This window comes from Anomalospiza imberbis, unplaced genomic scaffold (assembly GCF_031753505.1).
Source record: "Anomalospiza imberbis isolate Cuckoo-Finch-1a 21T00152 unplaced genomic scaffold, ASM3175350v1 scaffold_89, whole genome shotgun sequence".
Taxonomy (NCBI): domain Eukaryota; kingdom Metazoa; phylum Chordata; class Aves; order Passeriformes; family Viduidae; genus Anomalospiza; species Anomalospiza imberbis.
The window spans coordinates 33,568-96,114 of record NW_027100511.1 but is presented as its reverse complement, the minus strand read 5'-3'; the positions used below and the strand labels follow the sequence as shown (position 1 = coordinate 96,114).

Genomic DNA, 62,547 nt, shown 5'->3' with positions numbered 1-62,547 from the left:
AGCTGAGCCCCCAGGGCTGGGCTGGGCTCTGGCAGCACTGGCAGGGCCCAGCCCTGGGCACAGGGGAGCAGCTGCTGGCAGGGACAGCTCCAGGCAGCAGAGCCCTGGGCAGGCAGGGGGGAGAAGTGCCCCCAAGCTGTGCTGGGATATTTAAAGTCCTCTCCAAACCCAACTATTCCATGATTACTTTTATTACAGAACCCCATGTGCAGCCACAGCCAATGTCCAACAGCAGCTCCAACAGCCACTTCCTCCTGCTGGCACTGGCAGACACGCGGCAGCTGCAGCTCCTGCATTTCTGCCTCTTCCTGGGCCTCTCCCTGGCTGCCCTCCTGGGCAATGGCCTCATCATCAGCGCCGTAGCCTGCGGCCACCACCTGCACTCGCCCATGTTCTTCTTCCTGCTCAACCTGGCCCTCAGCGACCTGGGCTCCATCTGCACCACTGTCCCCAAAGCCATGCACAATTCCCTCTGGGACACCAGCACCATCTCCTACATGGCATGTGCTGCACAGCTTTTTCTGATTATCTTCTTCCTTGGGACAGAGTTTTCCCTCCTGACCATCATGTGCTATGACCACTATGTGTCCATCTGCAAACCCCTGCACTACGGGACCCTCCTGGGCAGCAGAGCTTGTGCCCACATGGCAGCAGCTGCCTGGGCCAGTGCCTTTCTCAATTCGCTGCTGCACACGGCCAATACATTTTCCCTGCCCCTGTGCCATGGCACTGCCCAGGTCTTCTGTGAAATCCCCCAGATCCTCAAGCTCTCCTGCTCCAAATCCTACTTCAGGGAACTTTGGCTCATTGTGGTTAGTGGCTGTTTAGCTTTTGGCTGTTTTGTGTTCATTGTTTTCTCCTATGTGCAGATCTTCGGGGCTGTGCTGAGGATCCCCTCTGAGCAGGGATGGCACAAAGCTTTTTCCACCTGCCTCCCTCACCTGGCTGTGGTCTCCCTGTTCCTCACGACTGCCACATTTGCTCACCTGAAGCCCCCCTCCATCTCCTCACCATCCCTGGATCTGGCCTTGTCAGTTCTGTACTCGGTGGTGCCTCCAGCCCTGACCCCCGTCATCTACAGCCTGAGGAACCAGGAGCTCAAGTTTGCAGTGAGGAGACTGATGACTGGATGCTTTCAGGAACATTAAACTGCTGGCCAATTTCTGCAAATCACTTGTAATAAAAGTTATCTTTGATGCTTCTTGTTGGTTTCATTTTGGAGGTTCTTTTTCTTTGTTTTACATTTTAATGTTGTCCACAAAGAAATGTCCTTGTTTGTGCCATTTCTCATTTTGTTTCTCTCCACCTTCCCTGTGGCCACAGACTGTGTCAATGAGGGGCTGTGCTCTTGGTGGATTTAAAGGAACTAAAGGGTCTGCCAGCAGAGTTTTCTGCAGAGATGCCCTTTTGTTGCCTTCTCTGGAGCTGCAGCAGCAATGTCTGTGTGCAGAGCAGGGGACAGAGTGGCTGGACAGCAGCCAGGCAGAAAGGGACCTGCAGGGACTGATGGACAGCAGGCTGGACATGAGCCAGCAGTGTGCCCAGGTGGCCAAGAAGGCCATTGGCTCCTGGCCTAGTTCAGGAATGGTGTGGCCAGCAGGACCAGGGCAGTGATTCTTCCCCTGTGCTCGGCACTCGTTGGGCAGCACCTCGAGTGCCGTGTCCTGGCACTTGGACTTGTTAAACCTCACCTTGTTGGATTTGGGCCCTGGATCCAGCCTGTCCAGGTCCCTGTGCAGAGCCCTCCTCCCCTCCAGCAGATCAACACTCACAGCCAGCTTGTCATCTGCAAATTTCCTGATGGTGGACTCAGTCCCCTTATCCAGATCATGAATGCAGACATTTAAATCCACGCTGGCTGGCTCTGACCCCTCGGCCATCCTGTGGGTGCCCTGTGATGGCACTCAGGGTGATCTGTTCCATAACCTTGCCGGGCACCGAGGTCAGGCTGACAGGCCTGGAGTTCCCCAGATCCTCCTTCCAGCTTTTCTTGGGGATGGGCTCACACTGGCTCCTCCAGTGCTCTGGGACCTCCCTGCTGAGCCAGGGACTGATGGTAAATGATGGAGAGCAGCTTGGCGAGTTCATCCACCAGCTCCCTCATCCCCCTAGGATGCATCCCATCTGATCCCATACACCTGTGAGCATCTGAGTGTCTCAGCAGGTCCCCAGCTGCTCCCTCCTGGACTACAGGGGGCTGTTCTGCTCCCTGTGCCTATCTACCAGCTCAGGAGATTTCTTGTCCTGAGGACAACCTATCCTAATATTGAAAATTGATACAAACAAGGTGTTAAGTTACTCAGTCTTTTCTTTGTCTTTACTTACTATATTCTTCACTGCATCCAATAAAGATGTTCTCCTTATCCCAGATTTTGCTATTAATTTATTTACAGAAACCTTTTCAATTTTTTTTCACAGAAGTGGCCAACTTAAGCAGTAGTTGAGTTTCACCTCTCAACTTTTCTTTCTCCATGACCTAATAACATCCTTTAACACTTCCAAAGTTGCCTGACATTCTGTCCAAAGTTAATGCACCCTCTATTTTTCCTTTGAGTTCCCACAGAAGCTCCATGGGCAGTCAGGGCAGTCATTTTCCTCACCAGCTCATCTTTTGCTACACTGGCACAGGCTGCTCCTTCCCCTATAAGATTACTTCCTTGAAATGTGTCCATCCTCCCAGGACCCCTTTGTTTTAAAGGGCTGTTTCCCTTAAAAAAATCAGTACCTGATTTGGTACTCCCCAAATCTGCATCCTAAATAGGCCAAAGTCTGCCCTTCCTAATTTCAGTGTGGAAGTTTTGTTGCTACCCCTCCTTCTTTCACAAAACATTGAAATCTTGATTATTTCATGGTCACTGTGCCCCAGGCAGCCTCCGACCCCCACATCTGCCACCAGCGCTTCTCTGTTTGTGAGCAGCAGGAGACAGAGCTTTCCTTGGGAGTGGAGTGTTACCAAAAATTCAGTAAAACAGAAAACTCCTTAACCCCAATGCAGCATTAAGAAGCAGCATTCTTTATTCAGCCGGATGCACGGGGGATAGCTCCTCCCAAAGCCGAGCGTGCTGAGTACAGTTTCTGTTCATATTCTGTATTTTGCACACATATTCATTGATTGTCCTGGACTAAACACACATCTGATAATCATTCCCCCAGAATCATTAACGTATTTCCCCTCCCCTTTTGCATGCTCTCTTCTGTTCTGGGGGTCTCTCTGGTGGTCCCTGGTGGTCGTGGACCCCAGTGTTCCAGTGGGCCTGGCTGAGCTGGCAGGACACTGAGGCTGGTGAACTTCCAGTTCCCCTTCTGACACAATGGGCATTGTGTGGTTTCCATAGGCCTGGGGTTTTGGAGAACAAGCTCCGGTGTTAACTCACCTGATGTAGATAATTTATCATCTGGTAACATGAGGTCACAGAGTTATGTGAGGTCATCGAGCAGCTACAGCATCATAGACTGCCTCTGTGACATCCCAGAGCCTGCTGTGACATCATAGGGCAGAGGTCTGATATCCCAGAGCAGGCTGTGACATCACAGAGGGGCTGTGTGACATCCCAGGAGGGCTCTGTGACGTCACTGGGTTGGTCACTCTGCCCCAGCTCCCCCTCACAGTTTCTCCCAACAAGTCCAATGCTGTTCATGCCCAGCGGGGTCCCTTATCCCCTGGTATCCCCCCGGTCCACCTGGAGCCACAGCCCCCACCAAAGGACATTCCACAGGATCCCCCCCAGAGCCTGACATGGGGAAAAGGGGCCAGGGCTGTGTGACCAGGACATCAAGGACGTGGATTATCCAGGTCCCTGTGGCCTGGGTTGGGTTCCCCAGGGCAGGAAAGATGTCTGGCAGCTGGAGCAGGGTTAGGGAAGGGCCTCCAAGGTAGGGCTGGAGCCCTCGGGCTGTGAGCAGAGGCTGAGGGAGCTGGGCTTGTCCAGCCCAGAGCAGGGAAGGCTGAGGGGCTCCTCATCCTAGCCTGGCAGCGCCAGCAAGGAGGGGATGGAGAACACAGAGCCAGGCTCTTCACCCTAAGACAGCTTTGTGGCTGCCCCGGCTTTGGGATGGGCCCTGGGCCTGGAGCAGGAGCAGCTCTGGAGGGCCCCAAGGCCGGGCTCTTGTGCTGGCCTGGGCAGATGGGATGGCAGCAGGGGCTGCAGAGCTCTCAGCACCTCAGCCCGAGGGGAGCAGGGCACCCAGGGAGCCTCCTTTGGCCTTGGCCAAGCCCCTTCCCCCATGGCTGGGGCTGAGTCCTGGCTGAGCTGCAGCTGCTGCTGTGCCCTGGCCAGGGGCTGAGGCCGTGGGGCCAGTGGCCAGAGCAGCCTGGGCTGAGCAGAGCTGTGGGGCCAGAGCCGGCTGGGCTGTGCTGGGGAGAGGCCCTTGGTGCTGCACAGAGCTCAGGGCAGCTGGCAGAGCTTGCAGGGAGCTGGGCTGGGCTCAGAGAGCCTGGCACAGGAACCATCAGTGTCCATCCCAGCCTGGCTGAGCGTGCAGGGCATGACTCAGCCCAGGCCTTGTGGGGCAGGGCCAGCGCCTATGCAAGGCATGGAAAACAGGCAAGTGTCTGAGAGAGGAGGCTGCTCTGTGCCCTTGGGGGCATGGACACAGCAGGGAGGGGGCCCAGGACATTTGTCTCCGCCCGCCTCTGTCCCCAGCCCTTGGCAGCCCTGGCTGCTGAGCCCAGCTTTGCCCTGGGCTGAGTTTGGCTGTGGCCCAGCTCCATCCTCCTGCGGGGCTCAGGGCCTGTTCCCGGCCATGGCCAGCCCTGGCCGGCCTCTCTGCTGGCCCAGAGGCCGGCAGAGCCCGGGGCAGGGCTGTCTGTGCAGTCCCACAGGTGCCACGGGCTCTGCAGGAGCTGGCAGAGGCTGCCCAGCAGGGAGGCCATGGGGCACAGAGCCCCAAGGCTGCTGTGGGCACCACGGCACAGGGGCCGTTCCCAGCCGCAATGCTCCTGTCCTGAGCTGGGCCTGCACAGGGACTGTGGCACCATGGCCGGGCCAGCACAGGGTCACAAAGGGGCCACGCAGCCGCTGCCGGGGCTGGCAGCAAGGCCGGGCACAGACAAGGAATTGCTGAGCATGGCCTGCGCTGGCCAGGGCTGACTGTGCCAAAGGCAGAGCTCAGCTGCCCTTGGTGGCTGCAGGAACACTCAGGAGCCCAAAGAGCCTCCATGGCTGTGCTGGAGACCAAGGCTGGAGCAGGGAAATGCAGGGCTGCTGCGCCATGGGGAGGGCATTGAATTCCAGCACACACCTCAGCTCTCTGATGATCCCGGCACCATGCTGGGCCCTGTTTCAGACTGGAGCAGAGCAGATGTTGATGGCACAGGAGCCCTGCGGGGCTGGCAGGGACCTGCAGCTTGCAAGGTGCTCTGCTCTCCCTCAGCTCCTCTCTGAGAGATCCAATCCCAGTTCGGCACCTCAGGGCACAAGTGGCACTGCCTGTCCATGGGCACACAGCTGATATCTGCCTGGAAAGGGGCACAGGTTTAAATTCTTGTAAATTTCGTAATATACAAGGACATTTTTATTATCTGGGTCACTTGAGTACTTTTAAGAAATACCAAAGTCTTCCCTCCAGGAATTTCCTGGAAGTGTACTGATGGGAGAAGGAGAAGAAATACTGATCTTCCCCTTTACTTGAGTCACCAATATTGTTTACTACATCATCTCTCTCTTCCTTCAGGTATTTCCACCTCTTCTGTTGAAATGGCCATGTCTAAGGACATCTCTTCACTAGACCAGCTGGATCTATGTCCTTCCTGTTACTCCCAGATTTCCTCCTCCAGATGCTCTCTGGTCACGCAAGGGCCTCTCAACTGACTGGTTACATGCTTTGAGCTTCAGGGAGTTGCCCAATCTTTAAGAAGTTCAAATAAATATCACATTAATCAACACCTTACTTATATTAATATCTGTCACAGTATTGCCTTTTCTTATGTCTCTGTCTTAAACTGTTCCTGTATGGAAATCCCTTGGGGATGGGGGACATGTCAGATGCTGCTGGGACATCACAGAGAGCTGAGGGAAGAGCTGGGTTGGTTAATTAACTGTTCAAATGTTCAACTTGTGTTTGTTGGCAAGAAACCTTTCTGTGCTTCTGAGTGTCACCAGTCCCTGAGCCCAAAGGACACAAACCTGATGAGTTGTGGTTCCCTGCAGGGGCCCTTGGACCTTGGCTCTGCCCAGGAGAGCTCTTCATCCACTTTCCCGCTTTTCCTCCCTCTGGGCATGGAAGGAGCTCGTGCCTTCAGTGTGTGACTCGTGTGTGCAAAGAGCAAATCTGGGCAGAATTGGGGCAGGGAGGGTTTGGAGGGACCTTGGGACCTGTGCTGGGCACAGAAGGTGTTTTGCATTGCTCTGAGTCTGTCTGCTGTGCAAAGTGGATTTAATATCCAGCAGAGGAATGACTTTTGCATTTGATGGAGCTGTGCCTTCCCTTGGCTTTGCTGGCTGACAAGAAAAGAACATCCCTCTGTGTTTGGGGCAGCTCCTTCTCCAAGGAAAGCAGGTGGGAGTTGGAGCCAAGGAGCTGAAACTTTGGCAAAAGGTTTAATAAGACATTCAATGAACACAAAACACTTCTCAAAGCTGTATATTGGTCCAGTCAACTTCACAAACTCTAAGCCATCTGAGTTTTAAGTTGCTCAAAATTTTCAAGAGGTCAGAAATAAAAGAACGAGAGACAGAAATAGAGAATGATGAAAAAGATTTAGAGAAGCACACACAGAGCTACCAACTCCTGGGTTCCAGCACTGTTCAGATCGAAATTCCAAGAGGAGGTAGGGTCAAGATGTGTGCTCGCCTTGTGCTCAGCCTTAAATACCCCTTGGTCTTCCTGGGCCCTTCCCCCAGGTGGGACTTGGGGTCATTTGGTCACTCAGGAGCTGGGCTGGGGGCTCCAGAGGTGGCTGTGGAGCATTGCCTGTGCTGTGCCAGGGACTGGCAGACACTGCTGGGCTGGGATAGAGGCCCTGGGGGGATTGGGGTTCCAGGGCAGGGCAGGGCTGGGGTTCCAGGGCAGGGCAAGGCTGGACCTGCCCCTTCCTCCCCCACACACAAAATGTTTCCAGCCCACAATCTCCTCCAGTCTGTCACAACAGGCAGTGTTGGAGGTGAAATCCCAGCTGTGGCCATGGGCACCTGCAGGAAGAAGGACAGTTCTTTTCCATAGGAATGAAAGCCCCAGTTCTCGGTTTATTTCTGATTTAATTGCCTGGAATTTATTTGGTTTTGTTGTTGCTTTGTTTCCTTTTTTGTGCCTGAAGTGTCCAGTCAGGAGCAGAGTGACTCTTGCCAAGGAACTTTGTGGTGCTGTTGCTCAATATTAAATCTGGTTTTTGCTGCTCCCTTGCTGGGGATTTTTTCAGCGCTCTCAAGCCCTCGTTGGTAACAGGGTGAAGGAGCCCTGGGCCAGGCTCTGGCCCTGGGGGACACGGGGACGCTGCCGGGGGGTCCCTGTCCCCTGTCCCACCCCCCATGGCCCTGTGTCAGGCTCTGGGCTCGATCTCGTGGAACATCCTCTGGGGGAGGCTGCGGCGCCGGGGGCGGGGGGACCCGGGGGGACAGGGGACCCCGCTGTGCACGAGCAGCGTTGGACTTCTCTGGGGGAACTGGGAGGGGGGGCTGGGGCAGAGTCACCTCCCCAGTGACCTCACACAGCCCCTGTGATGTCACACAGCCCCTGTGGTGTCACAACCCACCCTTGGATGCCACATAGCTCCCTTGTGATGTCATAGGCCCAACTCTGCGATGTCACTCTGTGATGTCACAAAGCTGTGCTGTTACAGAAGATTCTGTGATGTCAGAAATTCACCCTGTACTATGACGTCACAAAGTCATCCTGTGACATCACAGTCTGTTCCATGATGTCATAGCCTGCTTTATGATGTCACACAGCCAACTCGGTGATGTCACAACCCACACTCTGATGTCACAGAGCCACTCTCTACATGACGGCAGAGTCTGCCCTATGGGCTCACACTATGATGTCACACCCTGCTGTGTGATGTCACAAGCCCCTCAGTGATGTCACAAAACCCTCCCTGTGATGTCATACTGCCACTCTGTAATGTCACAGCACACACTTTGACCTCACTGCCCGCTCTATGATGTCATACAGCCATGCCATGATGTCACAGCCTGCTCTCTGATGTCACACTGTCCCCTCTATCATGCCATAGCTGCTTGATGACCTCACACAACACGCTCTGTGATGTCATAGCCCAGTCTGTGACCTCACACAACCCATGCTGTGCTGTCACACAGCCCCTCTCTGACATCACAGCTGCTCTGTGCCTCCGTGACACAGCCACAGAGGTGCTGCTGTGACACAGCCCCCTCTGGGACACCCCACAGCCCCTGCCAGTGCTGAGCCCCTGTGAGCTCTGTCTGCGCCCTGCTCGTGTCCCTGCGATGCCCTGGCAGTGCCCCAGCCCTGCTGGGCTGTGCACAGGAGCTGCTCCTGGCCACAGCTGTCTCTCTGCAGCGCTGCCCTTGCCAGGAGCTGCCTCTGGGCCAGGAGCCCGGCCCAGCTCAGCAGCACAGACACAGCACCAGGACGTTAATGACCCTCTGGGGCTTTGGTGCTCTTTGCATCGGACCCAGACCTCAGAGTGTACTCAAAGAACTTCTCAAGAACTCAAAGTCAGATTCAAAACCCAGACTTTCTTTAACTTTTAATGGGTCCCACTGAGGGACACAACTCATGTGAAAGTGTCCCCAGGTTCCAGTTAGAGCAGAACACTGGAGGCAGTGATGACAGCTGGGGACAAAAAAGGCAAAGGTGTCTCTGGTGCTGAGCAAACCTGGATATCACCATGGTGTCCTTGGACCTGCATTGTCACACTGACCCACGGTTCCATGAGGTTCCCCAGTGTCACCATGGCCACTGTCAGAGGCTGGATGAGATCAGTGTCCCGAGACACCTTGGGTTGAGCTGTCAATCAGTCCCACAGCTGGGACAGCGCTAACCCGGCTCTGAACGCCCGAGCAATCACAAGTCCCAGCTGGGGGGAGGCCCACGAAGGCCCAGGGGCTTAAAACCAAGGAGAACAAGGTCAGCCCCTGCTATGGAGTCTGCCTTCTCCTGGGGCTTGTGTCTCACCCACACTGGAACCCCAGGAGCTGGGAGCCACACGTGTGTCTTTCTGTGGAGCTTCTGTCTCTCTGTCTCTCTGTCTCTTTCCTCTCCTTCTAATGCTCTTTCTATGGAACATTTTTGGGTCCCTGAACAACTGAAGTGTTTAAGGCTGAGAGGTCCAGCTTGTTCTGGTGCTTTCCATGAACTGATTGAACTCTTGATTTATGAACCAATGCACTAGATGTGGAATCCTCTACACTGAACTCAGAAACAAATGCCCTCTGTCAGAGCATTTTCATCTTCTAGATCACTTTCAAGATGCCCATGGGGATGTTGCAATGATTTTCACACAGCTCTCCATTTCTGGATGCAGGCTCTGCAGATTCTTTCTCTGCATTCAGTCAGGCTTGCATTCCCTGACAATTCCTGGTAGCCCGTCATGGTTTCTTAGGGCAGAACAGTAACAATGAAAACCTTACCAATGGCACAACTGCCCAGCCCACAAGGAAAAGAAAGAACAAGCTGTCAAGTTCTTCAAACATTTCTCCTGCTGTGCTGCAAGAGTTGAGCTGCACACAAGGTGTGGAAAGCCTAGAGAAGCTGCAGCTGGTGGCACATCTTGTGACAGAAGCTGCACCTCGTTCTCCAGGAAAGGTTCTTGGAAAGAGCAAACAGGAGTGTGGAGAAGATTCTGGGAAAACTGAAACAGCTTTTAAGAAATGAAATTAAAATGGAAAGAAACAACTGAAGATGTTTTTCTCTGTTTATTTTTATGCTCCTCTTTTCCATCTTGCACTACTGCTCCATCCCCTTAATCCAAATAGATCTCATCTCTAAGATCCATGACTTGGCGAATTTTAGACACTCTAAAATACCATGAGCTACACACAGTTTGCCTTCCCCGTTTGTTTTTTTGGGTTTTTTTGTGTGTTTTTTTTTTTTTTTTTTAACCATTGCTGGAGATGTAAATGCAGTGCTTGGGTCAGGTACAAATTCTGCACTCAGGGAATGTGCCCCGATAGGGTTTGATCCTCAGCGGGGACAATGCATGGCAGCGACAGAGGGGATTCCTGTTCCCCTGTGTAGGAGTCCAGACTCTGGGTCTGGGCTGAACAGGGCAAAGTTCCCGTGTTTGGACAGGCTCAGGGGCTGCCCCCGGGGAGCGGGGGGCTGGGCGCGGGGGGAGCGGGCAACGGAAAAACGGACACGGGGACAAACGGCCCCGGAGCTTCAGTTGCAGCGGCAGCAGCAGCGGCGGCAGTCGCAGCAGCGGCAGCAGCAGCGGCAGCGGCAGCACATACTCTATTGAGTCCCTCTCGCATCTCCTCTCCCTCTCCTGCTGTCCCGCACCCTCTCCCGCTCTCCCTTTCCCGTTGTCCCCCCTCCTCTCCCAGTCTCCCTCTCCCCCTGCTGGGCCATGTCCCCAGCCCGCCCCCGGCCCCCGGCGGGGCTGCCCGTCCTCATCCCCGTCCCCGTCCCGGCCGTCCCGCCGGGGTCTCGTCTCCGCCCGGCTCTGGCCGTGCTGGCGGTGGCGCTGCTGGGCGGGCATCAGTGCCTGGCTGGGGCGGCATCGCCGCCCTCTGGCTCCGCCTGGCCCGAGCCCAGCCCCAGCCCCGACGTGAGCTCCAGTCCCGGCCCCGGCCCCGGCTCCTCCCGGGCCCCGCGGAGGACACACACGGCGCGGCCGCTCCGCCGCCCCCGCTGCGGCTTCCCTGGCCCGAGCTCCGCCGCTGTCCCGTTCCAGGGACAGAACGCCTGGGGAGGGCCGGCCCGGGGCGCTCGGGGGGCGCTCGGGGGCCGCTCCTGGCCCCGGGCCGAGCGCTGACAGCCGCGTCCCGCCCGCAGGGAAGGCGCAGGAGGAGGCCCTGCAGGAGCGGTACCGGCTGGGTTCGCTGCTGGGCAGCGGCGGCTTCGGCAGCGTCTTCGCAGCCACGCGGCTCTCGGACGGCGCCCCGGTGAGCGGCGGGGCCGGCGGCGGGGCGCAGGAGAAGGGGGCGGAGGAGGAGGAGGATTAGCAGGAGGAGGAGGGGGGAAGGAGGAGGAGGAGGAGGTGGAGGGGGCGGAGGAGGAGGAGGATGGGGCCCGGCGGGGCGGGCGGCGCGCTCAACCTATGCTCTCTCTTGCTTGCAGGTGGCCATCAAAAGGGTGCCACGGAACCGCGTCCGGCACTGGGGCGAGCTGGTGAGTGAGCGGGGCCAGCGGCAGAAGCCGGGCCGTGCCGGGTGGCGAGGAGCCGGGGCCCGGCAGGGTGGGAGCTGCCGGGAGCCCTGCAGGGAGAGCGGGCATGGGCTGAGCGGGGCATGCAGAGCATCCCGGGCTGGCTGAGGGGTTCCCCAGCCTGGCACGGCCTCAGCCCCACTGACGGCATCGCGTTCCTCCCGCAGCCCGACGGCACCAGCGCACCCCTGGAGGTTGTGCTGCTGGACAAGGTGTCCTCTGGCTGCACTGGTGTCATTCAGCTCCTGGAGTGGCTTGAGCTCCTGACAGCGTCGTGCTGGTGCTGGAGCGTCCGGAGCGGTGCCAGGAGCTGTCGGGGTTTCCTGGCGGAGCGGAGGTTCCTGCCGGAGGAGGAGGCGCGGGGGCTGTTCCGCCAGGTGCTGGAGGCCGTGCGGCACTGCACCAGCTGCGGGGTCCTGCACAGGGACATCAAGCCTGAGAACATCCTGCTCGACCTGGCCACCGGGCAGCTGAAACTGATTGACTTTGGCTGTGGCGCCTTCCTCCAAGACACAGCCTACACCCAGTTTGCAGGTGAGCCCTGCCGGGGGATGCTCCTGGGCATCTCATGGCCCAGCCGGGGTGCAGCCCCGGGGCTCCCCCTATTGCAGCCAGGATGGGATTAATGCTGGAGCCAAGCTGATTTGGGTGGGGGGTGTGAGGGGGGCCAGCTCCAGCCCTGCCGACAGCCTTCAGCACCCCACTGTGGCCTGGGCTAGAGGCTGGAGCTGGGGCAGCCAGCCTGACAAAAACCCCAGTGGGGGTAGCAGAGAGGGGTGTCTGACCCTGTGCCCTGGATGGTTTGGTGTGCAGGCGAGAAGGGCTTGGACTGCTCTGCTCCCATTGTTTGCATTGACTGGTTAACATTTTTGGGGGGCCGTGCAGGCGGGGAGTAGAGCGGGCTTTCTCCACCACTGGATGAGTTTTGCTTTTGTGTGTCATGGTTGGGCCTTCCCAGGATTTCTGCTGCCCTCTTCCAACACCAGTGGCTTCTTTTCCAGCCCCAAGTCTGTACACAAGTCCCAGGTGGTGGCGAGGATGGCAGCGGTCACCCTGTGTGCCACTGGGGTGGCCCCCACACACCCAGGGATGCTGGGGCCAGGCTCTGGGAGCAGCAGCGTCCCCCTGATGAACTCTGTCTGTGTTCCACAGGAACCCTGTCCTACAGCCCACCAGAGTGGATCCAGCACCAACGCTACCACGGCGAGGCAGCGACGATCTGGTCCCTGGGCCTCCTGCTGTACCACCTGGTCATGGGGAAGCACCCGTTCAGGAGGGGCCAGGAGATCATCTGGGGGCGGATCTTGTTCCCACGACGGCTCTCTCAAGGTGGGTCCTCATCTCTGGCCATGGGGGCAATACCAGTGCTGGGAGACAGCAGCAGCTCATGAGCATCCTGCTCTGGCAGCTGCTGAGGAGGTGGCACATGTCCTGCTCTCCTGCTCTCCTCCAAACACAGAATCCATGGGGAAGTTTAGGCCCAGCTCTGGGCAAACCCAGCATGGCCTGGGCATGGGAACAGGGGGGCAACTTCTCCAACTGACTGGTGATTTCTGGTTTGTTTCCCCAGAGTGCCAGGATCTCATTAAGAGGTGTTTGTCCATGCAGCCCTTGGACAGGCCGTCCTTAGAAGAGCTTTTCCGTGATCCATGGGTGCAGGGTGGTCTTCTGCCCTAGAAAATGGGAGAGATCAACGTGCACAGTTGGATCCAGGGGCCTGGCAGGTAACAGCTCCATACTTGTCCTGGCAATCAGTGGCAAAGCCAACCAGACTGGTTTTGTCCTGCCTGTGTCACTGCCCAGGGGTCATCAGATGGGAACACGCAGCCCTTGTGCTGGAGCTGAGCTGCTCTGCCCAGCACTGGTGGGCACCATCTGAGCTGGTTTTGCTTGTCCTGGTTCCCTGACAGCTGGGGCCCTGGGCAGAACCTTGACAGCCTGGGCTCACCTCAGGGAAGGAGGAGGCGGCCCTGGAGAAGCTGTACCAGGTGGGGCTGCTGCTGCTGGGGACAGTGAGGACGACATCAAAAATGACAACCTCTTCCTCCACCTGGTCACCGGCAGCTGAAGATGATGGACTTTGATTCTGGCGCTTTCTCCAAAGCCAGGCTCCACAGGGAATATGCAGGTGAGTCCACACGCAGGGGGATGCTCCCAGATTTGGGCATTGCACAGCCTGGCCGGGAACCAAAGGTTCCCCCTTTGCTGGGGAGGATGCAGCTGATCCTTCAGTCGGCTGCCAGGCTGCTTTTGGCAGGGCTGGGGGGATGGGCTGGGGTGCTGATGAAATGGGAGTGGGCTCCTGGCCCTGCCAACAGCCCCAGCACCCACCGTGCCCCGGGCTGGGGATGGGGCTGGGGCTGGGGCAGCCAGCCCGACACAAAGAAACCCCCATGGTGGGAGCAGAGGTGGGACTCCAGAACCTGTGCAGGGGCTGCTTTGCTTTGCAGGCAAGGAAGGGCTTGGGCTGCTCCACTGCCCCTGTTTGCTTTGGGATCACCGTTATTTTGGAGGGCAGTGCAGGGGGGAAGGGAGACAGCCTGGGCTTCCCTCACCTGTGGGTGGGTTTTTCCCTGGCATGCAGGGGTTGGGCCTTCCTTAATCCCCTGACAGAGATAAGATTTTTGACCTTTTTTCTTGTTCCCCTTTTTGTCTGTAATCTATTTTCAATAATTTGTTGTGTGTTTTTCTAGAGGAAGCGTTCCAGGTGGGGTCCAGTTTGGATGGGGAAATGCTTGGGAGCAGCTGTTGTGTGGATGGGCCGTGCCCTTGGAGAAGGCTGAGGACATCGTTTGGGACCAGCTTTTCTTCCAGCGGAGGATGGCGTGAGGTGGGTCCGGTCTGCTTGGCATGGTGGGATCAGAGCTTTGGGGAGATGGCAGCGAGCACAGGAGCATCCTGCTCTAGGCAGCTGCTGAGGGCTGGATGTGCCGTGGCTGGCTGCAGGCTGGGCACATGTCCTGCCCTCCTGCTCTGCTCCCACAGGCAGCAGGGATGGGCAGCTCTGGGCACAGCTCTGGGCACGGCCAGCATGGCCTGGGCACCGCGGGCGGCTGGGACAAGGGGACAGGAGCCTTCAGCTGACGGGCGCTTTCTGGTTTCTCTTCTTGCAGCCGGGCTCTGCGGGTGCTGAGGCTGCTCTGGGCTGTGCCAGGGCTCTGCTGGAGCTCAGCACCGGGCCGCAATCAGCCAAAGAAGAAATGGGGTGACCTGCAGCACAGACCTGCTTGAGCATTTCAGCAACACAGCTCAAGTTTGCAGAGTGTACACCTCCAAGGGCAAACATGACACCACCCAAAAATTAAACTTGTTCAATAGCTTCTGAAATGAAATCAATCTGGGATGACCCCAAATGACATTTTGCAGCTTGCTCAAGCTGTAGCTCAGCCCTTCTCTGAACTGTTCTCTCCCCCACCTGCCTTTTACTTCCCAACTGCTCCCTCTTGTCCCCCAGTGAGTTCCCAGCCCATGGCAGTCTCCATCACACTGTTGCCTTCCTTGGTGCCCCTCACCATGAGGAAGGCCGAGCCCCAGGCTTAGGGACTCATCCTGTCACTTGCTGAGGAGCAGCAATGTCTCAGAGGTCCAGTGGGATTTTAGTGTCATTCAGAGCTCCTCTTCTGCCCTCAGCTCTCCTCACTGCTGAGTTCCCACTCCCTTTTCCTCGTCCTTGCAGCAGGATGAGCTCTGTGAATCCCCTTGAGCCTCCCCACTCTTCCCAGCCCACGCATCCACCTCAGTTATGCTGAAGCTGCAGCTTCTCTGTCTCCTGTGGCACACCAGTCCAGTCCCCTGTGCGGGGAGCCCCAGCCCCAGAGCACAGCACTCAGCAGTGCACTCCGGGCTGGAGCAGCTGCCCTGCAGCCATGGCTTGGCTCTTTGTGGCAAGGGAATGCTCCCTGTTTGCAGCTGTCCCTGCAGGATGGCCCCAGGGCAGAGCCCAGCCGGGCTCCCACTGCAGCCCCTGAAGCTTATGGCAGACAGTGGTCCCAGAGCTGGGGTTCACGGGGAGCACCCGGAGCTGTGGCTTTCAGTCAGTGTTGGCAAATGTTGTGTTCTAATCTCCTGCAGCCTGTGGGGAAATCAACCTGTGCTGCCAGGCCTGTGTGTGCCAGGGGCTCTTGGATGTCTCTGTACCCATGGACAGAAGGCTCTGTGTGTGCCAGGGGCTCTTGGATGTCTCTGTACCCGTGGACAGAAGGCTCTGTGTGTGCCAGGGGCTCTAGGATGTCTCTACCCATGGACAGAAGGCCCTGTCTGTGCCAGGGTTTCCATAATGTCTCTGTACCCATGGGTATGGAATAGCATGGACACTGAAAGTGTCAGTCCCGTTGCTTGCACGCTCCTTCCTTTGTGCACAAGACACATCCAGGCACACCCCCATGTACAGATACATTAAAAGGACAGGGAGGGACAGAGATTTCCCACAGTACTCTAACTTTGGCATAACTCACCTTTTAGCTGGTGGCCAGGGGATTTTTTTTCCCAGCTCTGTGTGAGAAGGTGTCCAGGAGCTGAAGCAGCAGCATTTAGAAGCAGTTTCAGGATTTCTAGGCAGGAAGTGGAGCTGACAACCATCCACGTAACTTGCCGTATTCATCAGGATGTGCTGCTGGTTCTTTGGGAATATGGCCCAATGGAGAGACGAGACTTGGAAAAATCCCAGCTCTCTGTGGGTTTGTGCAAAGGGGGAGCAGCAGAAACACTTTGTGTCTGCTTTGGGGACACAAGGTCCAAGGAGCTGCGGTGGCAGAGGGTGACCTGGGCTGGTGGCAGGTGAAGTCCTGGTTCATGGCATCCCAGAGTGGCACAGGACAAAGCTCCAAGCACTCCCAACCCCACTGATGAAGTCTTTGTGATGCTGCACATCCTATAGGAAAAGCTGCTGTCACACAATGCACTGGGATTTCTAAGTTTCATTTTAATTACTTTAGGTCCAAGTTTCAAACTGCAATGTTTTTGTTCTCAAGACACAGTCGTGCACAATCCATCTCTCATCCTCCTATTGCTTCAACACCAATTTAAAAAAATAAATCTTAATATTGGAAACAAAACCCAATGTCTTTAAAAAAAGAATGCTGGGGTCAGTCAGTAAGATGGATCCAGGCCATCAGAACAGGCACAAAGTAAATGAGTTCTCCTTTTAAAAAGATCAGTTACCTCTTAAATCCAAAGTTACAGAAGATTTCATTACACATTTGTTTCTTTTTGTTTTCTCTTTCATATTTTTCTCATTTTTAAAATTTTTTTCTATTTCTTTTTAAGTAGATAACACATCATGTAAAATAGGTAAGATTTTTCAGCAAAAATCAGATTTTTCAGCAAAAATAAGATTTACAGCAAAATAAGATACATTTCTGATAAACAATGAAAATATTTACTCCTCTGTTTACTTTTCTCTGGATACCCTGCGGTAAAAAATCTAGCAGATATGAGAAGAGGTGTCAAGTGTTTGCTTTGGACTAAGCTGGAGTTCAGCACTGCTGACATCCTGATCCAGCCAAGAGTTGCAGAATTCTTTTGCACATCCCGAATGTGTTTGCAGGCACAGCACCTGCAGTGCTGACACACCAGTGCACGTGAATAACTCTGTTACTCCCTCACAGAAGTTGGGCTCTGCCCCAGAGCGAGGTGCTCCAGCCCTTTGCTCCTGGTTCCCGTGGGGAGCAGCTCCCTTCCCTCTGGCTGAGCTGCTCAGGCAGAGCCCGGCAGCTCCTGGCCCTGCAGGGCTGAGGCTTTTCCCCGTTGCTGGGCACAGACTGATGGAGCAGCACCGCTGAACACGGGCACACACAGGGACCAGCAGCAGCTGCCTTTGGCCACCTGAGGCTCCAAGGCCCAAACTCAGAGCAGACAGGGCTGGAAGAGACTCACAGGCTCCCTGCTGGCTGTGCTGCCCCACTTGTGCCCACCTGGGAGCCCCCAGGGCCAGCAGGGACTTGAGATGGCAGCCCTGGGCTCCTGGAGCTTGTGCAAGGAGCGGGGCTGGGGACTCCCTGTCCATGGGGAGCTTCCAGATGGAAAAGGCTGCTGTGCCCAGGCAGCTCCAAGGGCACAGAAAGGAGGGTCTCCACCACGGGATCTGTGCCAGTCCCACAGTCCTGGGCAGCAGCCACCGAGCCCTGGGGGAGCAGAGGGCACAGCAAGAGGGACAAAAGCAGGCAAGGTCAGAGACTGGAGAGAGCCAGACCCGGCAGCAGGAGCAGCTGCTCCATTGCACTCTTGGAGAAAGCTCTTGGCTGCTTCAAAGCGCTGAAAGGCGTGCAGGGCAGAGAGGAGGCCACACCAAACACTGCTCCTGTTTCCACAGCCTCCCCTCTCCGTGTCCCAGAAGGAATTGGATGGACTGTGCTCTTCTCTCCGAGTGTCTCGTTCAGCACGAGCGGCTGAGCGCCAGGAGCTGAAGGAGCTGAAGCCTCAGGCCTCAAGAGCTGGGCCTGAGGAGACACTGTGAGCAAATGAATGCTGCTAACATGGACCTGGCTGAATGCAGCAGATGGAATCATGGAATCACAGAATCCTTTCTGTTGGAAAAGACCTCTGAGCTCATCCAGTCCAGCCGGTCACCCAGCAGGTTCGAGCCCAGCACTAAACCACGTCCCTGAAGTGCCAAGGCCTGGACAACAGCCCTGAGTGAGGCCCTGAGCCAAAGGTGGCCTCTGGATGAACCTTCCAACCAAAGGTTATCTTTGCATCTGCTCACTTGTCACTGTAGAGCAGGACGGGAACGAAAATGACTCCAAATCAAAGGCAAAGAGAATGAACTCCGATCTATTTCAAATGCACCGCTCCATTTATAGAGAACATCGTGCGGACTGATTTCATTGGTCTTAGAGTAAAAACATCTCACACCACTGGTGTGCAGTGAATGACGCACGGTGGCAGAACCCATCTATAAACAATGTGAACAACAAGATAGATTAGAGAATTATTTACATTCTTTCCCAACTGTCTCCCAGGCTCTCGCCTGGTTAGAAAACCTTCTCTTTTTCTCTCTGACTGAACTGAGAATATCCACACCCTGCTTTCTGGGATTTCTGGCCCTGCCTCCTGTCCCAGAGTTTGGCAATTCCCCTTGCACAGCGTGCTGAGCTCTCCATGACCAGCTCGAGGGGTTTCTCAGCTGTTGCGTCCTGTGGCATGGCACAAGAATCTGCCTCCAATTAGCTCGGGAGCGCAGCTCCAGACACATGGGTTTGGTTGAGTAAATGCTATTTGTTTGGTGGGTAATGATGTTTTTCTAAGCTTATGCTTTATTCATAGCATGAGTGACATTTCTGCAAGAGGTAGTGATGTGTCTCTGGGTCTTAGTTCTGTTCTGGTTTTGGAAAATACACTTCAAACAGCTATAGCATTACACATTAGATAACCGGCGTATGAGTAAAATTACAGTAATAACTAGGGGCTTATGAATTAAATGAAATAAATATAGACACTAGGTTTTAAAAACAACAGGCCTTTACTATGATGAAAGGAATAATTTCGATTCAAGGGTGGAATAGATCTTGGGTTTGAATTTAATTATATGTTACAGTTTTGCAATTATCATTGTTGGATTACTCATGGGATTAAAATGCACATCTTTTAAAATGAAAGGTAGAAATATAGCTTTTTAAACATTTCATTTCAAGATCATTAGGTACATTATTACCTCAGCTACAAGACAATTTCATTTTTGCTCTGATGCTCTTTGATTTCTAACAGATAGGAAACAGCCTTCAGTAGTCTCTCTTCATTGTGTTTCTTTTTCTGTATTCCCATGTCTCATCCTAAATTGCTTCTATTCAAGATCTGCAGTGGCCCAAATGACCATATTTGAGCTCTGAATTTGTTGTATCTCTCTTCCTGTTTTTTCTTTTGGCCTGTTTTCAGATTAATAATGTGAGACTAGATAAGCTTCATGGAAAAAAAAGAGTCTATTTCATCATGTTAACCCAATAATACTATCAGGCAGCATCAAACAAAAAAGCTGTGTGTTTCTCCAGAGCCCTGAGATGAATACCTTTTTTGAAACATGGAGATTTATATTCCTGTGGGAATGTAAGTGATATCAAGGGCAGCAGATTTTGAGTGCAGCTGTAGTTACCATTAACAGAGGTAAGTATTTGAAGGAATTTTGATATTTCAGCCATGGTTTATTATCAAGGGTCTCTTGTGTGAAATATACCAACCAGAACATAGATGACCATTGATTGCTACATTTGGCTTCATTAAAAAAAAAAAAAAAAAAAAAGGAAGAAATTTCTTAAATGCATTATGTTTTTAATATTTAAGAAGTAAGTTCATGGAAACCTGGAAACTCATACTCAGGTGCTGTGAATCACAAGAGTTTCTTGTGGAACAAAGCACAGCCATCTATACTGTGTGTGTATCTGAGTGTGCGTGGGTTACTTTTTTGTGAATCGTGAATCTTTTCTATCTTTAGATTGTTATTAATAGAAGAACTTTAAAATTCCTTTCACATTGATAGCCAGAATTTTGGATCAAATACATAGAAAGAAATACAGAAGTGTGGGCATTTCTGAGGTTCTAGAGTTCCCCATATGACCAAGCAGTAGAGTTTATAATCTCTGTATTTTAACTTTCCTTGTCCGGTAATATGGACTAGAAAAACAAGATTTGTATATAGAGTCTAAAAGCATAGAAGATTAATAGTTTGAAGTACTGCCTTCAGCTTTCACAAAATTCATGGAGAAGTGAAGACTAACAACATTAAGGAGGTGTTCAATAGCTCTGTGTGATTGACCAAAGCAGTTTAATTAGATTTTCTTTTCCCTCTTTTTTTTTTTTTTAATAATTTAAGCTGTGCTTTTGCCAAATACCAGTCTCAGAACTTTGCACCCTACATTCTGACAAGAGGCAGCAGTATAAAAGAGGTGGGAAGAGAGGCTTTAGCAATATATTTTCTCCTTTTGCCATTCTCCCAAGGCAAAACCTGGAGTCTTTCTGAAGCCATTGGCCAGCATTTACTCTTAATCTCCAGCCTGTATCTACATATTAATTTTTAAAAAATTGTATTCAATGGATGCTGTAAATAAGTCTGCTGTCCAGCAATTATTCATGTAAGATGCAATGCAACCAAATTGTATTGTGATTTTCCTATTGCAAAATCTTGTCCTTTTTAAAAAATTTACTAATATTTTATTTTTCTGAAGGCAGAGTGGATGCAGACAATGTACCTGCCAAAGTCAGAGAGATTGCAGACAGGGTTTCCAGCTTTTAAGTTTCCAGGACTTTGTGTATTCAGATTCAGGCATTCTAACTTTGAACATGCAGCCATTTAATCTTGCAAAGACAAAGGTTGTATTGACATGGAAGCAAATACAGAAATGCACTCTGTAAGGCCATGAAAGAATGTCACTGCATTACAGCAGCCTAACAAGGTATCATACATCAGCTGAAGCATTGTAATTGTCTGTGTATGCACTTGAGCTTGCCCAGAGTGAGGTAAACATCGATATGCTCCAGGGATTACTCATTAAATGAAGCATTATGGTTTAGTACTGAGAAATCTCTGCTGTCCTTCCATTATTTTCTACTTAAATGATAATTTTCTTCTGTATAACAGTAAGTTTTAATTATGCGATTTGCTGTGTGTCTATGTTGGATGTTTTTCAGTTGCTCATGCAGACTGTAGACAAACACATACATGTGTGCAGACACAACATTTTCCCTGCTATAATTTGGTATTTCTGGCACTTTGCAATAGTAGGGTCAAAGCCAAACTGTAGCTACCTCTGGAAAATCTTACAAGTAGCTGTAATTGAAAAAGGCAGTATAACTTTTCTGTTTTAAAATCTAGTGGAGACTTTTTTTCGGAAAATGGAAAGTATTTCATCATTGCTTCAATGTGAGTTTTTGATGAAGTCATGGAACTTTTGAATGTGTGTATTTTTTGAAACAATTCTGAAACTCATTAGGCAGTAACAGAAATGCCTTTACATTATCGTGATCCATTGCTAACTCAAAATTTGACTTTTGATAGATGTAGTAAAAAGAATGAAATTATTCTGAATTCTAAGTAAGTAAATACAACTAGTTTGATCCTCCAGGATAATTACAGTTTATAATACTGAATTCAAAAGTTTATTGTGGTTGTAAAACAAAAGGAACTTTTTGATAGGGCTTACTGTTGTAGTTCTGTGAGATGTAATCCTTTTGGATATTTCCTACCCCTCATGATTCACTCTGTTGCTAATGAAGCTGTATTCTGACAGGCCTTTAAATTAATGCCTATGCCTGTATGAAGCACAAGTATGGAGTACATAAAGTACAATTGTTTTAAGTATTTATATTTGTCTACTGATGCACTAGAATCTAACAAACTCAAAGGAGGAATCCCTTTCACGAGCTGTAAATTTCAAAAGTTCTGACCTATTGACTTCATGAGAGTAAAAATTCTCCAGTGGGAGTAAGATGTTCATCATGCCTTAACATAAAGTCCAGGAGTCAGGGAAATGCCTGGCTGGAATAAACAAGCAGCTCATCCAGTCTGCCATTCTGGCACCAAGGGCGGGTAAGACCAGATGTTTCAACGGAAGGCATAAATCTTCACAATTTTACTGTTCTGTATTGCAAGATGATGTTTCTTACATCACTCACACCTTGAAACCTGAAGATTAAGAGAGCTTATAACTCTTACTTCCTCATAGTCAGTTTATAACATAAATCTTAAAGCACATTTCTTAAATTATTCAGTAATTTTGAAAGCAGATTTTAAAGATACATTATCAACTGGTGCAAAAGTAAAACGCTTCACCTCCATGCTGCCTTTATTAGAGTAAAAGTTGTGAATATGAGAAATCCTGGTCATTTCAGTAAACTAAAAGTGAATTTTACTGCAGCGTGAGAGAGGCAAAGGGCCTTGTCAAGGAGAGATGTGACAGATCTCCCCAGCTGCTGGGTGCTGGGATGCCTTTTCCATCCTACCTGCCTGCAGGTACTCACCAGTTCATGTGTGGGAACCCTTCTGCTACCAATCCTGAGCCACTGATGGCTGTGAAACTGAAGGGTTTGTCTTTCACTGATCTCAGCTCTGATTTTGGCCCATGTTTGCCAGCCTTGGCAAATGCTTACTCTGTTGAATTGAACTTAGTTTGTTCAAAGCTGATCCTGGATTCTCACCAAAGATTTAGTTGTGAAATATCTCGTCTTGTGCAGTGACCATAGCAAGATATTTCTCTTTGGCAGCAAACACTCATTAGAACTGATGACTACTATCACCTTCTTAACTTTCTCTTTACCAATTTCCACTTAATTTCCCACTCACTCCGTGAGACAATTATACAAAATAAATAATGAGGTAGCATGTGTCATGCAGCTAATGTTGAAACAGTTGGATGAGCATCAAACTAAATCAGAATTTTCCTTTTTTTATTGCCCAATGGGAGCTACTTTCTGGCTAATGTTATGAAGGTGGTGGTGTATGAGGGGAAACTAATACATTATCACATTGCACTATTGGTATTGGAAGTGGTTCTTCACACACTGGGTAGCAGACATATAAACTTGTTTGCCAGATGGTGTTGCAGATGCAAGAATTTTACAAGGGCTCAGAGGGATGCTGGACAAGTACTTGAAAGTGATATCTACTTGGGGGTTGCAAAATAGACAGGCCACAATAGGCTCAGGAAATCTCCTGAGCTGAAAATAGATGGAGAGGAGGGGGGGCACTAAGGGTAGGGAAATATCGTATATAAATGTTCTATATTTATTCTTCTTGCTGTTGAAAAGAGACCACTAGACTGGATGAGCCTTTAGTTTTGCCATTACAAACATTTTTATATTCTTATTTAAGTAACAAGTTGTTGTGTGAGAGGATTTTTCTGGAACAGGAAATTGATGTTGAAGGTGGAGAAAACCCAGAACTGCTTAAATGTAGAAAATTAGTAATATGTTTTGTAATCCATATTGCTAAGGAAAGAAAAATGAGAGACCACTTTAATGCTGAAAGAATATCAAATGTGAATACTTTCTCAGTTACTGACTGCCTAAGTTTGCAGTCTTGCCTTTTTAGCTTTTATATTTCACCTTATATTACCGTCAGGAATAGATCGTCATTGTTTTGTGGTGACTTCTACTGGTAGTTCACCAGGTACATATAGAAGGCATTTTCTGGTCTAGCTGTCTGTCTCCTACATCCTACATGCTTCTTTCTGTGGTAGAACTTAAGTTCCGTAACTTGCACTACAGTACGCATATACTATTGATAAAGGAAAAAACGGCTGTAGCACTATGTCTGCTAAAGATATTCTTCTTTTTCAGAAAGCAGATCCTTATGTGGAACAATTAAAGGAGACATGGTCAAGTTATAGTTCATGGGTCAGTTTAGTGTCTCATGATACTGAAATTTTTTATGCACTTACTTTAATCTTGTTTTTTTCATTTGTCTCATCCTTCATTGGGGTTGGCCTTGCATGCTGAATTCTTTTCTTTTTATTGCTTTATGGTTTTTAATGTCTGCACAAACTCCTCTGAAAAACAAGAGTGTGGTTGAGGTGCCTCTAAAGAAACAGAGATGCCAGGGCTTGAGTGGGCTTTTTGAATTCACTCACTCTGCATGTCCTGACTACCAGAGCTGGGTTATAACTTGTAAAAGTCACTAGAAACAGCTGACTTTCTTATCATCCATAAAATTTAAATTTGCATCTGGCAGACTTTTTGTTGCCAAAAAAGTTTAGGAAAAAAGTTACGGTTATCATTGTTACTATTGCCCTTCTTAATTTTATTAGGATTAATGATGATGGTGAAAATTATAACTGTCCTTACTCCCAGAATTGCTCTACTTGATATTAAGAAGACCAAAACTCTGCTGCAGTGGTTTCTTTTGCATGTTTTAATGTTTTAATGGGTAATATCAGCTACAGACTTTTATCAGCTGCCTGAAGTTACTGCTTGCTGATCATTAGATTGACTACAACCCATGAGTTTATAGATATCCTGAAACCATTCAAGAATAAGTTCTGCGAGAAGGTATTTTTCCAGAAAATCTATCTGTAAGAAAAACTGCTTTTTGCATCCTGCCAGTGTATTAGTGGTGTGAGACAATAGCAATTCAACAGTCATTTTCTTGGTACAAGTTATTAGTCATCTTTGTTCTTTTGAGGAGATATTTTCAGTGGTTTGGGTTTGGGTTTTTTTTGGTTTGGTTTTTTTTTTTTTTTTGTTTATTTTTTTTGCTTTGGTTTTTTTTTTTTTGGCATTAATGGCACTTCTGTCACCATCTGGCTTAGTCAATTACAGATCTCCAGAATAACAAAACTCACAGTTTGCATGTATGTCTCTGTTTATCTTGGGGTCCGGAGAAATGTGACTATTCTGCATTTCCTAGAAAGGGAGTTGTGAGACCTCAGCCCTCATTGCACATTACACAGAAAGAATCTGTAATGAGCTCTTTCTGTGCCTCAGGAGGAGCACAAAGCAGCTGGAGCGGGACTAAGAGTCCAGACAGCTGAGCTCAGTGGGGATGGAGGATGGTCAGCACTAGAGAGAAAATGTTCGATAGCTTGTCAATTCATGACCCTGAGGTCCGAGAGGCTTCCATTCCCTCGGACAAATGCTGATCCCCATTAATATGAATGGCTGAACTTCATTTGACATCAGTCAGTCCAGGGTCTGAGTGCAAGTACATTATTCCCCGTGCCATTAATGCAAGTCACATACCCCAGCTAGGCAGATAAGGGAAATAGAATTTTCAGTAGTCATTGTTGTTTTGCTTTGCAGTACTGTGTGGAGGTGGTCAACTCCTCATGCTTGATTATCTTCAAGATATTTGTTGCACTTTATAAAGTTCATCGGCAAACTTGTGCTTGCTTCTTAAAAGTAGTCTGCTGTGTCATGTAGCCCATTTGACTGGGTAGAAAGAAGCATGTCATGTTTAAGATAGTGACACTGATAATTAGCTGTTAGTATCTAATTCCACTTCTTTTTTTCACTTCAATTCCTCCTAGAATATCTAGTGAGTACATTTAGCATCAGTTTCCCCAGCAGAAATAGTAGGCACACATTTTCTTTACAATGACTCCATGATGTATGTACTAGTTACTGTTATATTTTAAGTTGAATGTATGAAAGGTATTATATAAGTTTTGAAAACTACCTTAATAGTGTTTTATTCTTCTCTAGGCACAGGAATTTTGATTTTGTATTGTGATTTAAATAGACAATAACTAAAAATGAAGGCTTTAGTTTCTTAATTGGTTGTCACATATTTTAGGGGTGGTTACCATTTAGTTTGGTAAAGGATCCGAAGACTCAGATTCCTTTTGAACAGCCAATATCTATTTTTTCTGATGATTTATTCATAGCAGTTAGGTTTTTGCAATTCCTTGTGAGGAAATTGCCCTTCATAGGATCTGTCTATGTAAGGTTGTTGTATAATGCATGCTCATTTGCTTAGTTGTATTTGTAAGCTCCAGCTGTGCCCATCACTTGCTAAATCTGTCATTAAAGGATTTTGTTTTTAATTCTGCCTGGCTTTGTTTTCAGATGTCTCTGAATTCCTTCCTGTGTTGAGTCACAGCTGTGAAAAGAGAAATCTCCCTCTTTAATTCAAGGGGTCAGTGGTTTAAAAGCACTAAAGCCTTGTGGGGAACAGCTTAAGGAAGGTAGTTAATCATAGTGACCCCAAGACTTCATAAACTTACACAAGGCTCATCTGACAGGCAGAGTCCTGGATATCTTCAAGCCCTGGTTTCTTTGAGGAGTAACTGTTTTGCCAGGGAGTGGAATCCTCTATGGAACAAGCACCAGTGATGGGTCTTTGCCACCTGCTCAGCTGTGGCTATAGAAACACAGCTTAATCTTCTCCACCACATTTCTTTTTCTAGCTAAGCCAGCATGCAGCCCAATTCCTTTCTAGTAGTTTTTTTTCCCTGCAATGTTGAGAAATATTTAATGTGGTAACTACAATGGCTTCCACTTCCTGGTGTCACTGGGACATAATAGACTGGCAGGAAAGAGCTGCTGATCTGGATAGAAAAGAGAGGTCAGGAGGGAACACACAGATGGTCTTGTGTGCTGGGCGAGCAGAAGTCATTGGCGTGGTTTGGGTGTCAATAATTCATCCAGTGGCATTTTTCACCCAACTTCTTCAGACTCCAGTGGGGAAATCTTGGAATAAATCCCCCTCTTGTCTCCGTGAAGGCAAAAGCCTTATTTCACATACCATGTTAATAACTTTGACACTCAGCTGTGGGCTTAGTTTTCACGGGATGGGCAAACCAGGACCATGTGGGTGAACTGTACGTGGAAGCTGTGAGATACTGAATTAAGTGATACAGCTAATGCAGTGCCTGTACCTATGCTGTGTGTACTCCACTTGTCCTATGCACACATTGCTATTCTTGGTACAGGGGTTGATTATCTGCCTATGGATCAGTTCTTGAATTGCTTCAGCTTTTGGACAGTGTTATAAAAGACAAGTGATCCTGTTTTCAGTCAGATTTTAATAGTGAAGTAGTTAATTCGTAAGCAGCTCAGGTAGACATTGCCCTTATCAGAAGAGTCCTTGGGAAGAGAAGGTCACTAGAGAGTAGAAAAAGTCATTTGATGGCTGTCAGACATCCAAGTTTAAGTGGAAGGGTGTTGGATGTTGAGCAAGACCTTCAGTGTGTGATTCAGTTCAGTTATTAATTTGTCCATTAACTGCTAAAGGAAATAGTAGAAAAATTAGGATTGAAGGAGACATGAGGAAGTCATATGATTTTATTTGTATTTCGAAGGATGGATAACTTCAGCTTTGGATTAGATTGCTTAGAGCTATGTCCAGTCAAGCTTCAAATGTCTGCAAAGATGGAGAATCCACAATTTCTCTGAGCTCCTGTTCCAGTGTTGACAATCCTTTCATTCCCTGAGGAATGAAACCTCAGAAGTCCCTCAAGATTGAGATTGCCTCATCATCTTAGGGGACAAATGACTTAGGGGAAAAGGAAATGAGAAGTGTTTTACATCCTGCCTTTTTAATGTTGGACTTCTGGTTATGGAAACTAACTGGTTAACCATCTAAATTTTTTCCTTTTTTTCAGTGAAATACTGATTCATCCTTGCACACTGTGTCCTCACAAGACACAGGAAAGTTATTGTGATTTTAAACTAAAGTGGAAGTATTTCTGTGTTGAATGGAGGAGGTGATGCATGAATTCTTGGTTTCTTTTTCAGTATGGCTGTTTCAGATTCCAGGAACTGTCATGATAGCACCCCTCATAAAGCAGCTTAAAAATAGCAAAACAACTGTTGCACCAAATATAAAGTGATTCCTGCTGTGTCACAAACAGAAAGGTTTTTGAAGCTCTGAATAGATAGCAGCATGTTGTAACCCTTGAAAATGGTAAAATTGATGATCAGAGGACACAGGGCTGTTAAAGCTTTGATGACCTGCTGTCTGAACCCATACTGGCAGTGTGTTTTTCCTTACACAGCTCTGTGAAGTTCTTTATAGAAAATGAAACTGTGATTGCTTGTAATTTTCTGCAGTTTGCACAAGCCCTTAAATCACAAATAAAACACTGTAAAAAGTGGTATGTGAGTCATGGATCTCCCTGCAGGAGTTCCAAGTCTGTTGTCCCTGTGGAGAAGGTTGGCTGTGTGACTAGGGGGATGTGGGTACTGGTCCTGACGGCTAGTGTGATGTTATCCAAGGGATGTCATCTCCGATGGCAGCATTAAAAGAAATCCAGCTACCTCTAACAAGGATAGAGGGTAGAGAATGGAGACATTAAAGCTTTTAAAGTGCTCAGATGCTGTGATGATGAGTACCTGAGGGAAACCCATCAAGAGGAGCAGGTCCCCATTGAGTCAATGACTTGTGTAAGCTCACAAGTGGGATTTTTTATAGAGACTCTGCTGATTCTCTGTCACATATACTCCAAATTTAAATGAAATCAAGTGTTTAAAAAAACCAGGAAGAAAGCAAATGTGTTCAGTCTAACAATAAAATAACTGGGTTATTGGGCCAACAGATGATCACTGCTGTGCAGTGTACACGTTCATATGTGTATCACTTTACATTTTAGCTGCACAAAATGTTGATCCAAAATTAGGTGGACAATGCATTAAAAAAACCCGTCTCCAGTAGACTTCAAGAATATAGTAATGATTTTTTAAATCAATTTGTTGAAAGTGGAAATTAAAATCCTTCCGGCATGTCTTTCCCTATAGTGTAGTTTATATATGAAATCCTGCAGACTGTGCTGCACAGAGTTCACTGACAGTGCATCAAATAATGAGGCCATACGTTGATGAAAGGAATTTTAGTAAAATATGCCATTGGATATACAGCAAACAGATTTGATCAAAGCCCAGCTGCCGTATGAAGTACACATTTTTTTAACCATTACTAAACTGCATTAGCCTGAATTATTTTGAAAGTTATGATTTGACTTCTACACAGCTGACAATAAACTAAATAGTACTGGCAGTTAAGGAAACATGCTTTCAGGATTTGTAAAATAGAAAAAATAAAAAAAAAATTTATTATATTAAGATGCCAACTACAACGTGCAGTTGCCTCTACTCAACATTTGTAACATTCTGTTTTTATCGGAGAGTCTCACAGACTTTAGATTTTTATTTTTTAATCATTGCTGGAGAGGTAAGTGCAGTGCTTGGGTCAGGTACAAATTCTGCACTCAGGGAATGTGCCCCGATAGGGTTTGATCCTCAGCGGGGACAATGCATGGCAGCGACCGAGGGGATTCCTGTTCCCCTGTGTAGGAGTCCAGACTCAGGGTCTGGGCTGACCAGGGCAAAGTTCCCGTGTTTGGACAGGCTCAGGGGCTGCCCCCGGGGAGCGGGGGGCTGGGCGCGGGGGCGAGCGGGCAATGGAAAAACGGACACGGGGACAAACGGCCCCGGAGCTTCAGTTGCAGCGGCAGCGGCAGCGGCAGCAGCGGCAGCAGCGGCAGCAGCGGCAGCACATACTCTATTGAGTCCCTCTCGCATCTCCTCTCCCTCTCCCGCTGTCCCGCACCCTCTCCCGCTCTCCCTTTCCCGTTGTCCCCTCCTCTCCCAGTCTCCCTCTCCCCCTGCCGGGCCATGTCCCCAGCCCGCCCCCGGCCCCCGGCGGGGCTGCCCCGTCCTCATCCCCGTCCCCGTCCCCGGCCGTCCCGCCGGGGTCTCGTCTCCGCCCGGCTCTGGTCGTGCTGGCGGTGGCGCTGCTGGGCGGGCATCAGTGCCTGGAGCTCGGGCGGCACCGCCGCCCTCTGGCTCCGCCTGGCCCGAGCCCGGCCCCGGCCCCGACGTGGGCTCCAGTCCCGGCCCCGGCCCCGGCTCCTCCCGGGCCCCGCGGAGGACACACGCGGCGCGGCCGCTCCCGCCGCCCCCGCTGCGGCTTCCCCGGCCCGAGCTCCGCCGCTCGGCAGCGCGGCCGTCGGCCCCGAGCCGCCGCTGTCCCGTTCCAGGGACAGAACGCCTGGGGAGGGCCGGCCCGGGGCGCTCGGGGGGCGCTCGGGGGCCGCTCCTGGCCCCGGGCCGAGCGCTGACAGCCCCGTCCCGCCCGCAGGGAAGGCGCAGGAGGAGGCCCTGCAGGAGCGGTACCGGCTGGGTTCGCTGCTGGGCAGCGGCGGCTTCGGCAGCGTCTTCGCAGCCACGCGGCTCTCGGACGGCGCCCCGGTGAGCGGCGGGGCCGGCGGTGGGCACAGGAGAAGGGGGCGGAGGAGGAGGAGGATTAGCAGGAGGAGGAGGAGGAGGTGGAGGGGGCGGAGGAGGAGGAGGATGGGGCCCGGCGGGGCGGGCGGCGCGCTCAACCCACTGCTTTCTCTTGCTTGCAGGTGGCCATCAAAAGGGTGCCACGGAACCGCGTCCGGCACTGGGGCGAGCTGGTGAGTGAGCGGGGCCAGCGGCAGAAGCCGGGCCGTGCCGGGTGGCGAGGAGCCGGGGCCCGGCAGGGTGGGAGCTGCCGGGAGCCCTGCAGGGAGAGCGGGCATGGGCTGAGCGGGGCATGCAGAGCATCCCGGGCTGGCTGAGGGGTTCCCCAGCCCTGGCACGGCCTCAGCCCCACTGACGGCATCGCGTTCCTCCCGCAGCCCGATGGCACCAGCGCACCCCTGGAGGTTGTGCTGCTGGACAAGGTGTCCTCTGGCTGCACTGGTGTCATTCAGCTCCTGGAGTGGCTTGAGCTCCCTGACAGCGTCGTGCTGGTGCTGGAGCGTCCGGAGCGGTGCCAGGAGCTGTCGGGTTTCCTGGCGGAGCGGAGGTTCCTGCCGGAGGAGGAGGCGCGGGGGCTGTTCCGCCAGGTGCTGGAGGCCGTGCGGCACTGCACCAGCTGCGGGGTCCTGCACAGGGACATCAAGCCTGAGAACATCCTGCTTGACCTGGCCACCGGGCAGCTGAAACTGATTGACTTTGGCTGTGGCGCCTTCCTCCAAGACACAGCCTACACCCAGTTTGCAGGTGAGCCCTGCCGGGGGATGCTCCTGGGCATCTCATGGCCCAGCCGGGGTGCAGCCCCAGGGCTCCCCCTATTGCAGCCAGGATGGGATTAATGCTGGAGCCAAGCTGATTTGGGTGGGGGTGTGAGGGGGGCCAGCTCCAGCCCTGCCGACAGCCTTCAGCACCCACTGTGGCCTGGGCTAAGGCTGGAGCTGAGGCAGCCAGCCTGACAAAAACCCCAGTGGGGGTAGCAGAGAGGGGGGTCTGACCCTGTGCCCTGGATGGTTTGGTGTGCAGGTGAGAAGGGCTTGGACTGCTCTGCTCCCATTGTTTGCATTGACTGGTTAACATTTTTGGGGGGCCGTGCAGGCGGGGAGTAGAGCGGGCTTTCTCCACCACTGGATGAGTTTTGCTTTTGTGTGTCATGGTTGGGCCTTCCCAGGATTTCTGCTGCCCTCTTCCAACACCAGTGGCTTCTTTTCCAGCCCCAAGTCTGTACACAAGTCCCAGGTGGTGGCGAGATGGCAGCGGTCACCCTGTGTGCCACTGGGGTGGCCCCCACACACCCAGGGATGCTGGGGCCAGGCTCTGGGAGCAGCAGCGTCCCCCTGATGAACTCTGTCTGTGTTCCACAGGAACCCTGTCCTACAGCCCACCAGAGTGGATCCAGCACCAACGCTACCACGGCGAGGCAGCGACGATCTGGTCCCTGGGCCTCCTGCTGTACCACCTGGTCATGGGGAAGCACCCGTTCAGGAGGGGCCAGGAGATCATCTGGGGGCGGATCTTGTTCCCACGACGGCTCTCTCAAGGTGGGTCCTCATCTCTGGCCATGGGGGCAATACCAGTGCTGGGAGACAGCAGCAGCTCATGAGCATCCTGCTCTGGCAGCTGCTGAGGAGGTGGCACATGTCCTGCTCTCCTGCTCTCCTCCAAACACAGAATCCATGGGGAAGTTTAGGCCCAGCTCTGGGCAAACCCAGCATGGCCTGGGCATGGGAACAGGGGGGCAACTTCTCCAACTGACTGGTGATTTCTGGTTTGTTTCCCCAGAGTGCCAGGATCTCATTAAGAGGTGTTTGTCCATGCAGCCCTTGGACAGGCCGTCCTTAGAAGAGCTTTTCCGTGATCCATGGGTGCAGGGTGGTCTTCTGCCCTAGAAAATGGGAGAGATCAACGTGCACAGTTGGATCCAGGGGCCTGGCAGGTAACAGCTCCATACTTGTCCTGGCAATCAGTGGCAAAGCCAACCAGACTGGTTTTGTCCTGCCTGTGTCACTGCCCAGGGGTCATCAGATGGGAACACGCAGCCCTTGTGCTGGAGCTGAGCTGCTCTGCCCAGCACTGGTGGGCACCATCTGAGCTGGTTTTGCTTGTCCTGGTTCCCTGACAGCTGGGGCCCTGGGCAGAACCTTGACAGCCTGGGCTCACCTCAGGGAAGGAGGAGGCGGCCCTGGAGAAGCTGTACCAGGTGGGGCTGCTGCTGCTGGGGACAGTGAGGACGACATCAAAAATGACAACCTCTTCCTCCACCTGGTCACCGGCAGCTGAAGATGATGGACTTTGATTCTGGCGCCTTCTCCAAAGCCAGGCTCCACAGGGAATTTGCAGGTGAGTCCACACGCAGGGGGATGCTCCCAGATTTGGGCATTGCACAGCCTGGCCGGGAACCAAAGGTTCCCCCTTTGCTGGGGAGGATGCAGCTGATCCTTCAGTCGGCTGCCAGGCTGCTTTTGGCAGGGCTGGGGGGATGGGCTGGGGTGCTGATGAAATGGGAGTGGGCTCCTGGCCCTGCCAACAGCCCCAGCACCCACCGTGCCCCGGGCTGGGGATGGGGCTGGGGCAGCCAGCCCGACACAAAGAAACCCCCATGGTGGGAGCAGAGGTGGGACTCCAGAACCTGTGCAGGGGCTGCTTTGCTTTGCAGGCAAGGAAGGGCTTGGGCTGCTCCACTGCCCCTGTTTGCTTTGGGATCACCGTTATTTTGGAGGGCAGTGCAGGGGGGAAGGGAGACAGCCTGGGCTTCCCTCACCTGTGGGTGGGTTTTTCCCTGGCATGCAGGGGTTGGGCCTTCCTTAATCCCCTGACAGAGATAAGATTTTTGACCTTTTTTCTTGTTCCCCTTTTTGTCTGTAATCTATTTTCAATAATTTGTTGTGTGTTTTTCTAGAGGAAGCGTTCCAGGTGGGGTCCAGTTTGGATGGGGAAATGCTTGGGAGCAGCTGTTTTGTGGATGGGCCGTGCCCTTGGAGAAGGCTGAGGACATCGTTTGGGACCAGCTTTTCTTCCAGCGGAGGATGGCGTGAGGTGGGTCCGGTCTGCTTGGCATGGTGGGATCAGAGCTTTGGGGAGATGGCAGCGAGCACAGGAGCATCCTGCTCTGGGCAGCTGCTGAGGGCTGGATGTGCCGTGGCCGGCTGCAGGCTGGGCACATGTCCTGCCCTCCTGCTCTGCTCCCAAAGGCAGCAGGGATGGGCAGCTCTGGGCACAGCTCTGGGCACGGCCAGCATGGCCTGGGCACTGCGGGCGGCTGGGACAAGGGGCCAGGAGCCTTCAGCTGACGGGCGCTTTCTGGTTTCTCTCCTTGCAGCCGGGCTCTGCAGGTGCTGAGGCTGCTCTGGGCTGTGCCAGGGCTCTGCTGGAGCTCAGCACCGGGCCGCAATCAGCCAAAGAAGAAATGGGGTGACCTGCAGCACAGACCTGCTGGAGCATTTCAGCAACACAGCTCAAGTTTGCAGAGTGTACACCTCCAAGGGCAAACATGACACCACCCAAAAATTAAACTTGTTCAATAGCTTCTGAAATGAAATCAATCTGGGATGACCCCAAATGACATTTTGCAGCTTGCTCAAGCTGTAGCTCAGCCCTTCTCTGAACTGTTCTCTCCCCCACCTGCCTTTTACTTCCCAACTGCTCCCTCTTGTCCCCCAGTGAGTTCCCAGCCCATGGCAGTCTCCATCACACTGTTGCCTTCCTTGGTGTCCCTCACCATGAGGAAGGCCGAGCCCCAGGCTTAGGGACTCATCCTGTCACTTGCTGAGGAGCAGCAATGTCTCAGAGGTCCAGTGGGATTTTAGTGTCATTCAGAGCTGCTTTCCAGCCCTCAGCTGTCCTCACTGCTGAGTTCCCACTCCCTTTTCCTCGTCCTTGCAGCAGGATGAGCTCTGTGAATCCCCTTGAGCCTCCCCACTCTTCCCAGCCCACGCCTCCACCTCAGTTATGCTGAAGCTGCAGCTTCTCTGTCTCCTCTGGCACACCAGTCCAGTCCCCTGTGCGGGGAGCCCCAGCCCCAGAGCACAGCACTCAGCAGTGCACTCCGGGCTGGAGCAGCTGCCCTGCAGCCATGGCTTGGCTCTTTGTGGCAAGGGAATGCTCCCTGTTTGCAGCTGTCCCTGCAGGATGGCCCCAGGGCAGAGCCCAGCCGGGCTCCCACTGCAGCCCCTGAAGCTTATGGCAGACAGTGGTCCCAGAGCTGGGGTTCACGGGGAGCACCCGGAGCTGTGGCTTTCAGTCAGTGTTGGCAAATGTTGTGTTCTAATCTCCTGCAGCCTGTGGGGAAATCAACCTGTGCTGCCAGGCCTGTGTGTGCCAGGGGCTCTTGGATGTCTCTGTACCCATGGACAGAAGGCTCTGTGTGTGCCAGGGGCTCTTGGATGTCTCTGTACCCGTGGACAGAAGGCTCTGTGTGTGCCAGGGGCTCTAGGATGTCTCTACCCATGGACAGAAGGCCCTGTCTGTGCCAGGGTTTCCATAATGTCTCTGTACCCATGGGTATGGAATAGCATGGACACTGAAAGTGTCAGTCCCGTTGCTTGCACGCTCCTTCCTTTGTGCACAAGACACATCCAGGCACACCCCCATGTACAGATACATTAAAAGGACAGGGAGGGACAGAGATTTCCCACAGTACTCTAACTTTGGCATAACTCACCTTTTAGCTGGTGGCCAGGGGATTTTTTTTCCCAGCTCTGTGTGAGAAGGTGTCCAGGAGCTGAAGCAGCAGCATTTAGAAGCAGTTTCAGGATTTCTAGGCAGGAAGTGGAGCTGACAACCATCCACGTAACTTGCCGTATTCATCAGGATGTGCTGCTGGTTCTTTGGGAATATGGCCCAATGGAGAGACGAGACTTGGAAAAATCCCAGCTCTCTGTGGGTTTGTGCAAAGGGGGAGCAGCAGAAACACTTTGTGTCTGCTTTGGGGACACAAGGTCCAAGGAGCTGCGGTGGCAGAGGGTGACCTGGGCTGGTGGCAGGTGAAGTCCTGGTTCATGGCATCCCAGAGTGGCACAGGACAAAGCTCCAAGCACTCCCAACCCCACTGATGAAGTCTTTGTGATGCTGCACATCCTATAGGAAAAGCTGCTGTCACACAATGCACTGGGATTTCTAAGTTTCATTTTAATTACTTTAGGTCCAAGTTTCAAACTGCAATGTTTTTGTTCTCAAGACACAGTCGTGCACAATCCATCTCTCATCCTCCTATTGCTTCAACACCAATTTAAAAAAATAAATCTTAATATTGGAAACAAAACCCAATGTCTTTAAAAAAAGAATGCTGGGGTCAGTCAGTAAGATGGATCCAGGCCATCAGAACAGGCACAAAGTAAATGAGTTCTCCTTTTAAAAAGATCAGTTACCTCTTAAATCCAAAGTTACAGAAGATTTCATTACACATTTGTTTCTTTTTGTTTTCTCTTTCATATTTTTCTCATTTTTAAAATTTTTTTCTATTTCTTTTTAAGTAGATAACACATCATGTAAAATAGGTAAGATTTTTCAGCAAAAATCAGATTTTTCAGCAAAAATAAGATTTACAGCAAAATAAGATACATTTCTGATAAACAATGAAAATATTTACTCCTCTGTTTACTTTTCTCTGGATACCCTGCGGTAAAAAATCTAGCAGATATGAGAAGAGGTGTCAAGTGTTTGCTTTGGACTAAGCTGGAGTTCAGCACTGCTGACATCCTGATCCAGCCAAGAGTTGCAGAATTCTTTTGCACATCCCGAATGTGTTTGCAGGCACAGCACCTGCAGTGCTGACACACCAGTGCACGTGAATAACTCTGTTACTCCCTCACAGAAGTTGGGCTCTGCCCCAGAGCGAGGTGCTCCAGCCCTTTGCTCCTGGTTCCCGTGGGGAGCAGCTCCCTTCCCTCTGGCTGAGCTGCTCAGGCAGAGCCCGGCAGCTCCTGGCCCTGCAGGGCTGAGGCTTTTCCCCGTGGCTGGGCACAGACTGATGGAGCAGCACCGCTGAACACGGGCACACACAGGGACCAGCAGCAGCTGCCTTTGGCCACCTGAGGCTCCAAGGCCCAAACTCAGAGCAGACAGGGCTGGAAGAGACTCACAGGCTCCCTGCTGGCTGTGCTGCCCCACTTGTGCCCACCTGGGAGCCCCCAGGGCCAGCAGGGACTTGAGATGGCAGCCCTGGGCTCCTGGAGCTTGTGCAAGGAGCGGGGCTGGGGACTCCCTGTCCATGGGGAGCTTCCAGATGGAAAAGGCTGCTGTGCCCAGGCAGCTCCAAGGGCAGAGAAAGGAGGGTCTCCACCACGGGATCTGTGCCAGTCCCACAGTCCTGGGCAGCAGCCACCGAGCCCTGGGGGAGCAGAGGGCACAGCAAGATGGACAAAAGCAGGCAAGGTCAGAGACTGGAGAGAGCCAGACCCGGCAGCAGGAACAGCTGCTCCATTGCACTCTTGGAGAAAGCTCTTGGCTGCTTCAAAGCGCTGAAAGGCGTGCAGGGCAGAGAGGAGGCCACACCAAACACTGCTCCTGTTTCCACAGCCTCCCCTCTCCGTGTCCCAGAAGGAATTGGATGGACTGTGCTCTTCTCTCCGAGTGTCTCGTTCAGCACGAGCGGCTGAGCGCCAGGAGCTGAAGGAGCTGAAGCCTCAGGCCTCAAGAGCTGGGCCTGAGGAGACACTGTGAGCAAATGAATGCTGCTAACATGGACCTGGCTGAATGCAGCAGATGGAATCATGGAATCACAGAATCCTTTCTGTTGGAAAAGACCTCTGAGCTCATCCAGTCCAGCCGGTCACCCAGCAGGTTCGAGCCCAGCACTAAACCACGTCCCTGAAGTGCCAAGGCCTGGACAACAGCCCTGAGTGAGGCCCTGAGCCAAAGGTGGCCTCTGGATGAACCTTCCAACCAAAGGTTATCTTTGCATCTGCTCACTTGTCACTGTAGAGCAGGACGGGAACGAAAATGACTCCAAATCAAAGGCAAAGAGAATGAACTCCGATCTATTTCAAATGCACCGCTCCATTTATAGAGAACATCGTGCGGACTGATTTCATTGGTCTTAGAGTAAAAACATCTCACACCACTGGTGTGCAGTGAATGACGCACGGTGGCAGAACCCATCTATAAACAATGTGAACAACAAGATAGATTAGAGAATTATTTACATTCTTTCCCAACTGTCTCCCAGGCTCTCGCCTGGTTAGAAAACCTTCTCTTTTTCTCTCTGACTGAACTGAGAATATCCACACCCTGCTTTCTGGGATTTCTGGCCCTGCCTCCTGTCCCAGAGTTTGGCAATTCCCCTTGCACAGCGTGCTGAGCTCTCCATGACCAGCTCGAGAGGTTTCTCAGCTGTTGCGTCCTGTGGCATGGCACAAGAATCTGCCTCCAATTAGCTCGGGAGCGCAGCTCCAGACACATGGGTTTGGTTGAGTAAATGCTATTTGTTTGGTGGGTAATGATGTTTTTCTAAGCTTATGCTTTATTCATAGCATGAGTGACATTTCTGCAAGAGGTAGTGATGTGTCTCTGGGTCTTAGTTCTGTTCTGGTTTTGGAAAATACACTTCAAACAGCTATAGCATTACACATTAGATAACTGGCGTATGAGTAAAATTACAGTAATAACTAGGGGCTTATGAATTAAATGAAATAAATATAGACACTAGGTTTTAAAAACAACAGGCCTTTACTATGATGAAAGGAATAATTTCGATTCAAGGGTGGAATAGATCTTGGGTTTGAATTTAATTATATGTTACAGTTTTGCAATTATCATTGTTGGATTACTCATGGGATTAAAATGCACATCTTTTAAAATGAAAGGTAGAAATGCAGCTTTTTAAACATTTCATTTCAAGATCATTAGGTACATTATTACCTCAGCTACAAGACAATTTCATTTTTGCTCTGATCCTCTTTGATTTCTAACAGATAGGAAACAGCCTTCAGTAGTCTCTCTTCATTGTGTTTCTTTTTCTGTATTCCCATGTCTCATCCTAAATTGCTTCTATTGAAGATCTGCAGTGGCCCAAATGACCATATTTGAGCTCTGAATTTGTTGTATCTCTCTTCCTGTTTTTTCTTTTGGCCTGTTTTCAGATTAATAATGTGAGACTAGATAAGCTTCATGGAAAAAAAAGAGTCTATTTCATCATGTTAACCCAATAATACTATCAGGCAGCATCAAACTAAAAAGCTGTGTGTTTCTCCAGAGCCCTGAGATGAATACCTTTTTTGAAACATGGAGATTTATATTCCTGTGGGAATGTAAGTGATATCAAGGGCAGCAGATTTTGAGTGCAGCTGTAGTTACCATTAACAGAGGTAAGTATTTGAAGGAATTTTGATATTTCAGCCATGGTTTATTATCAAGGGTCTCTTGTGTGAAATATGCCAACCAGAACATAGATGACCATTGATTGCTACATTTGGCTTCATTAAAAAAAAAAAAAAAAAAAAGGAAGAAATTTCTTAAATGCATTATGTTTTTAATATTTAAGAAGTAAGTTCATGGAAACCTGGAAACTCATACTCAGGTGCTGTGAATCACAAGAGTTTCTTGTGGAACAAAGCACAGCCATCTATACTGTGTGTGTATCTGAGTGTGCGTGGGTTACTTTTTTGTGAATCGTGAATCTTTTCTATCTTTAGATTGTTATTAATAGAAGAACTTTAAAATTCCTTTCACATTGATAGCCAGAATTTTGGATCAAATACATAGAAAGAAATACAGAAGTGTGGGCATTTCTGAGGTTCTAGAGTTCCCCATATGACCAAGCAGTAGAGTTTATAATCTCTGTATTTTAACTTTCCTTGTCCGGTAATATGGACTAGAAAAATAAGATTTGTATATAGAGTCTAAAAGCATAGAAGATTAATAGTTTGAAGTACTGCCTTCAGCTTTCACAAAATTCATGGAGAAGTGAAGACTAACAACATTAAGGAGGTGTTCAATAGCTCTGTGTGATTGACCAAAGCAGTTTAATTAGATTTTCTTTTCCCTCTTTTTTTTTTTTTAATAATTTAAGCTGTGCTTTTGCCAAATACCAGTCTCAGAACTTTGCACCCTACATTCTGACAAGAGGCAGCAGTATAAAAGAGGTGAGAAGAGAGGCTTTAGCGATATATTTTCTCCTTTTGCCATTCTCCCAAGGCAAAACCTGGAGTCTTTCTGAAGCCATTGGCCAGCATTTACTCTTAATCTCCAGCCTGTATCTACATATTAATTTTTAAAAAATTGTATTCAATGGATGCTGTAAATAAGTCTGCTGTCCAGCAATTATTCATGTAAGATGCAATGCAACCAAATTGTATTGTGATTTTCCTATTGCAAAATCTTGTCCTTTTTAAAAAAATTACTAATATTTTATTTTTCTGAAGGCAGAGTGGATGCAGACAATGTACCTGCCAAAGTCAGAGAGATTGCAGACAGGGTTTCCAGCTTTTAAGTTTCCAGGACTTTGTGTATTCAGATTCAGGCATTCTAACTTTGAACATGCAGCCATTTAATCTTGCAAAGACAAAGGTTGTATTGGCATGGAAGCAAATACAGAAATGCACTCTGTAAGGCCATGAAAGAATGTCACTGCATTACAGCAGCCTAACAAGGTATCATACATCAGCTGAAGCATTGTAATTGTCTGTGTATGCACTTGAGCTTGCCCAGAGTGAGGTAAACATCCATATGCTCCAGGGATTACTCATTAAATGAAGCATTATGGTTTAGTACTGAGAAATCTCTGCTGTCCTTCCATTATTTTCTACTTAAATGATCATTTTCTTCTGCATAACAGTAAGTTTTAATTACGCGATTTGCTGTGTGTGTATGTTGGATGTTTTTCAGTTGCTCATGCAGACTGTAGACAAACACATACATGTGTGCACACACAACATTTTCCCTGCTATAATTTGGTATTTCTGGCACTTTGCAATAGTAGGGTCAAAGCCAAACTGTAGCTACCTCTGGAAAATCTTAAAAGTAGCTGTAATTGAAAAAGGCAGTATAACTTTTCTGTTTTAAAACCTAGTGGAGACTTTTTTTCGGAAAATCCAATGCTTTTCATCATTGCTTCAATGTGAGTTTTTGATGAAGTCATGGAACTTTTGAATGTGTGTATTTTTTGAAACAATTCTGAAACTCATTAGGCAGTAACAGAAATGCCTTTACATTATCGTGATCCACTGCTAACTCAAAATTTGACTTTTGATAGATGTAGTAAAAAGAATGAAATTATTCTGAATTCTAAGTAAGTAAATACAACTAGTTTGATCCTCCAGGATAATTACAGTTTATAATACTGAATTGAAAAGTTTATTGTGGTTGTAAAACAAAAGGAACTTTTTGATAGGGCTTACTGTTGTAGTTCTGTGAGATGTAATCCTTTTGGATATTTCCTACCCCTCATGATTCACTCTGTTGCTAATGAAGTTGTATTCTGACAGGCCTTTAAATTAATGCCTATGCCTGTATGAAGCACAAGTATGGAGTACATAAAGTACAATTGTTTTAAGTATTTATATTTGTCTACTGATGCACTAGAATCTAACAAACTCAAAGGAGGAATCCCTTTCACGAGCTGTAAATTTCAAAAATTCTGACCTATTGACTTCATGAGAGTAAAAATTCTCCAGTGGGAGTAAGATGTTCATCATGCCTTAACATAAAGTCCAGGAGTCAGGGAAATGCCTGGCTGGAATAAACAAGCAGCTCATCCAGTCTGCCATTCTGGCACCAAGGGTGGGTAAGACCAGATGTTTCAACGGAAGGCATAAATCTTCACAATTTTAATGTTCTGTATTGCAGGATGATGTTTCTTACATCAGTCACACCTTGAAACCTGAAGATTAATAGAGCTTATAACTCTTACTTCCTCATAGTCAGTTTATAACATAAATCTTAAAGCACATTTCTTAAATTATTCAGTAATTTTGAAAGCAGATTTTAAAGATACATTATCAACTGGTGCAAAAGTAAAACGCTTCACCTCCATGCTGCCTTTATTAGAGTAAAAGTTGTGAATATGAGAAATCCTGGTCATTTCAGTAAACTAAAAGTGAATTTTACTGCAGCGTGAGAGAGGCAAAGGGCCTTGTCAAGGAGAGATGTGACAGATCTCCCCAGCTGCTGGGTGCTGGGATGCCTTTTCCATCCTACCTGCCTGCAGGTACTCACCAGTTCATGTGTGGGAACCCTTCTGCTACCAATCCTGAGCCACTGATGGCTGTGAAACTGAAGGGTTTGTCTTTCACTGATCTCAGCTCTGATTTTGCCTCATGTTTGCCAGCCTTGGCAAATGCTTACTCTGTTGAATTGAACTTAGTTTGTTCAAAGCTGATCCTGGATTCTCACCAAAGATTTAGTTGTGAAATATCTCATCTTGTGCAGTGGCCATAGCAAGATATTTCTCTTTGGCAGCAAACACTCATTAGAACTGATGACTACTATCACCTTCTTAACTTTCTCTTGACCAATTTTCACTTAATTTCCCACTCACTCTGTGAGACAATTATACAAAATAAATAATGAGGTAGCATGTGTAATGCAGCTAATGTTGAAACAGTTGGATGAGCATCAAACTAAATCCGAATTTTCCTTTTTTTATTGCCCAATGGGAGCTACTTTCTGGCTAATGTTATGAAGGTGGTGGTGTATGAGGGGAAATTAATACATTATCACATTGCACTATTGGTATTGGAAGTAGTTCTTCACACATTGGGTAGCAGACATATAAACTTGTTTGCCAGATGGTGTTGCAGATGCAAGAATTTTACAAGGGCTCAGAGGGATACTGGACAAGTACTTGAAAGTGATATCTACTTGGGGGTTGCAAAATAGACAGGCCACAATAGGCTCAGGAAATCTCCTGAGCTGAAAATAGATGGAGAGGAGGGGGGGCACTAAGGGTAGGGAAATATCGTATATAAATGTTCTATATTTATTCTTCTTGCTGTTGAAAAGAGACTACTAGACTGGATGAGCCTTCAGTTTTGCCATTACAAACATTTTTATATTCTTATTTAAGTAACAAGTTGTTGTGTGAGAGGATTTTTCTGGAACAGGAAATTAATGTTGAAGGTGGAGAAAACCCAGAACTGCTTAAATGTAGAAAATTAGTAATATGTTTTGTAATCCATATTGCTAAGGAAAGAAAAATGAGAGACCACTTTAATGCTGAAAGAATATCAAATGTGAATACTTTCTCAGTTACTGACTGCCTAAGTTTGCAGTCTTGCCTTTTTAGCTTTTATATTTCACCTTATATTACCGTCAGGAATAGATCGTCATTGTTTTGTGGTGACTTCTACTGGTAGTTCACCAGGTACATATAGAAGGCCTTTTCTGGTCTAGCTGTCTGTCTCCTACATCCTACATGCTTCTTTCTGTGGTAGAACTTAAGTTCCGTAACTTGCACTACAGTACACATATACTATTGATAAAGGAAAAAACGGCTGTAGCACTATGTCTGCTAAAGATATTCTTCTTTTTCAGAAAGCAGATCCTTATGTGGAACAATTAAAGGAGACATGGTCAAGTTATAGTTCATGGGTCAGTTTCTTTTCTTTTTATTGCTTTATGGTTTTTAATGTCTGCACAAACTCCTCTGAAAAACAAGAGTGTGGTTGAGGTGCCTCTAAAGAAACAGAGATGCCAGGGCTTGAGTGGGCTTTTTGAATTCACTCACTCTGCATGTCCTGACTACCAGAGCTGGGTTATAACTTGTAAAAGTCACTAGAAACAGCTGACTTTCTTATCATCCATAAAATTTAAATTTGCATTTGGCAGACTCTTTGTTGCCAAAAAAGTTTAGGAAAAAAGTTACGGTTATCATTGTTACTATTGCCCTTCTTAATTTTATTAGGATTAATGATGATGGTGAAAATTATAACTGTCCTTGCTCCCAGAATTGCTCTACTTGATATTAAGAAGGCCAAAACTCTGCTGCAGTGGTTTCTTTTGCATGTTTTAATGTTTTACTGGGTAATATCAGCTACAGACTTTTATCAGCTGTCTGAAGTTACTGCTTGCTGATCATTAGCATGACTACAACCCATGAGTTTATAGATATCCTGAAACCATTCAAGAATAAGTTCTGCGAGAAGGTATTTTTCCAGAAAATCTATCTGTAAGAAAAACTGCTTTTTGCATCCTGCCAGTGTATTAGTGGTGTGAGACAATAGCAATTCAACAGTCATTTTCTTGGTACAAGTTATTAGTCATCTTTGTTCTTTTGAGGAGATATTTTCAGTGGTTTGGGTTTTTTTTTTTTTGTTTTTGTTTTTGTTTTTTTTTTTTTTTTTGGAATTAATGGCACTTCTGTCACCATCTGGCTTATTCAATTACAGATCTCCAGAATAACAAACCTCACAGTTTGCATGTATGTCTCTGTTTTTCTTGGGGTCCGGAGAAATGTGACTATTCTGCATTTCCTAGAAAGGGAGTTGTGAGACCTCAGCCCTCATTGCACATTACACAGAAAGAATCTGTAATGAGCTCTTTCTGTGCCTCAGGAGGAGCACAAAGCAGCTGGAGCGGGACTAAGAGTCCAGACAGCTGAGCTCAGTGGGGATGGAGGATGGTCAGCACTACAGAGAAAATGTTCGATAGCTTGTCAATTCATGACCCTGAGGTCCGAGAGGCTTCCATTCCCTCGGACAAATGCTGATCCCCATTAATATGAATGGTTGAACTTCATTTGACATCAGTCAGTCCAGGGTCTGAGTGCAAGTACATTATTCCCCGTGCCATTAATGCAAGTCACATACCCCAGCTAGGCAGATAAGGGAAATAGAATTTTCAGTAGTCATTGTTGTTTTGCTTTGCAGTACTGTGTGGAGGTGGTCAACTCCTCATGCTTGATTATCTTCAAGATATTTGTTGCACTTTATAAAGTTCATCGGCAAACTTGTGCTTGCTTCTTAAAAGTAGTCTGCTGTGTCATGTAGCCCATTTGACTGGGTAGAAAGAAGCATGTCATGTTTAAGATAGTGACACTGATAATTAGCTGTTAGTATCGAATTCCACTTCTTTTTTTCACTTCAATTCCTCCTAGAATATCTAGTGAGTACATTTAGCATCAGTTTCCCCAGCAGAAATAGTAGGCACACATTTTCTTTACAATGACTCCATGATGTATGTACTAGTTACTGTTATATTTTAAGTTGAATGTATGAAAGGTATTATATAAGTTTTGAAAACTACCTTAATAGTGTTTTATTCTTCTCTAGGCACAGGAATTTTGATTTTGCATTGTGATTTAAATAGACAATAACTAAAAATGAAGGCTTTAGTTTCTTAATTGGTTGTCACATATCTCATTTTAGGGGTGGTTACCATTTAGTTTGGTAAAGGATCTGAAGACTCAGATTCCTTTTGAACAGCCAATATCTAGTTTTTCTGATGATTTATTCATAGCAGTTAGGTTTTTGCAATTCCTTGTGAGAAAATTGCCCTTCACAGGATCTGTCTATGTAAGGTTGTTGTATAATGCATGCTCATTTGCTTAGTTGTATTTGTAAGCTCCAGCTGTGCCCATCACTTGCTAAATCTGTCATTAAAGGATTTTGTTTTTAATTCTGCCTGGCTTTGTTTTCAGATGTCTCTGAATTCCTTCCTGTGTTGAGTCACAACTGTGAAAAGAGAAATCTCCCTCTTTAATTCAAGGGGTCAGTGGTTTAAAAGCACTAAAGCCTGGTGGGGAACAGCTTAAGGAAGGTAGGTAATCATAGTGACCCCAAGACTTCATAAACTTACACAAGGCTCATCTGACAGGCAGAGTCCTGGATATCTTCAAGCCCTGGTTTCTTTGAGGAGTAGCTCTTTTACCAGGGAGTGGAATCCTCTATGGAACAAGCACCTGTGATGGGTCTTTGCCACCTGCTCAGCTGTGGCTATAGAAGCACAACTTAATTTTCTCCACCACATTTCTTTTTCTAGCTAAGCCAGCATGGAGCCCAATTCCTTTCTAGTAGTTTTTTTTTCCCTGCAATGTTGAGAAATATTTAATGTGGTAACTACAATGGCTTCCACTTCTTGGTGTCACTGGGACATAATAGACTGGCAGGAAAGAGCTGCTGATCTGGATAGAAAAGAGAGGTCAGGAGGGAACACACAGATGGTCTTGTGTGCTGGGCGAGCAGAAGTCATTGGCGTGGTTTGGGTGTCAATAATTCATCCAGTGGCATTTTTCACCCAGCTTCTTCAGACTCCAGTGGGGAAATCTTGGAATAAATCCCCCTCTTGTCTCCGTGCAGGCAAAAGCCTTATTTCACATACCATGTTAATAACTTTGACACTCAGCTGTGGGCTTAGTTTTCACGGGATGGGCAAACCAGGACCATGTGGGTGAACTGTACGTGGAAGCTGTGAGATACTGAATTAAGTGATACAGCTAATGCAGTGCCTGTACCTATGCTGTGTGTACTCCACTTGTCCTATGCACACATTGCTATTCTTGGTACAGGGGTTGATTATCTGCCTATGGATCAGTTCTTGAATTGCTTCAGCTTTTGGACAGTGTTATAAAAGAAAAGCGATCCTGTTTTCAGTCAGATTTTAATAGTGAAGTAGTTAATTCGTAAGCAGCTCAGGTAGACATTGCCCTTATCAGAAGAGTCCTTGGGAAGAGAAGGTCACTAGAGAGTAGAAAAAGTCATTTGATGGCTGTCAGACATCCAAGTTTAAGTGGAAGGGTGTTGGATGTTGAGCAAGACCTTCAGTGTGTGATTCAGTTCAGTTATTAATTTGTCCATTAACTGCTGAAGGAAATAGCAGAAAAATTAGGATTGAAGGAGACATGAGGAAGTCATATGATTTTGTTTGTATTTCAAAGGATGGATAACTTCAGCTTTGGATTACATTGCTTAGAGCTATGTCCAGTCAAGCTTCAAATGTCTGCAAAGATGGAGAATCCACAATTTCTCTGAGCTCCTGTTCCAGTGTTGACAATCCTTTCATTCCTTGAGGAATGAAACCTCAGAAGTCCCTCAAGATTGAGATTGCCTCATCATCTTAGGGGACAAATGACTTAGGGGAAAAGGAAATGAGAAGTGTTTTACATCCTGCCTTTTTAATATTGGTCTTCTGGTTATGGAAACTAACTGGTTAACCATCTAAATTTTTCCTTTTTTTTCAGTGAAATACTGATTCATCCTTGCACACTGTGTCCTCACAAGACACAGGAAAGTTATTGTGATTTTAAACTAAAGTGGAAGTATTTCTGTGTTGAATGGAGGAGGTGATGCATGAATTCTTGGTTTCTTTTTCAGTATGGCTGTTTCAGATTCCAGGAACTGTCATGATAGCACCCCTCATAAAGCAGCTTAAAAATAGCAAAACAACTATTGCACCAAATATAAAGTGATTCCTGCTGTGTCACAAACAGAAAGGTTTTTGAAGCTCCGAATAGATAGCAGCATGTTGTAACCCTTGAAAATGGTAAAATTGATGATCAGAGGACACAGGGCTGTTAAAGCTTTGATGACCTGCTGTCTGAACCCATACTGGCAGTGTGTTTTTCCTTACACAGCTCTGTGAAGTTCTTTATAGAAAATGAAACTGTGATTGTAATTTTCTGCAGTTTGCACAAGCACTTAAATCACAAATAAAACACTGTAAAAAGTGGCATGTGAGTCATGGATCTCCCTGCAGGAGTTCCAAGTCTGTTGTCCCTGTGGAGAAGGTTGGCTGTGTGACTAGGGGGATGTGGGTACTGGTCCTGACGGCTAGTGTGATGTTATCCAAGGGATGTCATCTCTGATGGCAGCATTAAAAGAAATCCAGCTACCTCTAAAAAGGATAGAGGGTAGAGAATGGAGACATTAAAGCTTTTAAAGTGCTCAGATGCTGTGATGATGAGTACCTGAGGGAAACCCATCAAGAGGAGCAGGTCCCCATTGAGTCAATGACTTGTGTAAGCTCACAAGTGGGATTTTTTATAGAGGCTGTACTGATTCTCTGTCACATATACTCCAAATTTAAATGAAATCAAATGTTAAAAAAAAACAGAAAGAAAGCAAATGTGTTCAGTCTAACAATAAAATAACTGGGTTATTGGGCCAACAGATGATCACTGCTGTGCAGTGTACACGTTCATATGTGTATCACTTTACATTTTAGCTGCACAAAATGTTGATCCAAAATTAGGCGGACAATGCATTAAAAAAAAACCTTCTCCAGTAGACTTCAATAGTATAGTAATGAATTTTTAAATCAATTTGTTGAAAGTGGAAATTAAAATCCTTCTGGCATGTCTTTCCCTATAGTGTAGTTTATATATGAAATTCTGCAGACTGTGCTGCACAGAGTTCACTGACAGTGCAACAAATAATGAGGCCATACGTTGATGAAAGGAATTTTAGTAAAATATGCCATTGGATATACAGCAAACAGACTTGATCAAAGCCCAGCTGCCATATGAAGTACACATTTTTTTAACCATTACTAAACTGCATTAGCCTGAATTATTTTGAAAGTTATGATTTGACTTCTACACAGCTGACAATAAACTAAATAGTACTGGCAGTTAAGGAAACATGCTTTCAGGATTTGTAAAATAGAAAAAATAAAAAAAAAATTTATTATATTAAGATGCCAACTACAACATGCAGTTGCCTCTACTTAACATTTGTAACATTCTGTTTTTATCGGAGAGTCTCACAGACTTTAGATACAGCTGTGAGTGCCTGCAAGCATTTACACAAAATTACAAACTGTTGGGCAATACATTAATGCTTACATGAGATAATATAGCTACAAATTTTAGTACAATAAAGCATTAGCTGCGAAATGAAATTTACCTTTTAAATATTTATGTAAATGTAAATCTTTGTTCCTTTATTTCTTTCTGCTTTGGGGAGGGTTTGTTTTAGGGTTGTTTTGGTTGAGTTTTTGATTTAGTAGGGTCTGCTGAGTTGTGATGGTGTGCATGATCTGCAGGTTGTGCCTGCACACAGAGTTGGCTGTCTGGTGGTGCCTCAGATGTGTGTATGGCTGAAATGTGTAATCTATTGCTGTATAGTGTGCAATTAATGGAGCCATACAGCACTAGGATCTGGCTGAGGTCTGGATTGCTTGGATCAAGGACAGGAGAGCCCCATCTACTTGCATCTGTAGATGTATCCATGCAGAAACTCACTGGCTGTTCCCTTTCAGAGTATGCACTGCTATCCACCTTCCTGCTGTGTCCTGCAGAGCTGTAAGTCTGGATTTGATATATCACAGATTTCACCAGAGTGCTGCACTACTGTCCCTTCAAGCTGGGTTTTTCACAAATGTACAAAAGTCATGATAGGGCAAGTTCAAGTAACTAATCTGTAGAATACCTCATTGCCACTAGTTACTGGTAATGCCCAAAAATATCAGCCAGTTCAGACTTCTGGTCCCTGCTAGAGGACCGATGCTTCACTCCTGCATATTTTGGAAGGTCTCCTATGAAAGGAAATAGCAGAGAACGGTTTTTCCATAGCAAAACACTGGCAAGAACTCCTGGAGGCGAAAATGAGACTGTAATCCTTCCTTTGTGTTGGCCAAGGTAGGTTTATGTTTCTTCCAGCAGAAGAATGGTGGTTGCAGGGTCAGTGGTTAAGGTGGCTTGACAGTGCTGCCTGAGGGTAATTCAGGCTGCAGCAGGAGAAATGCCATCTGCTAGAGTTTAAATGCTCAGGCAGATCTCCCCAAAATGAGCATTTGTTTTCTCTGATGGCCATTGTGACATTTTTCTGGCTTTCCAGTATTTTCTCAAGAGCAGGCCAAGGCTGTTCCACAGGCAGAGCTTCCTGCAAGTGTTGTCTCCTTCACTCAGAGCTGAGCCAAACCACCCCAAGTGCTGCAGGTGGTGACAGACATTTCAGAGGAAAATTCTCTGTCTCTCTTTGAAACCCTTCAGACGTCACAGTACGTGGTTTTCCATCTAGTCTACATTTTCATTAATGTCTCTAGGAATTTTCATACTACTGCTTTTTTCTTTTCTTGGATACCAGAATTACAAAACTCATCTTAGAATCACTTTTCATAGCGTTAGTGGTTTTTTTTGGTCTGCTGGGGAAACATGCTGTACTTAAAATAATGTAACACAGGTTTGGCTTAGGGCTCCTTTTGATTCTTATGTGTTGCTAAATCGTGCCTTACACTGCCTTCTTCTTTGGCTTGTGTTTGGGTTTTGTTGTTTGGGGTTTTTTTGGTGTTTTTTTTTTTTTTTTTTTTTTTTTTAATGATCCGACTTGTAGGGCATTCTCATGTCTTTCTAAATAAAGAGCCTATAGAAAGCTGTTATGATGGACGTAATACCTGAAGTCATAGTTCCTTCCCCAAAGGAAACAAGAGGAAATGAGGAAAAAGAATCCATAAGAGATACATATGCATCTAACTGTAGAGTGAAAGGCATGTTGATATTTCTGTGCAAAGATCCCAGCTTCACATCTGACTGGTGGGACATTTTATTTATGTCCCTACCTCCTCTTGGAAATACAATTTTCAGATGACAAATTGCTTTCCATCCTATCCTTTTTCTTGAACAATAGATACTGTGTTTGAGAAACAGCCTATAGAATGTAGAAAGCAGTGAGTCTGGTTGTTTTTTGGGGGGTTTTTTGGGTGTTTTTTTTGGGTTGTTTTTTTGGGTTTGTTTTTTTTTTGTTTGTTTGGTTTTTTTTTTTTTTTTTTTTGAGGAGACACAATATACAAATAATTAGGGTTAGAGAATAGCATTTGCTTTATCATCAGTCTTGGATTTATGTGTTACATGTCCAAAATATAGAATGCCACAGATAAAATTTCTCGGAATCACCGTTTGTAATGATACATAACATGTCTGTGTGCATGGCTGTCTATCTGTCACTTTCTGAAAAGATTACTTCTGTGTCTGTGTGAAATTTTTGAGTGCAATCCTGACCTCACTGACATTGACCTGAAAAAGATCCTGATATCTTTTGAGGATGTAGTGCTCGTTTCCTATGTGTATAATTTTAGGTGCCCAACAGTAAATTTCATGGTCAGATGAGCTCTTCAGAGCAATGTGACACAGACCATTCTGTAAGGTTTCTACCATTTCAACCAGTGTTTATCTCCAAACAGGCTACATGCCTGTTAGAAATGCTTCCACCAGCAGATTCCCTTCAGAAAGATGCTGAAAAGTATGAAAAAGTAAACAAAGTAAGGGAGTTCCTTCCTCCTTCTTCTCTCATTTCACTTCCTTAGTCACCATTTTTTACTTGAGCTTGAGTTCATCTCAACAAAAATCCAGTGTAATCCTCAAATGTATTTTCTCTCTCTATTGGAGAGCTTTATTTATTATCAGATGGTTCTCTGCAAGAAGATTTTTTTGCTGACTCTGTTCCCTCAATTGTGTCCTCATTGTCTCTCAGACCCTTCATTTTTCTTTGCTAGATTTGGTTTTTCTGAAGTGAGAGTCACAGCAGTGATTTTTCTTGCCAAGTTATTGGTGTTGAATGGATGGTGTGTAAATCCTGTGAGGAGCTCAGTAAAAGTTAAAGCCTTTATAGTTTTGCAAAACTCAGTGTAAGCTGGGTTATGCTTCTTAGGAGTCTCTGCTAATTGTTTGGGTATTTAACAATAGCGAAGACTGCTGCATGGCAAAACCTCATCTAAACCAGGTAGACTAAACCCAGTGATTTATGCAACATAAAATGAAAAAAAAATCACTTACTGTAGGCTCACATAATGCTTTTTGATTTTACCATTGTATTTTTATTCATTAATTTCTCCTGGTGTTGGGAAGTGAGGTAATGCTGATCTGGGGTTTGTGTAAAAAGCAGTATTTTTCTGAATCCTGAAAGGGAACATTTTCTGGACTATAAACAGCACAAAACCTACTTAATAAGTAGGAGAATAGTGATGAATAATACTGCTTACCAGTTCTTGGATGGAGTTAGCTTTAACTGAGATTCCACAATGAAGAGAAAAGCATCTTCTGCCAAATAATAAACAGACCATCTATCTAAGGGCTGCAAGAACATAGTTTCATTATGCTCTGGATCAATGTCATCTTTGTTATTGCAGAACTAAGTTAAGATTGTTAAGTAAGTCTGAAGGTGTAATTTTATTTTTAGTCTATTTGACTTTCTAAGTTACTAATCTAAGCCATGTATGCTTGCAGTTTTCCCTCTTACTAACAAAGGCAATTCAATATCCAGTTCATGATTATAGTACAGTTTTGAACCACACAGTAGACAACCACAGTAATTTTTCTTTTGGAATTTGTATGATAATTTCAAGGTGAGATATCTGCATAATGCATTGGACACACATATCTGTATACTTGTAGTTAAAATAACGTGCTTTAAATTTGTGTGCATATAGATTTTCTACTTGTAATAGTAGAAAATATTCTATCTAAATAAACAGATATTGATCTCTTAATAAAGAGATGATAAAGGGATAATGTACCTTTCAATAAATATGAATCGTAGGTGGGGTAATTTTTGTTTATATTGTAGCTGGTTAGTTTTAAATCTTTTAAAGCAATATATTTGTCTGAAAGGCCACTCATGCTATTTTGCTGATGTCTGGAAGGGACATTTTTTGCTCTCTTCTGACTCCATTGACCAAAATAAAATAAAACCACAAGATGTCAAACAAGGATAGATGAGGAGAAGAAAGAAAAACTCTTGCATCAGTGATAGAAAATTACGTATTGAAGCTACGTGGCTTAGGCAACTTACTTATTAGGTTTATAATTAACTTATAAGCTTATAGTGACTAGATTTTATAAGCTATAGTGGCTAGATTTATAAGCTTGGAGTGACTAGATTTTATCTAGAGCTTGTAGCTCTAGATTTTCAGTTGTCACAATTTGCAGCATTGCTATTAGATTCACTAAAACTGAGTCACAACTCTTTATTGGAAAATAAAATTCTGAATTTTAAAATGACCTTGGAAAAATAGTGCTGGAAACAGGTTTTAAATTATCCGCCAATTCCATAAAGGCTTTTTTCACAGAATTAACCGAGAGTTTCCTGAATACAGTTTAAAAAGTGTGTGTTTGCAGATGGGTCACAGTCGTTTCAGCTCTGGACGTCTTGACGCCAGGAGAAGTCGGAAACTACACAGTATTTGTGAATGCAAGATTTTGCATTTAGATAGGTTTGGGCTGAACGATCTGAAAAAGCTCCCATAAGCACAGAGCTCCTTACTGTCTGTGTGTTTGAGAAGGCTGAAGAGCTCTGTTTATTGCCACAAAGGGCCTGGAATAAATTATGTTTAGTAAATTGGCCCCAGGTTTTCTTGTTTCAGACAGTAGCTTCGGAGCAATCTCTTTTATAGGCTCCACTAGATGTGACCAATTGCGGGGAGGTGACACCTCGTTTCGGGACGTGCCATGGCACATGTGCCAGTCAGGTCTGGCCCCTCTCTCTGTCAGGATGGCAACCCACCCGCAGCTCCACTTTCTGTCTTCTGGCAGCGTTACCCACAGCCCGGTCCCAATTTATGGGCCCCGCTGGGAGGTCCAAGCAGGATGGAGCCAGGCTGCTCAGCCCCTCTCAGCCTTGTGCCTCCCGCCCCTACATGGGGCAAATAAAAGCTCCTTTATTCCGCTGGAAATGCCCCCGTTTCAGCGAGGTGTGTGCATGGCTTCCTTCCCTGGTCGATCTTGCAGGTGATAATTAACACAGTGCAGTGCTATTTCCTAGCTGAAGCCAAGGTGGGGAAGCAGCTTTAGCCTCGGCATTTTTCTTTTCAGACTCTTTTTCCTCATTTATTTTGGATCTGTTCATGGTGAGGAAGTTTTAGAAGGTGTTGGTCCTTAGCTCAAGTATCAAAGAACTGAACAAACCAGTAATTTTTCCTTCTCTGACCAAATTCTTCTTACTTTTGAGGGGAGGAAGGAACGGGGTAGTAGAATTTGCTTTTAGGATTCATGTTTTATTTCTGCTCATGGGACTGTTTGCTTCTGATCAGTGTGACTGTGGGTCTTTTCAGCACAGGACACTGATTGACATTGCTTATGTTACAGAGAGGAAGGATATTTCCTGAAGATTAATGGCAAGTTAGTTGGCCTGAAGTTCATTAACCTGAGCTAGACTGTTGGAAGGACTCTGTGTGGAAGCTGGAATTGTATTAGAGGATCATCATAAACTAAAAATATATGTGACAATCTGGCCAGATTGCAATGAATTTAAAGACAGGGTTGGCTCGAGCCCACAGAGCAGCTGCCTCCAGTGTAAACTAACCAACCGCCTTGTGAAGGCAAATGGTTTTTCAGAGACATTATTCAAATAAAAGGGAAAAGAGGAAAAAAAAACCAACCAAAAAAACCTGAAGGTTCCAAATAGCAAAAAATGCCTAAATGAAAAAGTGAGGTTGTGAGCTATGGCCAAAGGCCTGAGTTTGGTGCTGATTCTCAATCAATTCAGCAAATGACAGTGCATCGACAAAACTGGTTTTTTAGTCAAATTTAGTCTTGATTCTTCACAGTAATGTGCCTCAAGAAAATGAACCCCAAATCCTTTGGTGAATTCCCTGTTGTCTGAGGCCCAGACCTTCAGGCCATGACGTCTCAACATGCTGGCAGTGAGACTGGCTCCCACTTAATTGCTTCTTTTTGAAGTATGGTTTGTCACTATCATCCTGCTGAAGATGGACAGGGCTGGTGTCTCACCTTCATATATTCTTCCCCCTCCTCCCCTCCCCCTCTGTTCCCCTTCTTCCCCCTAAATAGATTTTTAAAGGCAGTTTAACCCTACGATAGTCCAATCCACATCAGTCTTTTGTGGTGCACCCTCAAATAGATGTGTTGGCACAGAAGAAGTAAGGGCCTTCTCTTCAGATCTCATTCTGTAATAAAGGGAAGGGAAAGATGAAACAGGCATTTCATGTTTGTCTGTTTTCTCGCCATGTCATCTCATGAACATGCACTCCCCTTGGCCAAGAGTAGTACATTCAGACACTGAATGTCAGTGTTGAAGAGGGGACTGAGAAGAATGAAGCTCAGTGTTCCGCAATAGGAGCTACGCTTTGGGCATTTTATAAATTATTTCCCTCTTTCTCTTTCACCATCGTGCTCTTCTTGCACACTTCTTTGTCTTTTACTATTAACAGAAGTTCTGGAGGCTCAGAAAGCCCAAGTTTCATCTGAGAGAGATTTCCTCTGCTGGAGAAAACTGTTTCCATGCTTTCATGCCATGGTTCTGGGTGCTGCTGTAGCTCAGAGTTGCCTGACCCAGGGCTGCAGGAGCTCAAATGCTAGACCAGGGGCCACGAGTTGTGCTGCATCCCTCATGGGCTTGTAAGGAGCCTCTCCCTCGATGTCTGTGCAAGTGCTGGCTGACGTGGGCGCTAGGATTGCTCTTTTAATCAGGCAGTTCCAGTACCTTTCAGAAAATAATTTTCATGGCAAGTCATGAGCCATTAATCTCTCGACTAAGCATAACATTTCTTTACTCCTTGGTTTTACAGCATTACTCAAACACTGATATTTTTAATTTCACCAGCTGTCTCCCTTGACCTCTAGCATCATGCACTTGCAGGAGGAAGGATCTGGTCTTACAAGTATTTTCATACTCTGATCTCTGTGATTTATTAACCATCAAGTTTTGCCTTCAGAACTCAAGACACCATTTAAAATAATTTCTTGTGCAAAAGTGGAGTTATTGGGCAAAAGAGATCCTTGATAGCTGGGTACAAAGGACACCAGGATTGCTGTTGCTGTTTTCTTTTCAACTACTGTGCTGTGTGACCTTGAGGAAATAGGTTCACTGCAGCTTTATGGTTCTGTTTTTGCATAGGGAAAATAAGGACAGGGATAATTGCTTTCATTTGTAAAACACTTCAAGATTTATGGACTATGAATGACACTTTTTAAGTGAAAAGTGCTGCAAAGCTGGCTTAGTTGCACACTGTGCTAACAAAATCTCATATCAGCCTATTGACCCCAGCCTGAAACACTCATTAAAGTTTGTAGGACGTTTTGGTGGATGAGTTGCAGTTATTCTGCTGGAAATATCATACTGAAAGCACTTTTAAATCCATCATCTGCACTGACTTTTTTTCTATTAAAACTAAACACAACTGCTTGTTCTACCCAATTTTCTTAGTTTATTCATGAAAGTTTTGATGGGTATGTACTCATTGTTAATGCTGCTTGTACCCCCATGGCATCTGAGACCTTACAGTTCATTCTAGTCATAGCATAAACATAAAATAGCTTTAGTACTGAGATAAAAAGTTATAAAACATTAAGATATCCAGTCAACTGGTATGAACTAACAAGTTGCGTGGTCACTTTTGAATGGCAAATATTCTTTGTGTGGATACTGTATTAATTTAATTTGTGCTTGAACTTTAGCTATGCTAGACACTGGTGTTGAAAAGTTTACATATTTTTCCAATGTCAAAATGTGTAAATTTAGTATTAAAGAAACAAAACATTTTTACTTGTACTGGAGAAAAAAAAATCCTTTTGTAGCAAAGAAATTAAATGAGCTGCTCTTTAAAGGTAGGTCTGGCTTGCTTACAGAATTATTATTTATGCAGTAATGCAGGTCTACAGATGTTTTCCTTTTTCTCTTCCAGATAAAACTTGGGTTGTTTGAAAAGTGGGGAGATAGTGCAAAAAAGATGCAGAAGAAGAGAGCAGAATGAGAACTTTGCAAGTGCCACATGCCTGCAGCCTGCTGTCTTTAGTGATGCTGTTCCTTCCAGTCACTGGAATGTCAAAACAAAATATCCCAAGACTGAAGCTTTCCTAGAAAGGTAAACTTTTCAGTGTTTTTTTCTGATTCTGTTGCTTTTGTTTTGATGTGGTGTTGCCAGCAGTTCATTTGTATTACTTACCAGGAAAACAAATCAGACATACAAAATAGAAGCCTTAAAGATGGATGAATTCTGCCTAGGGACGGTATTAAATTCTGGTTTTTTTTTTGTTTTGTCGTGTAGAGGCACATGTTTCTGAAATACAGCTGTCTTTTTAAACTATTATTTCTGTTTGCTCCAAGAGGATGTTAGCAGACTACATAAATTAGAGGGGATTTATACTTGAAACACTCAGAGCTGCATTGGAGATATTTCCATGTGGCTGGTGGGGATGATGTGAGACATGGAGGACATTCACGTCTTCCTAGAGCATCAGAGAAAGTTGAGAGAGCTGCCTCAAGTGTTTCAAGGGGCCTGACATTTATTTTTGTAATTCTTTTTCTATCACTACGTTGGTATGTTAAACTCCACATATGTGGTTTTCTTTCTCCTTGCCTCTTTGGATCACAAAACCGTGTTTCTCTGTTCAATTTCTTAGTCTTGTGTGTAGTTCTTGTTGGGAATGGTATCTGAGGAGTTTCAACACAGACACATTTATGTATTAATGGACAATTTTTTAAAGGAGATAGATTTCTTGTTGCTTTGAATGTAGATTACACCTCCACATGCACAGAGATGTGACACTGATGCTGTCTTCTTCAGCTAAAACAAATGCTCTCCAGTTAGTTATGTTTCATCTATGTCAGCACCCTGCCCTTACGGGAGCTATTTCTGCTCTGTTTTTCAAACTTATGTCTTCCTATGCATGGCAGAATTGCACTCAGGATGGTGTGATGGGACAGGCTGTAAACCCTTCATCGGGGCTTATGATACGTTTATCATGAGTTTAACACCCAGAGGAATTTATTGAGTAAGCAGAATGACATGCTATTTATTTACAAGCTTCTCTTTTGCTAGATTTGCATGCCACTGTGCATGCTATTCCACTGTTTAGAGATGTGTTTGGATGTGTTTGTGTGAGAGAGACGGAGGAAGCAAGATCAAGGGATCTTGACAACATTTTTATAAATTCAGGAAACAGTTGCACTCACTGAAGCCAATGAATACAGAAACTGAAAACCTGACATGCGTTATGAAAGTTAGCAGTAAAACCCTCCTAACATACAGCCAGCCTTCTCACAGCTAGGCCTTTTGAGATAATTCCCAAAAGCAGCGTATACCATATGGCAATGGCATTTATTGTGGATTTGACACTCACGATTAGTGAATTCCTCTCAACTTCAAAAGCAGATAGCCTTTGGCAAAATCCTGATGGATGCATTTGGCAGGTAGAGAGGGGGAGAAAAAAAATTATTGAGGTCAACACAGGAAAAAAAGAAATGTCTGAAATCTTAGTTTAGAATAGTGGCAGAGACCTGCTGGGAGTGGTTGGGAAAATGCCTGAGCTCGTTCAAAAAGACAATGAGCAGATGATTAATATTTAGGCCCTGACCCAAACTTTTATTAGCAACTTTATAAACCTTTCAGTTTGGCTTGAGGGATACCGTTTCCTGTCCAAACTTATCCACCTCTATCCCTGTGGGGGGGCAAATCAACAACAGATACAGATGCAAAATAGCACATAAATTTTAATTTGGAGAGCTGTGATGGAACTGAAAAGCCAGAAGAAAGAGAATTACGAGAATTTATTGTGCCTTGTCTTACTTTTCTTGGGGGGGTGGAAGGTGTGTATTTTTCCACATGGATCAAGAAAAAATTCATTGCAGTTTTTCACACTTAGGTATTGTAAATGATACCAGTATGGCTTATCATAATTAAACCATATTTTTGTTGTTGATATCAGGATGTCAGATGTACTGAATATTTAATAAAGTTGTCAGAATTAAGTCCATCTTGCTTCCCCCAAGTGTTTCAGACAAAATAATTCCAAGGTTTCTGTAAGATGTATGAGAAATGAGCTGTCTTGCCAGTTCTCATAAGATTGTTAGTCATGTCACTGACAAGTCCTGGCATCTCTGTTCTTTGGAATTATGACTTGAAATATCATGAGGAGGAGAATACAAAGTTCTTTCCCTTCTTTGTGGGAAACAGACGAAAATTGGCAACATCAGGCAGTTCCAGAAAGCTGGTCACATGTGTGTGTTTGAAGGGAAGTTTTCATTCTCTTCCAGGTGCAGTGTGTTTATGGCATAGGTCCATCTTCCCAGAGGAGCTGAGCATTTGCTGGGGCAGGAGAGCTGAAAGTAAGCAAGATTTTGCTCCACAGTTACTGAATCTCCCAGCTGCATCAGTCAATGGTGGATGGGGAAGAGGGAGAGGGTGGGGTAGTTAAAGATGTGTCTGTAACTGCAGGAGTGCTTCAAGAAACCACAGCATGTCACAGCTCCTTTGTGTTCAGACAGCAATTAAAATTTTAGACCTTCTCTTAATGGCAGTTACAGGTTTTCATCTTCCCTGGGTTTTCATCTTCAGAAGTGGGAATCTGTGCTGGAAATGTTAAGATATTCCAGCGAGTCATGTGGGGATCAATGCAGTACAATGCATTTCTTTTATTGCATGCCCTACTCTAAAAATGTGTTCTAAAAAATTGTGCATGTATAAAACTAAAGCTACACACAACTCAATTGAAATGTGTTGTAATACAGAATCAAAGTCATATATTCTCCACCTCTGTTAATATAATACACTATGTCTTTAATCACATATCCTTTATTACCACATTTTCCCTGATCCATTAGTTGAAAAATTTTCTTCTTCACTTATACTTAACTTTTAGATACTGATTCATGTCATTACTATCCCAGAAATTGTCACTGCTTGCTCTTGTGATGTTTTTAGGGTGCTCGCTCTGCATAGACATTACTTAATCTATGCATCTTAGATACTTCTACAAGTTTGAGGTGCTTCTATTTTTATGTTATAGCTTTAATATGCGGAGGAGCTAACAAACTGTCTTCTAATAGAAGATTGACATCTTTAGAAAACCAGGGGATGAATTATTCCTGATTTTCATACTCTTTGTCTAGCTCTGCTTTCAGTCTAGGAGAAACTGTGTGTATTTATCATTCATTTTCGTGCACCTGGACATAGCCTGTGACCTTCATCCAAACTGCAGAACTCCTTAAGCACAGAAGTGACATTCAGCTTCCCTAAGAAGTGCATCCTCCTTGTCTGCTGCATCATTTAACATGCTCATTCCAACGTCTAGAGCAGATGCAGAAGGTTTTCATATACCAGTCTCATTCATTAATGTCATTTTCAGGACAGCATCAGTTTTGTTAATAAAGAATGGAAGAGTCTGTGTCCTAATTCATGTATGTTTAATTCATACAGTGTAGACAGTCGTGTCTCTATCTTCTGAGTAATAATATTTTTTAATTAATTGAGAGGTACTTCCATACATATTTTCTGAGTGTATCTCTAGGTTCTACTTTATAGGGGAAAGTAGACTATAGCCAAACGAGAAGATTGATTGCCGTCTCAGGAAAAAAACCCAAAAATTAAATATTTTCCACTTTGTGGCTATCCTAAAATTTCCCTGCAGAAATGCAGATTCCTAACTGCAAATGTAACCCTATTGATTTGATTTACTTTGCTGATTTTCATGGACATCTTAGTTAGTATAGTCTTTTTTTCTCAGTGAATGCAGTTATTTTACAGAAGTGTGCACCCTGGTTTATTGACTGAGGGAGATGCCCCAGCCCAGATTTGGATGTTGTCCCCAGTGACATCCACAAACATATATCATTCCCATGTGGGAATGTGGCCACGCCCCAGAGCAAGCCATGCTTGCTGTGAGCAGTGGTGACTTGGTCACAGAACCAGGAATCCTCCACTGTGACACAGTACATAGGAAAAAGCACAACTGAAGGTAACCTTTGGCTTTTAAAAGAGGATTTACTTAGCACCGTTAAAACCAACTATGGTAGTCATATCAATCTAATCAACAAGAGCATTATTCTCAGCTGATTTGTTTTTCTCCACATTGAATGAGCTAAGATGCAGTCTCACTCCCACTGAAGTCATGGCAAGTGTTTGGCTACTGAAGTAAATTGAAGCAAGATCAAATTCACACTCCTCACATTCTTTCTTCATCTTGCATAAGTAAACTGAAGACAGGCAGTTCTTTCTCCTCTGCTGAAGGATGACAGTGCTAAATCATCAGCTCCACATGGAAATTAGCCACGTTTAAAGCATTGTTTAGTTTCATGCAGTGTTTTGCACACAGGATTTTCTTTCCCCTAAGAGTGATCCATTCTTTTACCATGGTGAAAAAGCAAACAGAGAACATTCTGGTGCCAGGAATTCTTTTGAAAATTTGACTGGATGAGTACACTTGCTTAAAGTTCAGAAATGGTCCTTTGAACATGCTACTTTACAATGTCATGCATTCTGTTCTCTATTGTTTTTGCTTTAAACCTGTTTCATTTTATAACTGATGAGATGCTTGACTGTTCCATCAGAGCAGTTAGTTTGTTCAGTTTCAGTACAGCTGGCTTATCTCCATGTCACGCATCATTTAATTATCCATACAAAACATAGTTAAAACTATGTACAGCTCCTTGAGCCTCACTTAAACTGTCTGTGACACTGCAGTAATCCCAGTTCCCTGACGGGGTGTTGCACAACTATGACTGGTTGGAATGTACTAAACTGGTGATGTAGAAGAGAACCTAGAAATGAGTTTGCATTTTGCAGCTGTGCTTGCTCTGCTGGAAGAGGAAGCAAAACCAGACAAAGCCCTGCTCCTGTGGTAGTATCCGCAGCTGTAAATCTGAATGCTTATGAAAATCAAGGAAAGTGTGTTGAGTGAAGAAATGGTGTTTTCCTCTTGCTTGTTATTTAATTATTTTTGGTGGTTTGTTATTTCTCAGAAAAATCTATCTCAGATTCCTTTGTGGAAAAACATGAAGTGTTTATGTGAGAGTGAAGATCCTACTACTGGAAGATTGTATAGTTACGCAAAAGAATTTGCCTGTTTTGTCTCAAAAATGCTTTCTGGAGGCAGTAATCATTGAGACTTATAATATACACGAGACTGATGATGGATGGGCACTGCTGTCCATGCAAGGAAAGGCTCTTGTATGTGCATAAACTAAATATAAATGTGAAGGCATTTGTAAATAGAAAAACCAGCAAATTTCTTACAGACTTTTTTTTTCTTTTTTTAAGCTAGTGAACTTGAAGGTCAGATCCAACTATATGTTGCATTTTCTGTCATATAATTATCATATATATAATGTCCCGGAGAGCAGCTTCCAGTCACTGACATCAACAGTTTACATAGCAGATGAACTAAGAATAACCTGGGAGAACTGACCCATATCAACCTCTTAAGTGTAAACTGTAGCTCACAACAGTTTTTGTGTTTTCATAGTCACAGAAGGGCCTCAATTGGGTAAAGGAAGAATTGTGTTCAAAAAACACAGAACTATTCTGCTGAGTGTTCACTTTATTAAATCTTGGAAAATGAGAGGAAACAAATCTGGAAGAGTGATACTTGGCAAATAATTTTTGCTCCCTTGTAAAAAGAAGGAAGGGACAACATCAAAAACAGCTTCCCTAGAAGAATGCGGGGAAGATACATGATAAGTGGCATCAGCTCGGAAGAGAGTTTAAAACTCTTTATTGGAATACTTTTGCTAATGACATCTGTTAAGCAAATCCAATTCAGAGCAGTTTTAGCCATCCCAACATTATTCTGCTACACACCAATGGGCGAGCGTGATCAGCCTGACGTCAGTGTCTGTCTAGCAGTGGCCATCTGTGGTCACGATGCAGGTACTCAAGTCACATCCTGCTTCCCTTTCCTCCCTCCCCATTTCTGCAGTTCCATTTAGAGATGAGTTCCCCAAAGAAAGGTCGAGGAGTATAATCTCTCCTGTACTCACAGTCCTTTGGAGATAAATACACAAAGAGATGGCAGAAAGAGACAGAAGTTCCTTTATCAGTCAAAGAGATTGGCTAACATTGTTTAAGGGAGACAATTTTGAAGATGGTGGGAGTGACAGAGGTACATCTTTGCACAAATTTGAAAACACAGACATTCTGCTTTCTGAACAAAATCCTGGCTATACCAGAATTTTGCACGGTGTTGAACCACAGAGTTTGAGAGCTAAGAGGTTATTGAAGGCATCAAAATTTTGTAATTAAAATATTTGGCCTTTTTAGGATGGTATTAACTCTTCCTGTGCATCATCCAAGCAACCTAGATTTCTTTCAGAAATCTGTAACAGAGCATTAGCTTACATGACATCCTACCCCAAAGTAATAAGTATAAATACTACTAATAAAAAATGTCCCCCACCAGTATTAAATAAAAGCCTGCACTTGTACACTGAGAACATCCCTGGGTCGTGTCACCCAGATTTGAATTTGACAAGGGTTGTGTGTGAGGGTGCTTGTGCCTGCTCTGTCAAGGGAAGCTCTGGTGTTCCCAGGTTCCCGAGTGATGGATCTGCACTTGGTGTCTGTTGGGGCTCGGGGTGCCCAGGGCCACGATGAGTTCCCTGACCGGGCTGGGGACGGCGGGCGGGGCTGGCCTGTGCCGCGCTCTGGGTTCTGGGACATCGCAGGCGCCGTGTCACAATGGGGGCAGCTAGAAAAGGCCCCAGCGGGTGCCGCTGCCCCAGTAGAGCCTGGGCAAGCGGTGAGTGCACAGCAGTGAGGAGACGGGGCTGGGGGCTGGAGGAGGGCTGGGGGAGAAGCGCCGGTACCTGGGGCTGCCCCCGCATCCAGGGCCCAGCCCCGGCGGGAGCGCCTCACTGAGGGCGCGCTGCTTGCTGGGGCAGCGGTGCAGGCCTTGCCAGCTGCCGGGGGCCCTCTCCTTCCTGCCGCCACATCCCTGCTGCTCCTGCCCCTCATTGTCCGTCTCCATTCCGGCCCCACTGAACCCCTTCTGTGTGTCCTCCTGCAGACCATGGCTTTACTGTCACT

The 62,547-nt window shown here is 46.5% G+C and overlaps 1 long non-coding RNA gene across 1 annotated transcript; it reads left to right on the top strand.

Moving 5' to 3' along the window:
* The first annotated feature begins 14,031 nt into the window (after nt 1-14,031).
* LOC137467944 (uncharacterized) lies at nt 14,032-14,639 on the top strand. Its single transcript, XR_010995676.1, has 2 exons — nt 14,032-14,116; nt 14,400-14,639. It is a non-coding gene; the product is annotated as an uncharacterized lncRNA (long non-coding RNA).
* The last annotated feature ends 47,908 nt before the right edge of the window (nt 14,640-62,547 follow it).